Below are 72089 nucleotides of genomic sequence, written 5' to 3' on the forward strand. Positions count from 1 at the left end.
TGTTGCGTTGATCCACTGATAACAAAAACAAGGCGGCATTTGAAATGAAATCTATCTGACTCTACACATCCACACATGTGCAACGCATAGGCGGTCACCTGTCACACACTTTTCTAGTCACTTTTTTATTTATGGGTTGCTATTTGGAATAAGGATGCAAGTTCAGGAATGAAAACCGGAATGAAGCCAAGGAGACTCAATGACAGCAAAGCCTGTGATTTTGTGTGTTCGTGTGTGTGTGTGTGTGTGAGAGAGAGAAATACGGAGACAGACGGCGAGAGAGGGATAGTGAGAAAGAAATGTGTGTATATATAAATATATATATATTATATTATATAGAGAGAGATACCAATTTAAAGGTCATTGTCACAATGAGGGTTACTAAAGAGTGTGTACCGCACACAGCCTGATCCAGCTTCAAACCAGGGCAATTAAAGCCTAGTCCAAAGTCGACGAGGCACAGCAGTGGTGGTATCCAACATGGCCCCGGTCGCACAGTGAACAAAGACTGAGGGAGAGGCTGAGGCGACTTGCAGTGAGAGAGGGGAATAGGTTATGCAAATGACCCTGGCCTGCAAAAGAAAGGAGTCAATGGAGTTTGTCCACGCTGATGGGGGCAGAAAGTTAACTACGCAAACAAGTCAGCAGAGCTGTGAACCCATTCCCTCCTTTACTCTGCCAGTCTTTCTCCAGCCTGACTCCTTCAGCAGCGCTCAATCTCTGCATGTCTTTCTAGGTTGCTTTGGAGTTCTGACCTGGATACAAAAGACATCTGCCAACCTTTTAATTGCACCTTTGATTTTAACTCAACCGTACCACAAAACAAATTCATCTCAATGCATTTTCAAGAACACATTTACCCCAGGAAGCCTCATCCTGTGTTTCCAGTGACCTATCAAATCTCAGTTTATTCCGCTCAACCGTGTTATCTTTGCTTGTAGTCTGCGGCTGATGTAAGAAGGAGCGACAGGACTATATGTGGGTATATTTTCATGCCATTCTGGTGGGAGAGACTTGGCCTGGTTTTCAAAGCTTGGTTCCAGATGGTGGGTGCAACTTGCAAGGCAAAGGAGGAGGAAAAAAAAAGAAAAAAGCTTGACTCCATAATGCCAAGACCAGATGAGAAGCTGCAACCCAAAACCCTCACACATCTAGTTGACACACACACACACACACATCAAATAATGTATCTTTATCACAACTTCAAAGGCCACTCTGAGAGGGGTCCGCTTGCAGAAGCCTATACGTTGGGGCATATTGTAGGAATTTAAACATAAACCATCTGTTTCACTCCACTGAAGTTGTTCGTTTACAACAAAGATACATTAGTACGTATAACATGTTTACATTTTTTCTTTGCGTGAGCAGTAGCATATGTTCCTAAGTAGGAATAAATTAGCGGGTATTGGAGTTTTCACTCTCCCTACCATAGCTTTTTCATATTAATTTGCTGAAATGAAACACTGTCTTTGATATAGATATAGATACCTCTGACGACTCGAAGAAACTGCAACGAGTGTAACTGTTTAATTCTTTTAACCACAGACTTAACCCTCGACTGTCTTATCTGTCACTGACACACACTGCCTCTTGTTGGCAGTCCCATGGTCTTCTTAACCTACACTCAACCCATCTGTCTTATTGACACTTCTTGCCTTTGTTTAGTTGCACACCCTTTTCTCCCCCAGACCTGAATTCAGTTAACAATCACCCCACCTATCAGTCACTCAATCCATTACAGGTTATCCACTGTACAACCCACATTTTCTAGGTATCAAGGCAGCAGGGTTTACAGTTTATTGTTGCCAGGCCTTTTGCTTTCTCCTTCTCCAGCGTGTCAAGGCCGCTTGTGTCTATGCTGCTTTTGATTGTCTTTTTGTGGACTAGAGTTTTTTGCCAGTAGTGATTCTGAACCTGGAAAGACGTATTTTTGTTGTTGTTTCATTCCTCTGAGTGTCCGTTCTGACCGCTTAATACCTTTGCCTTACCTATGTTAAGAGCTGATGCCATGTACTGAATTTCTAAGTAATAACTATTGGGAGGGAAGTTTGGATCCTGAGACAGGGGCTTGCGTGTCCGCGATGGCAGAGGTGTTATTAGTCAGCATATGGTGAGGCCAGACAGCTTAGACCTTATTGGGACCAATAAATGAGTACACATCAGGTCAAGCAGCCCGAGCACAAAGATTGTGCTGACATGACCTCAGGAACAGCTGATTCTGACTTGTGTGCACCCTTCAAACCCACCCCCTTATCCATTCACACAAGCACACGCACACACACCTACACACACACACACACACACACACACACACACACACACACACACACAAGGAGCTCTTCTATTCCACACTGTGTACTTTAAACCGCCCCCCCAAAAGTACGTGTTATGTGGGATTCTATGGCCTGACATGAACTCTTTTTTCCTCAACAAATCACTGGGATCAGACAAATCGGATGAGGCCGGCATTTTAGAGGTTTACACTTGTCTTAATTGTGGTTTAGGACAAAACAAGATTGACAGGTGTGTGATCTTTTAAATACGTATTGAGCAATTGCATTAGTTAATTGCACTCCATTTCACAGGTAGGTAAATAATACACCCATTTCCATGATTTCTTTGACGTGCCATTCTATATTACAAATGAAGCAGAGTTGTGCCCCAACCTCAAACTCACTATTCATATTATGACCATTATTTAATAAGCAGTATTACATCATGTATCTTGCTGCAGAATTGCCATCAAGTCAATTGTTTATCATTTGCTCTCTAATTGAATAACAACAAACCAAGATGATTACCAAAGCCGTTCAATGGTCCGTATGCCACCGTTAACAATGCAATGTACTATATTTATCACACAGACGTTTCAACACCGGAGCTGAACTGACCTAATGGATGGCGGTAGACTATAGAGTTGTCATTCACCTCGAGCCTGCGTAAGGTGATGTTGCTTTTTGTTGTTAAGTGATCTGGAAAAGTGCATGACAGCATAATGGCAGATTATATGAAGAAACAATAGGTGCTGCTTGTGGCTGGCCAGTCTACCTGACCTACATTATGCTGTTGAAGCCTTTTCCAAAATATTTTTGTGGGTCTTAATAGAGCTTCACAAATTCTCAACGTCAAAGAAACATTTATAAAAAGAACAATTCAAACTTGAATGTTCAATTTGACAGACTAATTTTTTTGACAATATTATGTTCCTTATTGTACTACCATACATATAATACATGAATGTAAAGAAGGATGCATCAAAATATATTGATTGCAGCAAATATGCCAAATACATTTAATTTACGTGCTTCTTTTGAGCCAATGTTTGCTAATGGGGATTTGAAGACACAGACGCAATCTTTTTTCTTAAGATGACATTCACAATACAACTAATAATGTGACTAGAGAAAGAGAAATGTGCTAACATTTTGCTTGTTTATGTCAGTACAGTAGGTAATTATTTTGGTCCCCGGGGAAAACGTAACATTCACTGTTGGTATAATGAGGGTTAATAGTTGAGGAAGTAATCCATGCCAACACTCTTGGCATTCACTTTAAAAGTCGAAATGTTCATATGTGTATATATGTCTGCTTAACCTTTTTAGAAAAAAAGAATACAAAGGTTTGGAGCTAAGGCGTTGAAACTTATTCTTGGAGATGAATGTAACAAATCTCAGACTAAGCTGTGCTTGATTCGAGAGGGCAAAGTCTTGACTGCCTCCAACTGTTATGTCTGTTGTCAAAGCATTCACGTAATTTGTTATCAATGCATAGCTCTGCTGTGAGAGGGCTTTGTCTTAATTTCTATTCAAAGTGGGTTTCTGTGTTCAGCAAGGCAAATAGAGCCGGGCTGAGAGCGACTCAAGCCTATCCTCATTTGGCTCAATACGACAAAGGGAGATGAGTTGCATTTTTCAATGCATTCATTACAGCCGCCCCCCCCCCCCCCTTACCCTCCCCCATTTCTCTCTCTCTCTCTCTCTCTCTCTCTTTCACACACACTTTCTCTGCCTTTGCTATTAAAATCTGTGGGTATTTTTGTTCCCATTAAATGAATTATACCCATTACTCTCTGTGACAACTATGCATTGAGTGTGCGCGCCCCTATTTAACATTGTTCTAATTCCTCTCACTATTATTGCAATAAAACATTCATCATAATAATTAACCATTTTGACGTCTAATTTAAGCCAATTAATTTCAGAGAAAGAATGCTTGCGTTATATTGAGCACCATGAATTGCCATGAAACTTCTGCTAATCGTGAGACCAGCAATGACGCTTTATGAGTTTTAACATGCTCTAGGACTGGGCAGAAACACACACACACACACACACACACAGACATGTGCTCACATGTTACATGGGTCACCTAGCCATTAAAAGACAATGACAGTGATCCATCTTTATAATGGCTTTAATGGGCGATGCCGTTGAGGATAGCTGAGGGTGGCCCTCCTTCTGTGTACCAGCGTAATGACAGACACACTTAACTGAAAGGCTCTTTTCTTAGAAAATTAGCGGTTAGGATTTCAGAGTCAGGCTGTTGGTTTTCTCTGTATTGCTCCTCTGTTGGATCCCTCCAGGCAGTACATTGATATACTATCATTTGTGTGTCTTTGTTCCACGCATTTAGCCGAAAGTTTGTTTTATTTGAAGAAACAATAAGCACAAAGAACACAAGATGTATGTTGTTATTGGCACATGATTTTCTTCACGACGAGGCAAGCTCATGAAGTACATTTTGAATTTAGGTTTCAATTGAAACTCTTTCAAACTCCAGCCCAGAAAATAGTTACTTTGCCACTTTGTTTTGTTTTTCTGCTTTTTGGCTGCCTGACATTGAAGCAGTTCCCTGATGCAACAACAAAACATACTAAATGCAAGCTTAAAAAAAAATTCTCAAATTCCTTCAATCCATCTCTCCATCCACTACATACAACTCTTGTATATACTACTACTACTACTAATACTACTACTACTACTATATAATACTACTAAAATATCTGTGTTCATTTTCGTTAACTAAGCTATGTTGCGTCATATTTTGGAACTTGTCAGGCCAGTGAGTCACCATTATTTGGTACAATCCACTCTGGATGGATATCTTCGACCACAGTGATACCAATATATTTGGATATTTAAAGTGAAATGTCTTCAGCAGTTTTCTGACAGGTCTATCTATAATACGTGTTAATACAGAGTGGAAACACTCATTTTGTCTCGCCAGTACAAGTCATTAATTAAACTTGCTCCCTGAGTGATTTGTTAGTATGCTCTGTGGATGTGCACAAGTGACAAATACTAATATCCCAAGAAGGATTCTCAGACAGAAAATTTGAATCCCCATTAAAGGTGTATGAAAGTGAGAGCGTACATATCTTGTTTGTGACACTACACTTTATCTTGTCTTGGTTTATTTTGGAGAAAAGATGGGAAACTGACAAAACTAAAGAGGGTCAAGTGTCATTGTCTTAGAGTAAGCATTTACTGTATTATAATCAGAAGAGGGGCTATGCAAGCAAGGACAAATGTATTCATTTAAAGGATTTGCAGTTATCCTTTAAATGGATTTCTTAATGCTCCTTGTCCCAAATGCCAGAACGGAAATGGGAAAAAGGGCTTTTATGTACTCGGCACCCTCATCGTGGAATGTAATGCAGAAAGATTTAAGACTCAAAACACGGATATTACTTACTGCTTTTAAATCTATAATGAAGGAAATAGAGGCCCCAAAAATGTCAACGCTTTTTATAATTAACCGAGATATGTCACTCTCTTAAACATTTCTTTTAACTTGCCTTATTCTGTGTTTTCTATAACTATGTGTTTCTATCTTAGTCTCCCTTGAAAAAAGGGATGTTTAATCTCAATTTCCTGGTTAAATGAAGCTTTTAAATAAAAATGTTAAAAAAGTTATAAAGAACCTGTTTCGACTCCCACTGTATCAAATACCACAGCTTGGTCAACAGATGATCATTAAGAGTGCCATTAATGAGTTGATTAGATTTTCATTTGCCTTTGTGGTTTTGTTTCCTTTAATTTTTTCAGTGTAGATTTGTTGAGGGTTGTCTCGACATTATTCTCCTTCCCAATTATATTATTGGTTTCATCTTCTCTAAAAAACAATGTAAATTTTTTTTTTTCGAAAATACTTTTTGCAGTGTCCTGTTGCCATATCCAGACAGGCTCCACCATTACTGCCAGGGAAATTGATATATGCACGCAGAGGGGGGCACGCACACAGGTACAGAACAGAACAACATTCATAGCTCAGTCTGCCAGACTTCCGTGGCTAACCGCATTAGTTCTGCGTCAGTGACAGTTTGAAACCCCACAGAGGAACAGACTTAATGAAATGAGCCACCCATAAGAGAGCAAGTGATCAACTCTACCATGTTTACCTCTGCACAAGTTTTTGTGCATTGGAAGAGGAATCTGTCTCACCAAATGTGCTTTCAATCTGTGGATACACACCTTTGCTGGAACAATACTATTAGCGTCTCTGTGTGGGTCTGCACAGGTGTTTCTGGGGGGTGGTTTAGATGTGGGGACGGTTTGGAATGAGTATTTCTGGAACTGATATGTGTAAACGGTTTGGCAAGCCTACGCGTTGATTTGAGTGTCTTGCTGTGAATGTTTTTCAGGGAGATGATTAAGGTTTATTAGTATGGGACTGCAAAGCCTTTCTACCTGATAGTCAGATGTCGCAGCGGCTGTTGCATGAAATTCATTGACTTTATAAGGAGGGCATGCTGGGTTTTGGCTGGCAGGGGGGCCCTGACAGCTTTGTAAATGTTTGGGAGATAAAAGGCTGTGTGTCTGTGGGCTTGTGTGTCTGTCTGTGTATAGAAATCTGGGTATCAGGCTGTGGTGTAAACAATAGCTAAAAGAGTCTCGATAAAATGTCACCAGGGCGTTTGACCTTGTTTGACAAATTAAGGAGCCAATAAATAAATCTGCTTGGATTGCTTCGCTGCAGGGGACCAATGTACAAGAACACACATACACACACACACACACACACACACACACACACACACACACACACAGGCACATGCAAATACAAAATGGAGGGTTCTAGAATTTGAGGATATTGTGCCATGGATTAGTTTCAGACAACTTGGTGGATGGAAGGCCTGGATTTTTAAGGCTAAAACGTATGCAGCCTGTATTTTATATTAGCTAAGAGCAATGTAGAACATTGATGTCGTTCATTTCAAACTTTTGCTTTAGCTGGTTGAAATAAAAGGAAGAAAAGGCTCTATTAGCTGTGGGGGATTAGCATTAACTTAAAAAGCAATTTAACAAAAGGCCAAAATGAAACCCTTGGCTGTTGTCCAGATTATGTGCTCTCTATAAGATGCTTTGCACTTTGTTTGTTGGAAAAAACACCAATCCACAGTCACAAGTGGACTGGTTATGTGCAGTTCAAAAAGAGCTTCAAATAAAAAGATCATCTGATCGCATCACATCGGCTTCAATATTTAAAATCTCTCAGTGTTGCACTTCTGCTGCAAAAATAGTAATAGGTTACAGAATGGAAGGTCAATATCAACATAGCAGCCTGTGAAACATTTTGACTTCTGTGCCCATGTAATCCTCAATCCTACTCTTTCCAGAATGCAACTTAATAGCATCTTTTTCTTGGCTCCCCACGGAGCCACAGAAGGTGTTATAACTAAATACCATTATGAGCACTTGATATGTGAAATCAATGGTGTGCCCTCTAAAGTTATTTTCTTATAAATATATATACTCATCAGTTTGTGGATGAAATTAACAAACAGTTTTGTATTTGTGTTGTTTTCAGACCTTTTCTACAGAGGATCGGTAAGGAACATCTCACAGGGATTTGCATGATCCAAAGCGAAGGTGATGGGAAGCCGGAGGACATGGCGATTGTGATCCACGGAATTAAAGTCCTGAACAACGAGGCGGCTTCTCCATGAGGTTCATCTTGCTTTGGGCTCATTTTTGCCCTTGATCTTGAGCTTTCTAGACAATCTCAAGTACATCTTTGAGCTTTTCCAGAAGGTCATAATAAATCTGGATGGGCACAAGCTGAATTTAAACATAAAGCAGCTGAAAATCCAGTTACAAAGCCAAAGAACCTTATCTGTTCTTTTGAATGTTCTATATTTTCATCTATCGCGCAGTCAACGACAATCAATTAAAATGTTCTGGCTCTGACATTTTTTAAAGATTGACCAAACTGTACAAAGGCCTGCCAGAGGGTGTGAATTAAATAACTTTTACAAGTGTGGTTACAAGTGTGGTTTAGAGCTGTATTGCTTTTTACAAACCAACTTATTTGGAATTTGGCATTTGCAAAATCGGTTGAAAATCGATTGGACTGATGGGTAATGGCAGATGACTATACTTTGAAGTGCAATGATATGCCCTGTTTGCAAAGCTGTGCAAAACCTCCCCTGTCATGGAAACTTTTTTGTGAAAAACCATGAAACCTGCGCTGCACTGTACGGAAATCCATCCCACAATTTCATTATTTTTCATTATTTTGATAAAAAACTCTCCTCAATTTAATGTATTAAACGGGACTGCATGAAATTCTATATATATTATATCGCAGCAGCACATGTGTGTCCTCTATCTACTAACGTGCAAGATTTAGGCTATGAAGTACACATTTGCAAGACTATTATCAACTTTTAAAAATGAATATTTAATACAGAAGATTACGTCAATTAGTAGAACATTAACCAACGATAGTTTGAGTATTATGCTATTCATTGTTTTAAAAAATTATCAAGCAAACATTTGAAACATTTCCTTGACCCACCTTTTCAATTTTCAGCCAACTTTTCTGAAAACAAGCAAATGTGGTCATTTCATTAGAAAAATGATAAATCAAAAATCTAGAGCGTTGAGTAAGTCATAAAAGTCAACATTAGTTTGATGCTTGGAACGATGGCGAGTAAAGCCTGCATTGCTTTAGTTGTTCGTTTTTCTCGTGATGCTGAAGCATCACACCTCCATGTACACTTTCTTCACTTTTCTCAGCACAATAGTTTGGACAACACATTGCCCATCTACAAGCAATGGTCACTGTGTTCCAGCCCAGCCAACATCTTCATAGAGTAAAAAACTTCTTAAGTGCATGGTAATCAAATGTAACAGAGTCAGTGTTTGAGTCCTTTGGGAGATATAATTCAACACTTACTGCTTCTACATGGTTGTGAATTACTAGACTTGCTAGCAAAATTAGTTTAAAATTGACGGGATGTTATAATTACTTCAGGTTCAGTACTTAAGAGAGACTTTAGATGCTTGAGTAGAACCGAGTGGAGAAGCGACTGTTATTTGTACCATCTGCGGAATGGTGGCCGCTTTGAAAACTACGGTGTAAATTATGCACCTCTACTCATCTCTCAAATTCACAGAGAAAATATGCTTGAATACACAGACACACATACCTACACACTATCCTCTTCCTCTTTTCCAGGGCTTCTGTTCCTTTATCTAATCGTTCTCTTATTGAAAATGGTAATTATAATGAAAGGCCTATCTTGCACTTGGTTTAATTTGTTTCTTGGCTTTTTTCTTCTCTCTTGAACCTCTGGTGTGTGTCCTTGTGAGAGAGACCCGCAATGTCCTAATGAGTGTGTGTCTGTTATTGTATGTCCCTGCACTGACACACTACGTTACAGTGAGACCTTTGTAATGGGAAAATAAGACATGGCTGCTGATGTCACTGAGGTTTAACTGTGGCTTAAGGGAGGAAGATGTACGCGCACACACACACACACACACAGCATGCAGACAAACCAACATCAACACAATCTTTCGAGCATCAGGCCTATGGGGGGTTCAGAGGATTAAATACAACATGTAACCTTGGAGACCCGCCTTTGGTTGACTGAAATATTTTGCTCTCGGTGCGCCTTTGGGGTTGTTTGTGCTCTGGTGTTTTGTCGATAAAACCCAGAATGCTTGATTATGTTTAAAAGGCTGAAACATGTTCCAATTTGACCACCCAGGTATGGACAAATTTAATGAACTGTTTCCTTTATCCTCTCTCCACATTATTCACTCATCAAGAACTCAAAGGCAGAGCGAAATCAAATAGAGTGTGAACAGGCTGTTCAATTTGCTTGCAAAACAGATTATGTGCTACAAAACATAAACAAAGCCAAAAATAAACATTTTCTCCATCTTCCACGAGAATACAAAGAGCCTCCATTTCTCCCTTGTGTTCATTATTTTTGTGCCATGATTCTAATGAAAACAAACTCCCTTCAGAGAGTTTCTATGAGATCCACACTTTACCAAGAAGGGGTCTTTCTTACCACCTGTTAATATACATTTTAAGTGTCCTTAAAGGGAGAAGACACAGCGGGAGACATATACTGACGGCAATGGGGAGCATTTTGATATAATGACTCCATTTGACTGCGATCTGGGTGCCTCTTTTGAAAGCCTCACTACCTTGAATGTGAGCTCCATCACCTCTGATGCTATTCACTGTTAATAAGTAGTTCAGTGCAAGTCACACTGAATGAATTTGAAAAACAGTACATCTTGCGTGTGTGTGAAAGAGAGGGAGCAAGGCGTAAGCCGGGGTGCGAGAAATATAATATTGCAGTAGATGGTCACAGCCCTCAGTATGAAATTACTGGAACTCCGTTGTGACTGACAGTGTTACATTTCGATTTCTCCCTCCACTGCCACTGTGTCACTCTTCATCCATGTAGGCATTTTTCAGTAGATGTGTTCTTCCCCTCTATACAAACGCAGACTTTTCTTTTAAGACATTGAAGAAAGGAACAATATGCTAATACCAAAGTAAAGTACATTTTACTGTAGGTTGATCCTACTCCGATGTAGCTACACCCTGGGGCCAATTGGCTTAGCTTGCTATGAAGACTGTAAGGAGGAGTAAACAGCTAGCTAGGACTTTATCTTTACAAAGTTAGATAATACAGCTGCCAGAACCTTTAATTAACAGGTTAAATCTTGTTTGGATGAGCTGTACTCCAAGAACAAAGGTGAATGTAACAAGCAGTAGTTTAGGACTCACAAGTTCACAGTCACAAACTATTACTTTAAGAAAAGCAATTTCATTTATGTAGAGTACTCTTTGTGTTTGTTGTATTTATAATACAGTAAATGTTAAATCATTTAAGACTTTTCCTTCATCCAGTATACACACATAGCTTTAATGGGTGTCCGAATGCCAAAGAAATTGTCAAAAACAGAATCAGTCAAAATGAACCTTTTACAGCCAGTGAAAGTGAGGATAAAATAACAGCCTTACAGTTATTTTGCTGTAATGGTCCCACTCATGCAGATGTAGTCACACAGTATGTTGCGTTAACTGTGTCTTTGACTTTGATCAGCTGTGAGGCATATATTTAGGTGTGTGGTTACATCAGTTTTTGACAGGGCCATATCATCAATAGTCCGGGTCTGTTTTTGATGAGGCAGTAAGCCAGTAAGGCGCCTGTGAACGCAGACGGACCAAATTTTCCACACTGAGAATGAAGAAAATTGAAGAACAGAGTTCATAGTGAGTGTCTACGTTTTCTTTGATCTTTTAGCATATCACGGTAATAATGAAAAGCTGCGTTCCAACTTGGTAGATATACCCAATTGATCTGATTCCCTGCCTATCATTTATTGTAAAAAATAGGTGTCACTGGTAGTTCATGAGAGACTTTGAAACAATGTTTTGACATGATTTAAATTTAATTTCATGTGCATTTTTGGAAGATAATTGAAGGAATAGTTTGACCTAGGGGAGCATTTGCTTTCTCACTTCCTTGCCTATAGTTATATGACAAAATGTATACCACTCTAATGTCTCTTGAATAAAGCTACTTCCACACTGCTATGTTTTTGTTTGCACTTAGTGTCCACACTACGCCGGCGTTTTGAGCACCCAAAACGGATGAGACGCCCCAAAAACGGATCAGTCTTTGATTGGACGGTCAGAAAACGGATAACGAATCCCGCCCACACCAGCGTTTGCTACTTGATTGATTCTTAGCAGTGGTGACATGTTCTCCCTTGACTTGTCACACTCCAATCACGTGTTTACAACGTCATACCCAGTGTCGGTTACTGGTCTTGTGATGCATTTCCAAAAGTTGCCATGTGGATGCAGATCCATTGTTTCTGTTTTATCACTCAGTTTTAAAACTAGTAGGGTGGATGTACCCTAAGTGTAAGTCAGTAGATAATTAGCTTAGCATCAGAGTGAATAGAGGGGGGAAACAGCTAACCTGCCTCTGTCAGAACTAAAAACACAAATACAAGGACAATTGGGCTGGAAACGCTAATGCTGTTGCTTTAAACCACACAGTGATGATGCAGGAAGTCACTGCACCCAATAAAATAGTACCAATAATTATAATAATATGAGCACGTAACTCCTTAATTTCTGTCGAATTAGCTGAAAGTCTGATTTTTGATGTTCGTTCAGAGCCCAATCATCACTTGCAAAGCAAAGACAATTTCAACCTGGTTTCATCTTCATTCTTAACAGAAAGGGATGAGAATGGTGTAATCTCGGTAACTCTCAGCTTGAATGCAAAGATTTCAAGGCAATTCAAACTATAATATAACTAAAATATAAACTTTTACCTGAATGGGGAAAACATATCAAACTCCATAGAATATAACGTATTTTAAATAAAAGGCGATCGTACTCTTTTTGTTTTGACAGAAGGAGCTTGTGACTGAAGCTCATCTGAAAAACTGTCGCAAACTCTCTTCTGGTACAACCTCATCATCAAAATGTTGATTGCAATCAACATAAAATATTTCCTTAGGAAATTTATTTTTCTAATGTTTTCATATACATGCAAATTTGGGGCCATTCTCAGAATCAAGCTTTGACAAAATCAACAGTGCTGATTGGCTGTAAAATCCACAAATGTCACTCAATTCTGAGTTTAATTTAAGTGCATTTTTTTCTGCTTTTAGGCGGAAAACTCATGCATTCATGTGTAATGTCAAAAGATGGAAATATTTTGCAATATGCCCACAGGTTGGCAGGTGTGTTGTAGTAGACACGCAATATTTGTGTGTGTGTGTCATCCCATGTGTGCCAGGAGTCCTCTGTCCTCTCTTGCCCATCTCCCCAGGGAGTAGACCCCTGTCTCGCCTGCCATTTCTCAGTCTGACAGCAGAGAGCTAGACAGCGGAACGAGAGAGGAATGAGGGAGGGAGGATGAGGAGAGGCAGGGCCTGAATTTGAGGAGGGCTAGATTGCCCCCTCTACTCCCCATCTTTCCATCTTTGGGGACCAGGTGTTCTCCTTTTGAGAGGGCACGACTGGACAGAGGGGAAAAACAGCCTATACTCATCTTTCACTTGGCGTCTCTGCACCTGCATCGGTAGGGTGGATAGTTGAGAAAGGGGCAGAGACAAGGCATCTGATAAAGTTGGTCTCTAGAGGCTACTAGCCTTGTTGTTACATACCCTATAGCAGACCTCCATGCACCCTTTCCCTCTGCCTGACACATTGCCTTGAGATGAATGCCAGGCTTTGAGTCAGCAACTCAAGCGCTTCTATTTTTTCCTCAGACAAAACTCTTTCTCTCTCGTTTAGAGCTGGTCAGGTATTTTCTGTTTTTAGATTTGTTTTTATGGCATCTGCCAAATAGTCCGACAATTTTTGTTATTTTCTGTGACTAGCTGTGACTATTGTTTTATTGCTATGAAGCAGCACTGTGTTCGGTTATCAAACCGCAAGCCTCCCTGGTTCATGTTTGTTGATTTGTAATTCAGTTTTAACCATCTTTAAAAGTCCATTTGTTTACCCCTTGCCTCCATGAAAGCTTGTTTCTAGTTTCAGCAGAGTTGCCCATGCCCTCGTCTTCTTTTGTTCTGCAGTCAGGCAGGTATTGCGCTCATGTTTGTTCTTTTGTAGCAGTCATCCTGGCTCGGCAGTTAGCTTTGTTTGTCTCTGTCGGCCATGTAGTGTTAGCCCACCGCTGGAGGCTGAGGTCTGTCCTCCACTGGGTTGTTCCCCCCTTGAGGTCAGGGCGTGAGTCAGAGGCCTGATTCCGTCACCCCAGGTTACCAACTCACTACTTCCTGTCCAGAATATACAATGAGAGGGAATGGTGGCTGAGGGCAATACGTTTCAGGCCCCATGAGTGTGTGTGGATGTCTATGTGTTGTGTTATTGGAAAAGCAGAGTAATTGTAATCTAGGCTGAAATTGCATTTTTTTGCCTTTCGGTTTGACCGAGCCCAGAGGAGTGACATGTCCTGTCTTCATATCCAGACTTGTCGTTTCCAGTACGATTGTACTGGCCACTGGCATTTGTATTAAAATAAAAACAAAACTTACATCCAACCATATTATCACTTCATCATTTGTAGGAAATCCTTGGTAATAGCTAAAGTTTTGGGAGGTCACAGTGACCTTTGACCGTGTTTGCCTAATGTGAACAAATTATCTCCAGTAGTTCCCGAGATTTTGAAACCACAAGGATCTTGTCATTTGACTTGATTAATACCTCCATTCACGTCTGTGGCTGAATTAGACGCATACGTTCAGGCCTTTGATAGCAAAGTAAAGAAATAAAGACAAATATTTGATGAATTTAATTCACATATTCCCTCTCCTATTCGCTCTGGTTTGGTCTGCACCATCTCTTTAGGGCGTAGAGTAGTAGGTTGCAGACATAGTCGAACACTATTCAGCTATCTAGTTGCAGCTACCTCTCATATCACTTTACTTTCCAGCCTCCTTCTCCTCACATTGCAGTGTCTCCATGTGGGTTTTTCATCCCACACCTCGCTATCCAAAACCCTGCTGCTCTCATTTGAGTCTCAGATCTACCGTCTCTCCCAGGATCGCCTGTCACCAACCTGTCACCGAGCTCCCTTCCGACGCTACTCCAGCCCACAGTCAACCTAAATCTATACCATTTCAACCTCTGGTTTTGACTAAATAAAAAACGACAATGGCTCCTTGTCTTCGCAGTATTCTGGTCTTGAGTCCAGCCAAACACCAACAAGTTACCCTGAACATTAAGCAAGAAACTAAGGCAAAAACATGCAATGGAACTGGAACTCACTATGAGCATCACTATGAGGTAATTTCATCTACTAGTTATTGCAGTTTTAAACTCAACATAAAATGCCCATGTACACCTAATTATTTAAGTTAGATTTAAGGTAGTACATGCTTAACAAAGACACAATATTACAAACCTTTTCCAGACAGCGTTTCAAGAAATATGTGAAGACAGTAAGTAAGAAACTTTCGCCACGGTAGTTTGGAGAGGTTCATCTTAGGAAACTAAGGTATTAAGTACCTGACTCTTGTTTATTCCTGGAAGCAGATAAGTTTAGATGACGATTTCTTATCTTTTACATTATGCTTTTATTGCTGTTTTTAGGGAAGTAAACCAATTTGCTGTTGTAAGTTGTTGGCTTTTTCACATTGGAGTGTGTTGGTCGAAATCATGTCACAAACAAAATGTCAATCATGCCTGATTTGAGGTGAAAATAATATAATGAACAGTGGCTGGGTGGAGGTGGGCCAATGTAAAAATAGCAGGCGTTCCGTAAAATACCCTGAGAGCACGTCTAGGTCCACGGGCCAGTGAGGCCATGTCTCAATAGGTTGTTGCAGACCTGCCCGGCCGGCCGGCAGGTAAGGAGAGACATAGTAGGAGAAATGGGCATCGGAGCGCAGACTATAATAGCTGTCTGCTCTGGCCTGATGAGGTGGCTGGAGAATAGAGCCCAAGGATGCCTGAGTGTGTGAGTGTGTGTGTGTGTGTATGTGTGTGTATGTGTGTCTATATGACAGTAAAAGAAGGAAAGAGCCGTACGTGCGTCTACTTTGTACACACGTGTGTCTGCATGGGCGTGCCATGTAGCGCATGAGTGAATTGCAGGGTGCATGTGTGTCTGATGAGGTGGCCGTGGTGAAAGGTGATAGGGCCAGGCTGTGTAAATGACGGCTGATGGGGTCTCTTGAAAGTCTATTTAGCCAGAGTAATGAAGTGCGTCTGCCAGGGGAAAAATATGAGGGACAGGCGCGCAGGCTCAGACGGACAGCTGGGTCACCTCACTCAACCTTGTATGGAGAGAATAGGAGTGATAGACGAGATGACTCGGTTGTAATGACTCTTACTCTCTCCGTCTGCCAAGGAGGCACCTTGGAGGACAAACAGATCAGGTCAACTCCCAACCGTTGATAGGATGTCGGTCTCCACCTCCAGGTCGTCTGGCTTGCCATGCAAAGTCAACACGCGCGCCTATTGCTTTACTTCTTTACTGGCACCCTTTACTAGAAGCTCTGTATCAAACCTCAAAATCTTTAATATTTCAAGTGTCACGATTCATCCTGGATCGTTCAATCTTGTCCTACGGTCCATGGCTGCATCTCACTCCAAATAAGAGTGGAATAGTGGAAGAAGTAGGAGAACATTTTATGAACACAGATTGTCAAGCAATTTCTAAAATGTTCCGCATCAGAACTTAAGTTGATATTGAATCATTTAGGCAATATATTTTTGCATTAAAGATCAAGATGGAGAAAGCTAATAAGAGTTTAACTTCTTGCCACTGTTAATTTGACAGTGTCATCGGGTGCCGGAACATGGCCGCTTCTGCACGAAAACAGACACATTCAGTACAACTCGTTTGGGCATTTTTAAATTTGACAAACTGCCCCTCTGTCTATCCAAGCATACGTTCACTTCATTAATAATATTGTAGAAATTATACAATTCTTAATGATAACAATGATAACATTTTAAAAATGAGTTAGTAATTCAGTGATATTAGTTAGAGTTATAACTAAGACATGGGAAATATTTTGATAAAAAGTGAATAATCCAAGGATTCCAGATCATTACCATGTTGTTAATAATACATTACCTCCTTGTTACCAAAGTTTTATCAAGTTGACCTCTTTGTTTTTCCTTACTTTTTTTCATCCCATCTCCGACTCCTATTGATTGAATAAATTGTTAATGAGCGAGATTTGAATAAAAAAAAACATGCCTGTTCATTCAGGAAAGCAACCGCCAGATAAGTCACATGCGCTAGTTACATGCATCTCCACTTGTAAAAGAAGGTCATCTTGCAAACACAACTTCTCTGTTTCTAGGCTGTCAAGTGAGGGACTGTCTCCCTCATGACCCCGGAGATTAGAGCCGTCTGCATCCAGAGTCCAGCATTCTTCTTCTTCTTCTTGTGTCTATGAACTCATGCCAGGCCATGTAAAGATCATACTGGAGTGGAGGGGTGGGGATTGAGGTTGTAAGGGGGGGGGTGAAAGTGATTGAATGAAAGAAGCGGACAGAAGGCTAGAGTGACAGGCGTCAGAAGTTTCATGGTGAGCTATTGAGGTCAGGGAATGAGGAAATTAGAGCAAACCTATGTTGATTACATCTTGGAAATCCAAAAGATCCTTTTGGGATAACTGAATTTTGTTACATGAAAAGTTGGTTCTAAAAACAACCCTTAAATCATTGGATCTGCGCTGTGAAAATCTTGGGCACCGAGCAGGCTCTAGCTTTTATCGGAGACATGATTAGGAGGTTTTGGCTGGGGATTTTTCCACTGCACGTCTCCTCTGACTCTTACAGAGGCGCCCCTCTAATCCAAGTTTACAACATTCCTCTTTGCAGTGCTAGCGGCGTGGCTCTAGAGATGACAATGTCGGGTCTTCCGTCAATTAGTCGTTTCATCGCTTTGATCCCCCTGTCCTTGTCCTATATTGTCCTATATTCCGGCAGGCGGTTGGCATTTCATGGCCCTACGTGAAATGCCTCAACCGCTAGTGGATGGACGGCAATGTGGCTAAAACGATGAACCAGTAAACAGTTGTTGTGATGCTTACTATAAGAGCAGCTTTCTGATCATTACATTTATACTCAGGTGAATGCAAAAAAAAACCACTTTAGAAAACTTCAATGACACTGTTTATTAATCACCACTTGACCTGTGTGTGTTGTCTGTGTGTGTGTGTGTGTGTGTGTGTGTGTGTGTGTGTGTGTGTAGAGTATAAAGTGCAATACTTTGCGCCTCACTATTTGACTGTTTATGTCCATATTTATCTGTGTACGCCTCTTTTTTGTATGATTGTAAAACCTTTGATATCTAGCTCGATTGTGATAGTCCTCCTGTACATGGACACATATTCTGCTAGTAAAAATACACATCAGGCCAAAACAACTCAACAGGTGTCTTCGCTACACACAATAAGGCCCAGTGTCTGTTGACCATGAAAAGCAACAATAAAAAAAGACATCAACTTATTCCTTGGTTGGAGTGAAAGTGTTTTTTTGTTCAGGATGAAAAACTCCTTCTCGTTTCAATTGATACATGTCTTGATTTTGTAGCACTTGGTATTATTCGATTCAATGACATTATGAGGTGTAGAAACTAACCAATGGTTACAGAGTTTTTTGAAAAAAAGTATATTGTGTATATATATAGTTATATATATAGTTATATATAGATTTATGTTCATTATAAGCTTTTTAAAATAGCACAGTAAACACTTTGCACACATGATAAAAACCACCCAGTGTGTCTGATTGTTTATGTATAGGCCAATGTTATCACGGGAACCGTATCTTGTAAAGGGTCATTTCACTTTCTCCACAGTCAGCTCAGGAAGGAACTTGGGAACTTTCTGTCACTACTTTCAAAATGAAAAAAAATCATTTGTGATACCGTATTGATCATCTAAACAGTAAGTTTGTTTTTTCTCCCCTTTTCCACACAGTGCAATCGTTAATATCTCCTTCCTGAAGTGGCTAAAAATTGAAAGCGGACTAAAACCCGGCTCTGGATAGTTTTTTACTGTCCGAAACGGTAGTATTGAATACTTTAGAGTCTGCACACTTTAACCACACAGAAAGAACAACAGAAACATAAAAGAGAAGTTATATAAAGACAGTCAAGTCAAAAAACCGTAGATACAGGATTTATAATACTGCACATCATCTCTTCTCATTCCATTTCTTTCCTTTTTTTGTCATTTCATACCTGTACAACACCTGCTCTCTTCTCTGTGTGTCTAATCGACAGTCGTTCACTTCCTCGTTGGCTCTCAGTCACCATTTCGATCCCCAGACAGTCTCTGTACAGTTGGCTTAGTGGTGACCATAGAAATAGCTAAAGGGTTCCATGTGACATTGGTTGAAGTTTTTTACAGAAACATTAGTATTTTTTTCTTCTTCATGTAAACAGGCACACACAGATCGCTAGAGGCTAACTCCTCAGTCCCCCCAAAAAACACAGCCAACCATGAGAGTTAATCGGTCCCTCTTTGTCTTGTTTTGTATTCCGCCGTTTGTTTCAGTTTCTTTCGCATGTCTGCTGATGACTTTATGATTTTCACATGTCGAGTGTGTCGGCCCCGTTCTCAGTCCTGCTGAGAGAAATAAGGCCTTGGATTGCTCCTCAGATATCTAGAGGCGTACAGCGACTCAGTACATAGTTCTCTTCACCTCCCCCGCCGACCGCTGCCAAGGCTTCGTTACGATTCGCCTCCCAAGATAATGATGCTTAACCAAGGTTGCTGTCGTCCAGGTTTGTGTTTTTGTGGTTTTAAGTATCTGTCTCCAGCATCGGTGTAGGCGGTCTAGGCCCAAAAAAATTCACGCCGTCTCCGAAAGGTCCACGTGGAACGAGCTAACAAATCCTTTTGCGGGCTGAAAAGACAAGAGAACACGCTCAATGAGACAAATGGCACCCTGTCCCTCGAGACTCTTTAGTGAGACAATCGGCTCGAAATACCATCTCTTGAAGGATAGATGCCACAAAGGACTAAAGTTATAGATAGAGATATTTAAAGATCTTAAAGGCTGGTCCTTGCGGTATAATGGTAAAACTAATCTGGGAATTGTGTAAAAAAAAAACGTGTCCATCAGTGAATATAAAGGTTAAAATGTTGGTGGCTACATAATGTATGCATAGAAAATAAATAGAGCAATAATTCCTTCATTAATTATCTATAAATGCATCATTAAATATTCATAACGCCTTTATCGAGGCAACCCTGCTGATCATTGCCGTAGCCAGTAGTAGCATACAGTGCTATTTTTATAAGTAGAACATGATGCCACTTGGTGAATAACATCTAGGACCATTCTCATCTTTTCACTGAGTGATGAACAACAAAACCTTTTCTATGGCAAAGATTTTTTCGTAGGAAAAATGGGTGAAATTGTATATCAAAAAAGTAATAAAATCTAATATGGTGGTGAGTTTTGGACAGAGGAATATGGAGTGCATTTATTCTAACCCTTTGAGGCAGATGGGATGAGCAGACGCGCAGGCTGCTATATTTGGAACGCGGTCTATGCACCTAAAGGCTAAATACAAATTATTTTTCAAACAGACCTGATGCGCGAAAGGAAAAATTGCTTGGCTCTGTTTGCTAAATTGGTTAAAAAAAAAGAAAAAAGAAGAGGTTATAGTCATCGTCATCGTTTACCTGAAGACGGCCCACAGTCAGCATGAAGTATTGTGGAGGATGGTGGTTAACAGGGTGGTGAATGGAAATGATTTCTCTCCTCAATGCTTATATCGAATCCATTCTCTCCTCTTAGAGCTAATAGAATATTCATGTAATGTGGGAGCTTGGAAGGCGTCCCGCAATCATTTCTTTAGAACATCATACAGCTCCTTTAGAAATGTTGGAAACAACATTTGATTCCAATGGATATCGGTGTAATTCATGTACCGAAATGGTGGTGATAGTTTCCCTCTTTTACAGAACACAAACTGTGACTTTAGCAACTGCAGAATCTTGACCCCAGCGTTGACAGCCCACCTCACCCACCCTTCTTTATGTCAAGTATTGATTCACAAGCAAGCAAGTATAGACACCCGGCACTTCCCTTTTAGAACAAAATGGACTTCAATCGTCGTGAAAAAAACAGAAGCGTGGGTTGTGCGTTTCACCTTTCGAAGCTGTTGAGCAAATGGAAAAAAAATATGTCCTATAGAACTTGAGATGATTTATCTTTCATATCTTTCCAGTCGGATCATGTTTTAAACCACAAACGGCATTTAATTGTGTGTGTGAAGATGTCAGGAATAGGAACATGAAGTGTGTGTTGGTGACCTTTACTTATATGAGCATCAGATAAAAAGGCTTATTGGAGAGGATTTTAAAGGGGAAATTTAAAAAAGGAAAAGGGGCAACAACAGTTTAACATGAGTCTGATTCAAATGTTGTTTATTTTACAATTAGTCACATGTTTACAGACAGTGTTTAGTATAAAAATGGGTATTATTGATTTATTTATAGGGGGTTTTGGAGTCGGGATTAGCAATAATAGATTTTACAATAATTACATTTTACATTCGGTGAGGGAAATTGAAATTTACAAAGGAAAAACAATATAACAAAACAAAAAGCCAATATAAGAAACAAAAGTTGATGAACAACACAAAAAGCCCAGATCAAATGAAAGGGCAGATGAATGGTCCCTCCTCTAGTATCTGTACTGGACCAGACTGAAGTCATAGGGTCCCAGTGAACTCTCATACTGATACTCACAGAGAAAGGTGGGTTTGTACGGTAGCGTCCCCCTATCATGCTCTTTCCTCTCTAGCGTGCTGGAGCTGTACTGCTGCTGTTGCTGATGGAAGTGATGGTGAAGGCTGTTGTGTGACTGTGACCTTTGACCATCCTTGCCAAAGGTGGAGAATGATCTATCGCTGGACGGGGCGGCGGTTGAGGTCATGGTCGGTTGGTCGGAGAGGTTGACGGAGGAAGGTACCTCAGTGTCGGGCAGGGTGGCGTCCATGCCGGGGACGTGCAGGTTGCTGCGGTAGTCCGGTCCCTGGCGCCCGTCGGATGGCACAAAGGACGGCATCCAGCAGCGATCGGAGTGGCCCAAGGCCTTGCATTCCTCTGTGCAGTTGGAGAAAAGGTCGGCGCCTATACAGCGGACACATACGGATGGAGAGGTTGAGATGTTAATGAAGGATTACGTGAATTAAAAGGGATTTTAAGTAGGAGGAAAAAAACAAGGAGGAGGCGCAAGAGAAGAGGTACATAAATTTGAGAGTGGATAGGCAAGATAAAGGAGGAGATGATGAAAAGAGACCAGAAGAGGGAACACAAGTTAGTAATCATTTGCCAATGTCGAAAGCAGAGAATGTGCAGCAAAAGCTATTTGTCAAAGAGACAAGGCCAACATTGATGAAGCGAATTGTTTGTTTGCATCCTCACCTCATTCATTCCGAATGAAATGTGCAATCAAAGTGATGTGGTGTCGCAAAGAAATTTCACCCCCTCTCCACATTGCCATCCTCACACTCACAATTGATTCTCAAACACCAAGAGGCAAACGTGAATCCATATTCCATCATCCTCACACACAAATAAAACAATTACCTTAAAAACGCGCCAGAAAAAAATAACCACTTGCTCCTTAATTACTCTCTCTTGTCAATCATTCCTATACAGACTGTATGTAATTGACACAAAGCTAATGCCAAAAAAACTCCATCACCATAAAAAAGATTAAATTAACATGTTATAATCGAGGAACACACACAGTCCCGCAAACACATGATTAGCATGAAAAAGGTACCGGTTATGTTAATTACTTTCTCTTAGAGAGAATAAAGAGATGAGAGCAGAAAGAAGAGTACAGGAGAGATTATGAAGAGGAAGAAAAAGAAACAAGAGATGAACGCAGTCATCTTTATAATGAGTCTGCAGACACTCTCTACTCATGTGGAGATTGGATTTGTAGTTTTCACATTTTTTACAGTTAAGAGCCATGTTGGAAGGCGTTGTTCACAGGATCAAATGAAGGAGACAAGCAGTTTATGCAGAAAAAAGGGAGAGAAACACAAAAAGCCCACGGTCTGTAATTCCCTGAGGCTGAGAAGGCTTCAGATCACAGATTCCACTTACACAAATGTATTCTACTGATCTATTCTACCTATGTACCCACTGTTCGTCTATTATTAAAAGCAGACGTAATGTAAGCATATTCATATCAATCAATACCAGGCCAAAGAGTCAGTTGTAGAGAAAGTCACGATTCAAATAAATCAATTTGTCCAATGAAGTAATATTATGACTTAAGTATGTTTTCTTTCTGTCTGCAACTGAGGCAATGATATATTGTCACGTTGTAATGTTACAAAGGATGGAGAACGAACTTTAATTCGGGTCCTGAGGAGCTGAAGCCTTTAATCATGGACAAACAAAAATCTACAGTGTGCATTAACTACCACTTTGCAGTATTGACTTTTGAGTGTGTAGTTCTATCCACTCATACACTAACTGCACAAAACGTGCCTTACTGTTGTACGTTTTCATTACCCTGCATTATACTGGATGCTGATTCCCGACCCTGTTTGACATAGTATAAATTTGCTCATGGGCACAAAAACAGGAATATTACGCAATTAAAGTTTTCAAACTGCTAATAAAGCCAGAAAATTAATTACTTCACGTCGAGGACCCCGGGCACCTGTAAATATCATGTATTATGAAGCGCAGCACTGCCAACACATTGTCTAAAAGCTACCACTGTGGTTCTGTTTTGTGTTTGTGTCCATTGTGTGGATCTAATTGTGTTGCTCATTAGGCCTCGCGATGGGCGAGACAGGCAACAAAGACTGTGCGGTGGACAGAGAGCAAGAGGACACACGAGGCCCGCTGATAAGGAACAGCGAGGGCCAAGCAGACGGGGGAGTCACAGATTTCATAGACAGAGACAGCCGGCAGGAGAAGAAGAAAGACTGCAGGAAGCGTGAGGGAGAAGAGGGGGGACCTGTGCAATTGGCAGATGGAAAGAGCAATGGCCAGAGAGACAGCGGGGGACACGGGCCTCACAGACGGAGACTGTTTTGGGTTAGATAGAGCTCGGTAGAGGAGGTACTATAATTACAAAAAAAACTCCAACAGTGTTCGACCCGTTCATATGGCAATTGTATAAAGTTATAGCACCATGAAGTCTACCTGTTCAGAGTAATTTGGGGCAGCAGACTATTCGGATTTAATAATGACAAAGAAACGATGTAGAAAAGCAGTGTCTAATTTTATCGTGGATTCAATGGAGCCACAACGCACTTTTCATGTCCAAATTTATATACTTAAGTAAAAGGGCAGACACGCAATGTTTCAGGGAAAATAAGGGCCAACAGATACTTGTATTTCATTCAGCGTAATGTTTTCGATTCAGCAAGTTTTAAAGATGTTGGCTCTATTTAGCGCTCTCTCTCTCTCTGTCTACCTGGCCAACAGATGCAGCAGCAGGTAGTGCTTTTGCTCATGGCTTCTACATTCTCTTGAGTAGAGACTCTGATCACATTGACAAAAAACTAACAAAATCAATAGAAGAAATACCTCCAGCTTTCTGTAAATGCTAATTGAGATTTTGAGTGGTATTAGCCCTGGAAACACATTTATATATGTGTCTGGATTTTACAGGTTGGGGGCGTCCAAATCGAAGTTAGCCTTTAGCCTTTTAATATACTTTTGGCAAATTAATTTCCTCCTCGGACACAGAAGGGTTGCAGACCTCAGCCCCTCCAATCATCTCTGTGCTGTTCTGCCCGTAAAGCGAGTAAAGTGCTTCTAAATGTACAAACAGATGATCGGACAGACTGAAGCGCACACGAAACTATGCGGAAAGCACATGTGCATGCTGACTAAATGTCAAAGGGTTAAGAGAAAGGCCCGTTTGTTCCATACTATCTCAGAATATTACTAAGCAGGGACAAGAGGCGTATTATACTTTGGAGATGCATAAATATAGTCTGCAGCATTCCCCCAAAAATCAGGCTCGGAGAACTCGTGTCACTGGCTTCAAAACTACTCAGTGATTTTCGCCTGCTGGCTCACTCTTAAAAAACAGCGACATCAACACATATGTTTGCAAACACATACAAAAATACACTCTTAACACCGGGAAATGTAAATGTACGCAAATAGACAGACAGACCGACACGACACCCAGTGGCTGTTGATTCCTGCAAAGCACCTTTTTCTTCCTCGGGCAGAAAGCAAAAACAACAACCAAAACAGTGACTGGCAATGACAGGCCATGGCAGCAGCCCTATTTCTCATCGTGACCTCATCAGACAGGGAGAACACACACATGCACACACGGGGTGATGTAAACGGAGCTACACAATGCTAACACAATCTACTTGCTAATAAGCAATCAGCACTTCTGTTCTTTTTTTCATTACATCTCCGATGTGTTTCCGAAATCCCACTTTGGTGTGATTTGACTAATTGCGCCGCCTGACATACATCCTGCAGCTGGGAGTGGGGGAAATTAAGGAAAACAAATTTGAATTCACTTGGTGGGTATATATATATCTGTTGTCGTTCTGCTTCCGTCTCTATTAGTCCCTCCGTGTCTATTTCCCTGTCTCTTCCACCACATTTAACCGTATCTGCCCATTTCTCTGTCTCTCTCTCTCTAAAAAAAATAATAAAGCACTTCCGAACCCTTGGGTAGAGGGTGCTTCAATCCGTACCTCTGTTTTTCATCTTGTCCTCCACTGTTCAGGAGAGGATACAGACACAAAATGTCAATATTTGGACAGCAGCTTAGGACGGCAGAGGAGTAGCACAGCTTCCTCAGGTTGGCCAAGGAGGCAGTGATGAGTAAACCAGAGATCTCACAGTGGAAAAAAGGGACAAAACTGGTTCCCAACACATCTAGTAATAGCAGACGGAGAATTTGTTCAGTCTCTGAAAGGCAGCTTCCATTTTCCACGTTTGTTGAACCTTGACTGAACTGGAATTGAAAGCCAAGATGGCTGTTTGCCCTAATAGTATCTCTTTGATTAATAAGGGCCCGAGTTCAACACTTTTCATTACTTAGCCATGACCGAACGTCGTCTTAGACATTCACTGGAATTGTCGGTCTTTACCTTTAAAGGATAATAGTGATTCACGACAACTGTGGTATCATTCAGTGCAAGAAATGAGAATCGCACAGGTTAACCGAGGGATTCTAATTAAAATGTTTGCACTAGTTTGACTACTTCTCTTGCCCAGTCAATGTTAAAAGTGAAAGAAATGTTTTAATTAAGTGTAAATATGTGTTACCTACTCAAATCTGATGCAAAAGGGTTTTATTATTGGTTGTGTATTCCTTTAGAAGGCAGTGTAATTGAAGCTACAGATCACCGTTCGGATCACCCAAAACCCGAGTTTAATTTGGGCATCATCAACAGAAATTGTGTTCTCCGTTGCAGCGCGGATGGAGCAGATGTTCACTGACTTCTAAGTCTTTGGGCAGAAGGAATATGTGTATAACTCATGGCCAAAGAGCAGATTTATGACTCCCGTGACTGAGATTTGTGCTCACAGCCTAAACTAACATCAATATCCAAGGTCTCAGACCAAAATGGTTCATCATTTTTTTACTTTTGAAAGAAAGAAAAGAAGGCTTGCACACTTTTTTTCAGCAATATCAGTGGTGAGAACATTCTGTGCTACTCAAGAGCACCCTCATCAAAAAACTCAAAGATCTTTCAGCTTACCAGAAATCACCACAATACAAACTCTGATCGTGGTTTCCACACAAATTTGAACAATTCTGGAATCCACTCCTCCACCCACCGTTATGGTGTTATGAAAAGGCCAGATAGGAAAGACATGTTGCAGGAAGTAGACAAGTCAATTAGTTTATTAGTATTTTCTCTGCAATGACTTATATTTATATATTAGACCCTACTTAGAAGAAGCAGTGACATCCACACCTGTTACTGACCAAATTCAAATATATTTCCTTATTTATGAAGGACTGTTTTTATCCTATTTATTGTAATGGAATTTCACTTTCATATATTGCATGGAAATACTTCCCTATATCTTTCTACCGGTGAGGTCAAAGTCAAAGGGTGAATTCAGACAACCCAGACGGTATTTTGTGGAATGACTAAATCTGAAAACATTTGATTCAACAAGCCATTCAAAAACAACAACTGGTCTTATTATCTTTGACAAAGAGAGTTTTTGCAAAGGTGCACTATATGTGTTCTCGCGAGGCAATGAGAGCTGATTGTGTGTTTCCGACTGAGGTTCAACGCGTCTATATTCAGACAGAAAAATGATGATGTGTAAAAAAGGCACAGTATATTTTGCTTAATGGATGCTTTTTAATCAAATCAATCCGATGAATTCATGAAGACAATTGCTAAACCTAACATTGATATAATACGACTCTTTACAATAGAACTGAACATTTTCTCCTGTTTTTCTGCGAGGTGACCTTTTTGAGCTTTTCTTTTCCAATAAATCACTATTTTAGGAACATGGTTGTCTTTTGTAAACATTTGCCCTTTTTCAACATATTGCAGTTCACAGTGAGCACGGACTCTTTGTTTTATTTTTTATCATGTGTGCTTTTGAAATGAACCTGAACATCTTCTCTTTTTGGTTTCATGGATCACGGCCTCCAGTTTTGTCAGTATCTAAGGCCTGAGAGAAGGGTGTTTCAAAACCCTGCATGCTGAATTCTTCTGACAGCTCCCTGACAGGGCAAACTGTAACACGGTGCCCGCCACTAATTCATAATCAGCCATCTAATACACCGTTGCCACAATGATTTAATTGTCCCATTTGTCATGGCTGTTGTTCTCGCCCAAAATAAACGTCATGATAATGATCATTTCCAGTCATCCACCCGTCACGCAGCCTTCCACAGCTGATTGAAGGTTTCTGAGATGCATTTTTCTTTTTTTTCTCCGATGAATATGTCATTCTCTCTTATCCGTCACCTTTTTTTGTTATTTTGTTTTTCTTGCTCACACTCGCCCCTAACTTCTATTAGCGTGATGAAGGAAATAATGACAGAAAACAGTGTCTAATTTCAATCACGCAACCTTAACAAAGGGAGTGTGTGTGTGAGGGCGAGGGGGGTTGTCAATCAATAGTGCTTTGACTCCTGACACAGCATCGCCTTACTCCAGCTGCGGTGCTTTCAGAAAAGCCATTTGCCCACTTGTTTATAGGTATCCGGCGATATCCCAGCCTCACCGGCAGTGTCCCTTTGATTTAAAACCACGTCAGGAGACTTATTTGCTAAAGTGTCAGACAAGCGGCCGAGCGGGAAACTACGCCAGGTGTAGTTGATGATATGCCAACTGGAAATGGTTTTCCCTTGATTTGAAATATTCTGGGGTGCACCAAAAGGGAGGGTGTCGCTGCGTTGTCCCGTAAGGAAACCTTGCCTTTAACCCTGCTTTGATAATTGCTATGCAAAGGTTCTAGAAATGAATTACTGATCAGTCGAGTGTTGCGGAGCGCCAGCGTGTTTGGGAGACAGAATGAAGGATGAGACCCTGCCACCAAACCCTGGAAGAGAATGTGTGCGTGCCTAACACACACAGAGTGGGAGTGTGGAAACTGTCCTGAGCATGCAAAGCGTTTGTGTGCGTGTATGTGCACGCGTGGATTTTCTTAAGTACACATTGCTACAAAAATGCATAACAAATGCACGTGGTCTGTACGTAGTAGTCTTGGCTAAGGCTTTTTCCTTTGTGCTCCCTACTGGCTTTTTGATAAATTGAACAACATGCACTCAGCATTAAAATCCTATAGGCGCAATATAACATATGCACCAAAGAGACAGCCAATAATAGTATCATCCACATATACTGGAAGTGTCACATACACAGAGAGAAATAAGCAATGGGTATGCCTGTATGGCAGCAATATACACGTGGCATAGTGCCATTAGCTACCACTCTCTCCTCTCAGTATGGATCTCATTTAAGCCTTCCAGAGGAGCACCTTAGAGGAAAATTTAGATATCAACTTCTCGCCTCGTTTTTTAATAGACAAAACAACCAGGCGGATAACATGTAAGTATCATGTTCAGCCTTCAGACAATGGTATATTTTCACACTCACACATACACAAAAACACGCTCCATCTGGTTTTGTTATTTACCCAAGTGTCCCTTTTTCCAAATACCCAGTAGTGTGATATTACCACCCATGGAGTGGTAAGCTGTTCCATTCTAAATTCAACATGAGGAATAAATGTTGGTTTCCTCGTTGAGAGTACAGAGCACAGAACCACCATGGCACACTCCCTGCCAAATGAGCATGCATGGGCATCGGAGCCAGATAAAGCGGAGGAAACATGTTACATCGTTCATAAATGTGGTCCTTTAATCGACTTTGCAAGCAAACCAGCAGGAGCAAATTCAAGGTACTGCATTTAAATAATACAATCACACGCCACATCATCATGTCAGGGGTGACTACTTATCGAGAGAGGTTACCTGCTATATCAAAAGCTTAAGATCCACACTACATACCTTTCAAACCTAAACAGGTTCCTTGTTATGTCTCAACTTCCAATCTCTCAAGTAGCATTGAAAAAAGCATTTCCTAAAACCTTGCATTCCTGAAAAACAAAGGGGGAGCCTATTGGATATCACCCGAATATGCGTTTCAGTCTTGCATTGATACCCTTTCCAAGCCTGTTTCTTCTGTGGGGCCGGCAGTGGCACTGCACCTGCTGCATATTGGCTCTATATTTTGGCTTGGTTCATAAATAATACCAAACACAGGGGAGCCTGATGAGGACCATTAACTATCCTACAACACCCATCGAATCTTCTCTATTTGTATTCCCAGCACTGATATGATATTTGACAAGCTGCGGTCTAGACAGGGGTCTTACATGAGCCGTGTAGAACAATCCCTCAGAAGGAAAGGGCAATTCAATATGAAATGAGATTTTGTGTTGCTCCACATTTTGTACGACTCCACTTTGATCAATAAACAGGTACTAGCCTAATGGAATTTTAGAGGGAACACAGCGAGGCGTATGATAAAAGCTAAAGCCATGTCTAAAAAAAATATACTGCGCCGTAAAATGTAGAAGAGAGATAAGAGCCGGTAAATTAACCTGACGTGAAAATGTTTTTCCCAATTCCAATGTTTCCTGTTCGCCTTAAATCTGGCCAAAGATTTAAAAAAGAGATATGTCCAACAAAAGCAAAGGACGCAGAAGCATCTAACAACAGCTCAACTATATACCGCAAAGGCAGTGCCACAGACAAACTGCAGAGCTGATTGAAATGCATCTCATTATATCAATTTAGCTCCAATGCCTTTCCCTCGCACTTGAGTGAAACTATTGATTGGAGCCACTAAAGCACTATAGGCCTCATACTGCCTCTGCGGAGAGCCGCTGTCCTTTCAGCACCGCTTGGCCGTAGAAAGAGAAAGGGAGAGCAATGAGAGGAAGGTGAATAAATGAGGGTTCCCCAAATATTCTTCCCTTTCAACCGGGTGTGAAATACAATTAGCACCTCAGGGGCCAGTGCATGCCAGCCAGCCAGCGACACCGGGGCCCAGGCCTTTGCAGATTCTCAAATTAAGGAAATTAAAAGTCACCGATCCGCACCAACAATTCAGCATTATCCCATTCACAATCACGAACGCAGACACACACACACACACTATGGAATAAAAGAATAGGGGAGGGTATGCCAGTATTCCAGTGTAATTATGTGATGTGTGTGCGTGAGTTGCAGGTGGGGGGGGCGGGGGAGGGGCTTACCGGCCAGATGACCCCGGTTGGTGGCATCGTGGTCACTGTCGCCTTGTTCGCTGTCACCGTGACCACTGTCTTTGGAGCTGACGATGTCCGCCTCTTGGAACGCCGAACTGTATGAGGCAAGGGAGGTGAGAGTGCAGACAGTCGAGTCAGAAAAAAGACATGAAGAGGTTTAAGAATGGAGGGGTCAGAGAGAGGGGTTGGGTACAATATTGAGGAGGGAGGACGGAGAGGAGACGGGGGATTATATGAGGGGCAGAGGAAAGTAGAGAGAGGGGCAGAATAAGACATCAACACCGCTTTAATACGGTCATGGTGGCCGGCAAGTCTAAATGTAATGAAATCCAGCATTAGAGCTGTAATAGCCGATGCCATGTCAGTAATGGGACTGATGCCGAATTAAAAATGAATGCTGGATACATTAGAGAACTATGCAGCCTCTCAGAGCAGCATTTATTGGTGGAGAAAATGCAAGACTTGCACGGATGCAAAATTCAATGTAACCGTGTGATCCATGAGGGCGATTGCATGTAGTGTCCTCTGAGGCTGGGCTTTGCACATTGATAATAACGTACTGCGTGTATGTGTGTGTGTGCGTGTGTGTGTGTTTGGGCACTTTTGACTACCTGTTGACACGTCTGGGTCTGTCCACAAGGTAGCTGAGTTCTGCTCGCTGGTGTTTTGTCTAGAAGCAGAAGCACACATTTGATTACTTTCAAAGCCAAGTAGACACATTCATACATACAAAGGGAGGAGATTCACACTATATGAGAGGAACATAACAGACCACATATTCATAAACTGGTTGCCAAAATTAAACTGTAATTGAGAAGGCTAAGGGTTTAAAGGGGGCGGCGGGGGGGCTAGAGGAGACGTGAGTAGTGTGTTAGGGAGGCGACTGAATGCGTAAATGATTGAGCTGCGCGATGCTGAAACTGAACAACCTTTGTTCGCGGTGCTGCTGTGGTACGTCGTGCACAGAATACTTAACGCACAGGAAAGACAGGGCTGTGACTGGCTGTCTGGCTCCCCTCCAGCCCGAGCGCAATCAACAAAGAGCCCTGAACTCACCAGCTCTCTGCGTGGAAAGCACAGGCTGAACACTAAACAGGAGCGTTAAGTTACTTGCCTCCGCCCTTCTCCTGCTAATGATTTCCACCGAAAAACTTTATCACCTATAAAAAGGATACATCAGGTAATGCTGGTGTGCTGAAGAAGGCAACCGATGGAACAAAAAAGAGAATATTTGACCCGTTTTCTGAACCACTAAAGCATTTACTTACTCCCTTTTCACTATATTTATATTGTTTTACAATAAGATCCACACCATTCCTTCAGGGTAACTGAACTATTTAAAAGCTGCATATTTTTTATTTTTTAAGAATAACTGTATGTAATAAAGAAAAACTAAACAATTAAAGTGTCTTCCAACTTCTTGGCTTGCCTGGAAATTGCCTTTATGCCCAAAATCAATATTCCTCACACTGCCTATTTGTACACAATCTAAAGGTTGTTCTGATAGCAGTCTGTAGTAAATAAAACTAAAAGGCCACATGAGATTACAAAATTGACATGTCCAATCACCATTACGCTCGACAATGATTAAAGGCCACTGAGCAGAGCAGTCGAGTCAATAGTAGATACCACTTCCATCCTCTCGGGGACTTCAGTCGCCTGCGACCTGAGTGAATATAACATCCTTCCACGTGAAGCGGACACAGCTGTAAATTTCTAGAGAATCTTTCACAATATGTAAATCCTTTTAAGTCACAATCGTGCACGCTTTGAACACGTCTGTGGCCGAATTGTCGATAGCAGCCGATCCGGGCTCATCTTACCTCGTTAGAGAGAATGCTGCCATTGGATATGATGTCGGGCTGTTGGTCACTGTACCCCGTGACTATGGCGCCGCAGGGGTTGGTGTGATCCGTGTCAGTGCTGCGGGAGGGGCTGCACGGTTTGAGGAACATCAGATCTGTTTTGGCGGACTCCGGCGTCAGGCAAACCTGGTAGCAGTAGGAGTTCTGGTTCTGGTGGTGGTGGGAGCCAAAGCCCCCTCCCACTAGACCGACACCAGACTCCTCCACGGGCACCTGCCCCACGGGCCCGACACCTGATGTCAGGTTGGTACTCTGAACTAACATGATGTCAGATTTACTCAGCTTCTTCTGTTTCCGGCCTCGGGCCTGCCTGCTGCAGCACGAGCTGCAGCACAGGCAACAGTCACCGGCCATCAGGCACGTGTACAGGTTGAGCTTCTTGTCCTTTTGGCAGCGCACCGCCAACACGATCATAGCCAGGAGGAAGACGAAAGACACGGAACCCAAGGCGATGATGAGAATTAGGGTGAGGTCCAGGGAGGTCTCCTTTGCCTTTGAGGCCGTGCCGCGATCCCCACTGCGGCCTTCGACCACGCTGTCTACCAGCATTACACTCACGCTCGCGGAGGAGGACAGAGGGGGCTGGCCGTGGTCCCTCACTTCGATTAGCAGGTCGTAGAAGCCCTGTGGGTCCCGCTTGGGTGAGATCCTACGGGCTGTCCTCAGCTCTCCTGTCCTCCAGTCCATGCGGAACATCCCCATCTCGTTACCCCGCAGGATGCTGTAGGACAGCCGTGCGTTCTCGCCGTCGTCCGCGTCCATGGCCACAATGCGCGTCACCAAGTAGCCGGGCTCAGCAGAGCGCGGCAGGTGTTCTTTGGCTGTGCCGTTTTTACCGATGGGTGCTATGACAGTGGGGGCGTTATCGTTTTGGTCGACTATGATCACATTTACAGTGGTATTGGAGAGGAGCTCAATGGCACCGGAGTCCTTTGCCTGGACCATGAAGCTAAACTCCTTCAGCAGCTCGTAATCAAAAGAGCGCAGCGCGTAAAGGTAGCCGGTGTCCTGGTTAATGGATACATATGTGTCCACAGACATGCCCTGTATGTCACACTCCAATATGGAGTAAGTAATAAGAGCGTTTTGCCCTACGTCGGGGTCGAGGGCACTCACGGCGTGAATGAAAGCACCCGGCACGTTATTCTCAGTCACATACACATCATAAACAACCTGCGTAAAACGGGGCGCGTTGTCGTTCTCGTCGGAGACGTGCACTTTAATGGACTTGCTGGTGGCGAGCGAGGGCTGACCCTTATCTTTTGCCACCACGGTGATTGTGTAGGAGTCGGTGTTCTCCCTGTCCAGCGGTCCGTCTGTCACGATGGTGTAGTAGTTTTTAAAAGACGATTTCAGCTTGAAGGGGACATCTCCCAGAATCTCGCAGCTCATGTGTCCATTCTCACCAGAGTCCCGGTCCGAAACGCTAAAGAGTGCAATCACGGTGCCCGGGGCGTCCTGCTCGCTCACAGACTCCGTCACGGTGCTGAAACCGATCTCGGGCGTGTTGTCGTTCACGTCCACGAGTTTGACCAGCACTTTGCAGTGAGCGGGGACCGCGTTGGCCCCCAAATCCTTAGCCTGGATATAAATCTGATGCGTGTTGCTCTCCTCAAAGTCCACTTCACCGGCCACCTCTATCCGGCCGGATCTGGCGTCAATGTTGAACAAGTCCTTTATCCGCGGGGCGTTATGACTGCTGAAAGAATAAACGATTTCCCCGTTTTGTCCCTCGTCGACATCCGTGGCGTTGAGTTGAATGATCAGAGTGCTCAACGGAGAGTTTTCCCGCAGGTTGACAGAGTACACGGACTGGTCAAAGGTGGGCGCGTTGTCGTTAGAGTCTAGAACCTTAACGACCAGGAGAGCCGTCCCAGTCCGCTGCGGGATGCCGCCATCCACAGCCGTCAGCACGTAGCGGTGCACCGCCTGCTGTTCCCTGTCCAGCGGCTTCTCTAGCACCAGCTCCGCGAACTTGTTCCCGTCACTCTGCGTCTGCACGTCAAGGTAAAAATAGTTGTTATTCGTTATGGCATAGGTGCTGAGCGCGTTGGTGCCCACGTCGGGGTCAAAGGCATTCTCCACCGGGAAACGGGTCCCGGGAATGGCGCTCTCCGATATCTCCACGGAAATGTCCGTCTCGGGAAAGCTGGGTGGGTTGTCGTTGATATCCATCACCTCGATCTCCACGCGAAAGAGCTCCAGTGGGTTCTCCAAAAACACCTCCAGGTGCAGTAGGCACGGGGTGGTCTGCTTGCAGATTTCTTCTCGGTCGATTTTCTCCTTCACCAAAAGCGCACCGTTCTCTAAGTTCACCTCCAGATACGGTGTCCGTGAACTCGGCACCGTCTGGAAGCGGCGAGCAGAAAGTTTGGTAATGTCCAGCCCCAAATCTTCCGCAATATTCCCAACCACAGAGCCAGGTTCCTGCTCCTCCGGCAGGGAGTAGTGTAGCTGAGACACCGCTCCATCCAGGATGAAGAGCAGGAATATTAACCAAAACATCTCCGATCCCTCTCACAAAGTGCACTTCAAGACGATTTAAAAAAAAGATGTTATTCCTTTTTCTTACGAGAAATTAGCATTTCCCATTTTCTCTGTCCGTAAAAGAGAAATAAAATAAACAGCAGTAAAGCTCTGCGTTTGTGAAATTCCTCTCCTCTGCCTCGGGTCAGTTGAACATTGTGTCGTTTCAGCTGTAAGAAGCACAGCCATTTGATCCGAGCTTCTCTGTTTTAATCAATTCTGCACCGGTCTGTGAGTTTTGGCGTCAGCGCAAAACATTGCAGGCTGGAGCCAGGAAGCAAAGCCAACACTCCCCGTGCGCAAAACAGACAGCGCGTTCTTTACACAAAGTACGGAACAACATATGACATTCCACGCGAACAGGGAAAGAAAAACTATAAAACAGCAAAAAGTCCTATTTACGCACCGACGGGATCTATAACAATAATAACTTCTCAACGAACACTGGCGAATAACAGGACTTTCTCTCTCTTTCTCTCGCTCTCTCTCTCTCGCGCGCGCGCTCTGAGAGGATGTAATCACTGCGCCTAAGCGCTCAAAGCGGATGATGTTCGCAGCTCGGCTTCTGCACGGCGAGTGTGAGCAGCGGAGTTGGTTTTGCGCACAGCTCCTTTCCCCGCCAGCCAATGGTATTCTCAAACACCGGGTGTAATGGCACCTGATTGGGGCTCTGCGACGCCAGCCAGAGAACACCACCGGGCCCTCATGATAAAACCAGTGAGGTGCCGCTGCGCTCCTCTCGCTTCTCTCTCCCCTTTTCGCCCCCCTCTCCCCCCAACCTCCACCCCGTGCCCAGCCTCAGTTGTGGCAGGAACATTACATGTTTTACACATCTAGTGGATTGGTGACCATTGAGGATCCGTGCGCATAATGTTGCAGCAGCCAAGGGAGGGCTGGTTTATCTGAAATATTGTATTGAAAAAATAGTCATAACAATATTTCTGCATTTCTCGTTATCTATTAGTGTGACAAATTGTTCGTTATATGCAATGAAAAGACTCGTGAGGTTTCTCTTAACGCAACCGTTGAAGCAGTTTGGTGTTTGCTCTGGTACTAATGCATGGGTCAGAAAGGAGCCAGGATGCCCAAGGACCACCATGTAAAGAGCCTGCGCAAGTATAGCTAGTGACGCAATACCCCCCGTGCCATGGACACCCCCACTCCCCCTCTCTCTCTTTCTCTGATGAACGCACAACAGTAAAAAAAAAAGAAATCCTTTCAAATAAAGTAGCCTATGTCTCCAGTGTGTTTGGTAGTGAGCATCAGTATGATCCAAGGTTCCGTCAAAGTGGGATCACACATGAGTTACTTTAATTCAGTGTAATGAAGCATCGTGCTTGAGTCCTACCGTGTTTCTAATAGCCTGGAGTCTATTCGTTTGCCTATCTTAACATTCCTATCATTAACCCTCTCCCATGCTGGCCGCAACTGTGGAGCAGTTGCATCACGCGCTAATTTAATTCATAAAGCATGAATTAAATATGCAAATGGCACAGTTGTGAGGGAGACACAAATTGTGGGGGTCTAACTTCTTTGCATTCGCAGGATGATGACAAAAAGATGAAAAACAGCGTAATTGCAGCTATTTAGCATACGTCTGCAATTCCTTAATGCAATTGACGCGGCGCAACATTATCGAGCGTAATGCAAAGCGACGTGCCCATTGTGCAGTGAGAGACTCGCGAGAGATTTGCGATTCTGCATCTCGCCATACAAGTCAGAAGAAAACAAAACGTAGACGTTGGATGGATTTCCAGCCCATATCTGAGCCGTAGATGTGTGACTGAATCAAGTCGACACTGAAGTCGGATCTCCGAGTAGAGCGCACAGCAGCTCCTATCCGTCTCCATGTCTCCGTCAGGGTGTTACAGAGACCAACGTCGCCCCCTCGCGTCTGCCCACTTTTACTTTTTTATACCTTGAGATGAAGAGAGAGCTTGAATTTCTTTCCACTCAATAATTGTGGAACTTATTTAATTGGTAGAACTAGCTCAAAAGCACAAACCATCTAAACATAAGGCAAATGAAAATAATTAAAAAACAATTAGGAACATGAATTGAAACATTAAAGCCATTACAAAATGAACACGCTAAAAATAGAATAAAATGGAGTAAATTGCAGAAATGTAGGTGTATTTAAGCAGTAAATATAAACAAAAATTGAAAGAAATTCAAACCAACATTGTGTAAAAATTTCTCACAAAAAATACACAATATTTGATTTAGTGCACACTTGTGCCTTGATGGCAGTTACAACGATGACAGTGTTTAATTTTTCTGTTTATGTACACAACCTTGAAACTGACCAGATAATTAGTGACAGCGGCTGGACTGTGCAACGATCAAACCTGCATGTTTGTAGCTAAACATCTATCTATAGTTGTAGTTGTCTATAGGGAAGTTTTGGCGCAGCACATGTGTGCACATGTACATGTACACAAAAGTGTATATAAAGGCCACACGTGTTCTCAAACTCTGGCTGATTAAACCTCTGCTCATGTTGATCTTAGGTGGAGTTATGCTTCAAAATGATGTCACAAAACTCTTTGGACAATCTGCATTTTATCACAGCAAACATTTTGAGTAAGAAAATCACAGGTGTTGCTTTAATACTACAACAACTCAATGAAATATAGTCACATTTCATGTTATACTTCCAACTTTACTGTGACATTTCAACATAATATATTTACATATACATAAATATACATAAACAACAGTTTGTACACAGTCCTGGAAGAACATCTAATCAATCGAAACATGTGAAGACATTTGTGTGGGTTTAGCGTGGATGTGTGGGTATTTAAGACTTTCGGCTGTTCCTTGTTATGTAAAAAACATGTGTATACAGATAGTGACTGAAACCGACACTAATCTTGGCAAAATAACCAACCACACTCCGATCACATTATCATGTTCATAACTATTTTTTCATTGGTTTATCATCACTTGAAACTAAGCTTTCTTTGCATTTTTGGTTGCATTAGCACCTCCTTATTTTCACTGGAAGCTGAGCCTCTTCACAGAGTCTGCCCCAATATAAAACTACACAGCACCCCACCGGATAAGTGTATTTACCAAAATGTTGAACTATTCCTTTGAAAGGCCTTTCATGCAGTACTGCTTCCCATGTTGTATATATTATAAATAATTAATGTTGGCATAAGAAATATAGTATATATTCCTTCTATTGTACTTTAACTGTTTCCACATTTATAATTAAGAAGCCTCCAAATGACAAATAGAACTCACATTTTGACAAATTATGTCATAACCTGCCTTGATATGATGGGCTAACAGACTAAGGCATGGTCTGTAGGTAAAAGCTCAGTAGGCCATTAAAATTTCATAACGTGAACAAAAAGGCAATTAAGATATCATTAAAAGGGTTGGCACCCAAAGGATATACCTCAAACCTATTACAGCGCCCTTCGAGAGTCTTGTACATAGCCGCCACTTAAAACTGTACTTCAGAGACTGTGATGTATGTGAGTTGTGGTCAATTGAAAAACTAGTAAATTGGAGGTATAGGTCGTCTCAATATGAAAACGTGAGTCTTTGTTGTTTGGATTGTAACACACAATCAATGCACAGGATAATTAGTCCTTGTCTGGTTTAAATACACTCTTGGCGATCCGTACAAAGGAAAACAACTTTGTTAATTCTTGTGATGTTAGCTCATTTGCTCACTGAAGTCCCACGGTCGTAAATGCTGTGTGGAAACTGTAAAAGAGAACAGAATAGGTCGATAAATAAACCATGTAAATGTGTACACCAGAGTGAGTCTATCTTATTGTCGCAATAATCCAGGTTGAAGAGAAAACTCATCAATACACAGCATGTACAATTTGCTGGCGATAACTTCCCCACATCCAGTTGATCCAGCTATCTCAAACGACGGCTAAGTGAAATGTGCAAAAACTCTGGATTCTGTTGTGCAATAAAAAGCACAATATATTCAGCCTTTAACCTCAAATGTCTGTGATCTGCCTCATCCGTTCCATTTAGGCTCCTGTAATTGCTTTATCCTAGGTAGCACAGTGGCCTGTGAGCTAGACGAGACCATGTAAAAAATGAATGGCTTTGCCCTCAGCCCAAAGTGACTGTGCGTGTGATCAGTGTCTGTCCCAGACAGCTGCAGGGTGACTTCCTGCCCTGATGGCCATTACTCAGTCTGATGGATAGCTGAGGGAGTGGTGGGGATAAAACGGCTGGTTGGAAAGAAGGAGGGCAAAGTGAACAGTACACTGCGCAGGATGAGCTGAGGGAAGGCCGGTGTGGATTGGGAAACAGGGGCCTCGGGAGGTTGAGGTGTTAAAGTGAGATGAGGGAGGTGCACAGAACAGAGTGTGGAAGGATGGCGATCTGGGATGTGGGCTTGACAGCAATAAATGACACTGATAAGGAATGGAAGGCGGAGAAGAGAAGGAGATGAAGCTGGTGCTACTTTATTTAATTGGTTTATTTTAACAGAGAGAATCCATCAACATTTCTGTAAATACATCAGTAAATGCCAGAAAGATTATTTTCAACTCGTGCACCTTGACATGATGCCAAAATAGCATTATGATAAAACAGTCAATAATGAAAGCTGCTCTCATCTAATGCAATTTCAAGCATAGACCTAATGCTCTAAAACCGATCCTAACACAAAAAATAACAAAAAAGCAACAGGTAGCCATGTGAAGCATGGTTTTTATGACAATTGACTCGTATCTCATAAAAAAATATATATATAAGCAGGGCTACACATTGAATACACAATTTAGCAGTAAAACCGCATTTACTCAACTTCTCCTGTCTTTTGTCAGTGATAAGTTCATAACAAGTAAAAGCTACCATTACACAATTGTCACATTGCAGCCAGACCACTTTTGCAAAGCCCATGAAAACCCTACTCTTTGAACTGAGCAAGCAATATATGAATGACTTAAATGGGGAAGCATCTCGATGACTATTTAAACTGTATCTCAATATCCACCTATCTTTTCGTGGTGCTAAACCTTTTGTAATAAATGGGCGGAAGATATAAAGCAGCAATGATTTATTCTTACCCCTTGAGGGAAGTGCATCAAGCTGTAAAGTAAACATTGACATATTATGACCTTATAAAACCAAAACAGTGAGCTACAAGTTGTTACTTGTAGCTCACTTGTAACGCTACCAAGAGCTGAGGAGAACTGTAAATGTGGGCAATGATTTTCTGTCACTGAAAGCAACTTATTTCACATTACATACACAATGTTAACAAAAAACTGATAGGTGCATATTTTGCTTTGGAACCATTTCATCATTAATTTGTGATGCATTCAATGTAAAATAGGATTTATTGTTAACAGAAAGTAACACTGACACGTATGCCTATATTGCATTGTTAACATTCTTTAATTATACTCTGCTTATAACACTGTATAAATAATCACTCAAATATCTATAATGTTCTTTAATAGTAATCATAACAAATTATTAAGCAATTACTGGTGACCTATAAGCTCAAGAATCATACTAATTTATAACCGCTGGTTACTGTGACATTACATACTGTAAGTATTGTAATTCCCATAAGTGACATTATAATATTTCTAAAACGCATTGGAATGTCAAGTTCCACTGTAATTTTATTAAATATTACTATTTAGTGATCACTGTTTTCTTAAAGTAAAGGGTTACACAACACACAGAACGGAAAGTTGATAATTGGTGTATATTGGCGATGTTGGTATGCATTTTGTACACGGGCGTCTTTGGCTACCTCCTTGCTTCTACATCTCCATTTTAACAGCACTAAAAATAAATACGTTCATGAACGCTCCAGCGGACAAATATGTTTGAAAACTCCAGTGTTAGACTGAAGAATTTGAAAACAATGATGGAGACACTCGCATGAACCACTTGATAGGGCACAACTCCTTGTGTCGTTCATTACTCCGCTATCAATTGAGCTTTTCCCAGAAGATCAGAACAACCACAGACTTAATTATTGATCAATAACTTGGTTAATTCAACATGGACTGATTAACATTGTTGTTGACGTTAATGTCCTAACTAGCAGCTGTTATGCACATAGATTCTGCATTGTATAAGTCTGCTATTGTTTACAAGCGGAGGAAGCATCTTTTATTGGAGTAATTACAAAGCGGCGTATTCAACTGTGTTATCAGCCCAACGGAGCGCACTGCTGAAGACACGGTTTGAGGCTTTGAGGAGGCCGACAGAATCAAAAGGGAGGACTTTCCACTTCTTATTAATGCTTATTTTGTTCAGTACTATTGTGAGATCCACACACATGAACTGTGAAGGAACACACTTGAATTGTTCTCCAGTATGACAGAACAGCAGATTCAAATAATTTAAATCAAAAGTAATCTGTTGACCTTTTATTCCTGCAAACACTTCAAACAAATGTGTTTTTCAACAGCAGCATCCCCCTAACACACCATCAGTTTAAATATATATATGAATCACAACTTAAAGATTAATCTAATCAAAGCAATTTTCCACTGCCAGGATATAAATGTTTAATAGGAAAAAACATTTGCAGTATAACAGGCATCTCCATAGAAACAGCAAGTTAACATTTTTTTTTCCTAAACGGTACCAGCAGAAACATTTTTATCTTATTTGGGGACAGCAGAAACAGTCTCTGAGCTAGTAGTTGTGGTCTTCATTATAAATGTATGTTGGTAAATAAATGTTAATAATAAGGAGACCAACGTGGGAGAACGGCATGGCTGGGTTACCCAAGAGTTACAATTAAGAGCAGTTTGTTCTCATGTCTTGTGTGCATTTAAAAATGACAGTAGTGGTTACAAATACTTTTTGTTTTATTAACTCGCCGTCTGGAAGAGTTTTTTTTAATGAAAATGACCTCGTAAGAGTTTGCAAAACACAGCAGCTAATCGGTAACAAAAAAAAGCAAACAATGAATAAATAAAAAGTGATTTGTCCCGATGATGATTAAGTGAAACATAGATAAACAGATATAACAACCCATGTGGCTACTTGTACTAACGATAATCACAACAGAGAAGATTGCAGTTGGAAAGTTAAGATCAGTGCTAATGCAATCAACAAGAACTATGCAATTAGAATACCATTGGCATTACACAACTCCATGCAAATTGTAGTGTACAATGGCCAATGCCCCCCGACATACCCTCCACATGTTCTATAGGCTGTCAGAGCCACAGAATAAGAGATCCTCTAAACCTTATGCTGTTAATACCGTCACTCTAAAAACTGCTAAATAAGCAATCTGTATCTGTCTCAACTTGGCCCTTTGGCTCTGATGTGCTGTGCTCGGGGTCTGTTTGGTTATGCAGTGATTGCCTCCTTCCCTGCCCTCCCCACTTGCTGCCTCCATGCCTCACAGCTTCGGCGCACACAAAACTGCTTTTCTCAATCTCCCCAGACAGTAGACCAATCTATGTGCTCATATTCATCTTAGCTGGAGCTGATCTTTTCTCTGTCTAATGCACTGGCCTTTCCCCAGAGGTTAGGTGAGCATAAACAGTCTCTGTCCTCCCACACTCTCCCTCTCTCTCTGCCTCTCTCCTTTTCACGCTCTGAGAAAATGAAAAATTTAATCCAAGGAAGCCAGCAGAAACACTTAAACAAATATAGTGGTCGAATGTATCATGAAGGCATACAGTACGATGCGTGTGCAAAACCTAGGGGCCCCAAAAGTGACTCATGCCTGCTGCTTGCGATTGATTGACAGTAAGACAGTGAGGTCCCTCTCTTTCTCAGAATAAGGGGAGAGGCTTGAAATATTCCGACAGAAGGATTGGTCTCTATCAAATCCCTTTTAAAAATGGATGATTTGTCTAAATGACCCAAGAGGCCATCTATCCCACCCAAACCCCCATCAGAAAATAGATGGTTGTGCTCAATATTCTTCCGCCCCCCCCCATCTCCAACCCTACTCATCCCCCACCCACCCCAGCCTCATTCAATTCCGAAATTGTTTTGTTATGTGGCTGGCATAATAAGTTATGATCGATCTCTAGTGAGTGCGTTTCTGTGTGTTTATCTGTGTGTGGCTAAAAGGCCTTCATCTGAGCCTGTCTATATTATATCTGCTAAGCACAATCTTAGCTGCAAGACAAGAAGATAGAACAATAAATATAACCTGATACTCTCGCCGTTTTGAAAATTGAAGGATTCATGGTCTAATGGATCTGCAAACCACACCGGGATTCAGGCATTACAAGTAAGCAGCAGGTTTCTTTGCGGTTGTGTTTTTTCATATTCAAAGCAGCCACTGAAATACAAATGCCTTCAGCTTCAAACTGCTCCGCTGAATGTTTCACCTTCCTCTGGGCTTTTTTTGTAATGTTTGAGCACGTATTTGTTTATTCAAGCAGTGTTGCATTTCGAAGTTCGTGACATTGGATTGGTTCTGCAAGAATGTAATGCTGTATATCCCCAAACCTCATAATCACCAAGGTACAGCTTGCTTCTTTGCTGTATTAAAGCCTCAAAACTCCTGGCAGTCAATTAGGGGCCGCTGTGCGTGTCAACGAAGCGAGGAGAGTTTGCTTGCTGATATTATGGCTAATTAGCTCAACTCAGCTCCCCCAAGACTGAGAGGGAGACACTGAGGTATTGTTGTGGTTCCACCGTCGTTCCAGGCGGGATCTCTTCTCGTCAGTGCATAATCTCCCTCCTAAACATATCGTCAACTAAAAAGCGGAGGTTGTTTGTACTGCTAAGACTTTTTTTTTTTTTTCCGAGTCAGAGACAGGCTGAGATGGTTGAATTCAATAGATTCAATACTTTAATTACTGTCGGATATCTGGAGAAAAACAAAGGATTGCTTGGACCAAAAGTTGTTTCCTCAAAGCAAACCCAGGTAAAAAAACTAAATTCCTAATGAAGAAACATATTTCATTTTCGCGTTTCTCTTTATCAATTTTCAAGGTTGCCATGTTGTTTTATTTTAAAAGTCACTTTGTGTGAATGCGTGTAATGTTCGGTCTTTCTTTTTTTGTTGTAGTTTCTTTATTGTCTTTCCTGCTCTGCTAGGATCAGGTTCACCTTATTAGTCCTGCACTCACCTCACTTCCAGCCACCTTGTTCTCACCTCACTTGTTAAAAGTCGCTATTTAAACCACCTTTGCTCTTTGTCGGTTCGCCTCCTATTGTCGCATGGATTTTCTTTCCCCTGTGTAACTTGCAACAGCATGAAAGTTACACGGGGGGAACAGCATGTAACTTGCAGGCTTTGTGGACTCTTGGCTTGGAACCTTTTTGCTTTAAGTATTTCCTCAGTCTTTCCGCCTGTGCTGCTGTCCGCGCTGTGACGTCGCAAAAGTAATTTTGAAAGGGCTTAAGCCCTAAATGTCTTCAGTGTTTATATGTAAGCCAGGGAAGAGCAACAAAAAATGTCATATTTGTGATTGCAAAATAGTTTTTGAAGGTGTGTGAGGGAAGGGTCCAACGGTGAGCGCAGCGCGCGGACAGGAGGAATCCTAGATGGATGAAAAACTACCCTTTTTCATAGAGAAGGAGGTTTTTACAACCCTCATGTTGAATACCACTAATTCAGATTCAGGCATGGCTGTAAAACTAAATGGTGATTGATCCTTTAATTTTTTCATCAAACTAATGTTACCATTCAAAGTTGGAAGAAGTACTCTTCTAAGTGAAAGTAGTAATATTGCAGTCTAAAATTAAGAGTCCCGTATTCTTCTGCTAAATATGACTCGCTGTACAAAACTATTTAAGAAAAATATATAAGTAACTAGGTCAATATATATATAGATCTTTAGGGTTTAAAACTGATAAAAATTACATTTTATTAAAAATAAGAAAGCCTCTATCATCTCTGAGCTGTACTACAAAAGTACATTTTATAAGATTTCAACGTAATCTGTGATCTGTACTATGGTCTGTGGAGGTCATATAGCCGACACTGCATCACAACATTAGTCTATTCCCTGGTGCCGATTGCCTAATAGTCAGTTCCACCAGCCCCGCTGCAGTCAGTTTTCACCTTTTAAGTGAGAAACATGATGCTCACTGGTCGCCCCTCTCTGATGCTACGATGTGAACAGAAATTCATGTTGAAATTGGCAGCCTGAGAGATGGTAATGTTGGCAGCAGTATTTTAATAAAATATCCATTTTGTTTATGGAACATTGTTACATCCAGTAAAAATCTCTTTTCTTCTTTCTTCTTCTTTCCAAGTTAATAATATTAATGATAATGATATTAAATGTTGTTTTCAATAAAAAACATTAATGCCAAAATTTCTTTAACTAGCAAAATACAAAAATTATGTTCATTTGCATAGTTATATGAGAATAAGCACTATAGATGACTTTATTAAATTAAGTTATACCATTAAAAGATGAATAATATTAGTTTATTGGCTATTAGTCTGATCAATAATTGTGATATGTTTGATTGTTTCGGGCGGGTGACTTTGGAGGTATGTCAGTGTTGCTGACTCGGCCACTTTCTCCCTAGATTTATGGACTTTAAGAGTTGGTCCGACTGGCTACTTTCATGCGGAAAGCTTCTTGTTTATATATCCGGCGTACCCTTGCTGTTCAACATTAACAACCTAAGCTTTAACACGTATCTTGGATGAAGAAGATGTGAATGTGATTCTTTTTGGACCAAAATAAAATGTTCTCCTGAAAATTGAGTCAGGGCATCATCAAAGTTATTAGTGCGCCCCGAGGGCTTCTATAAATAGTTAAGGAGACATTTCACTAGTTTCTCAAAGTCTCGACCTAATGTTGGTACCAGTAAAAAACACTATTTGGAAAGTAATAATGTTACATCCGCCATAAATGCTGACATGGTTTTAAAAGAGTTACTAATATACAGTGTAGCCCAAAGGATGATCTGACTAGATCACAAATCTCTAGATTGCCCAAGTGAGACTCAAATATGGCTTACATCAATAGTTCACGCATTTCAGAATCAACACACTTGTGAAGCCTGTCAGTTTTTCATATAATCCCCCTGTCTGCGTCTGTATTAGGCAGTCAATTAGCGTAGATTGTGACAGTGAATGAACTTTGATTACAAATAAATGGCTGTTGGATTACAAGTCATTCTGTTTACTGCCAGCCGCTTCTCTTTTGGAACTTGATCGCCTCTCTCCTTATCAAAAGCACACTGCAGGAGAAAGTCTGACTGCAGAGAGCTCTGGGTTTCTGTTTTTTTCAGCAAAAGAGGAAAAAAAATGTTGGAAATTCTTCAATTATTATTGAAAATCATAGTTTTCACACATGTAGCTAAAGTCACGCGAGATTGTTGGCATCTGTGCAAAATGTGTCAATCTGCAATATTGATCAAAAGCTTACAGTTTTCTGTATTCTGATACCGGACCCTTCAGTGTGGTTCAGAGAGGGGAGCGAGAGAGGGATGAAAAAAAAAATTGTATTTCACTTTCAAAGGTTTAACAGAAAGTGATGAAACGGGGCTGACACACCGTTGTTTTGGTTGGCTGAGGGTGCTGAGGAGAGGATGAGGACAGAGTACAAAGACACAGGTAGATGGAGGGCTCTTATGTGAGGGAAAGATAAGAAAGTAAACACACACTCACACACACACACACACACACGCTGTGACCATAATACCAACTCTATACAAGAAATGGCATTGAGGAAGCAACTTGGCATTTTTTCCAAGTAAAACACACATTTACCACACGCACTCTTGCCCAGAATGCACACCCTTCTGCACCGCTGGTTTCACCGCTAACGGACCACAGCAATCACTATTGTTTTATTGTTTCCCTTCAGTGCTGCCTACTCCTTCTCAACATAGTGTGAGGGGACAAACCCCCCCACTCCCTCCCGCCTGATTACGGCAATAGTAACAATCAACAAGAGGGCGATCCATCACCTGTCAGCCCTGCTGTGAAGTTTTAATTAATTACATGGAGGGAGACAAGGTCAACACTGCACACCAAAGTGGACCGCTAGCCTCGCCTCTCTACAGGGGATCAATAGGGCTTTACACACGCCTGTAGACTTCTACGCAGAGTTATTAAGGAAGTGCGACCAAGCCTATTGTCTCCAGCAGCCTTGTCAGGGTGAACAGGCGTAAAGGATGTTTGCCTGCTTTAAGTTCACAGTAGGGGGGATAGTGAACGAGATTTAATGGAGCTAATGGTTCTGGGAAGGTGGGAGTGTTGAAGACGAGTCAGACAGGAAAAGGCGAGGCACTGGAGGGTGGGCTAATGTAGTGGAGCGCACGCAGAGAAGCATTTTGTTTGGGGCGAGTTGTTAACACAGAACACGGTATTCAAAAGTGCAAACTTTGCACGCACTTGCTTCTTTTGTATTTTGCTTACTACGCGATATCGAGTGTGCAGAACTCGTTGTTTAGAACTGGTTCCACGGGATGTTCATTGTTCCTGATGTCACCGCATGACAAAAGGTCTGGTCGACATCTCTGTTGCGCGCTCATGAGTCAACCAGTGAGTGTTGTTAAAAAGCAATAAAGCACTCGTGGAGAGGGATTAAAGCGTTCACTTTATTATAAAGTGCAAAGTTGTGAAAACACTTGAGACAATGGACAAGGGCGAGCATGGCAAACACAGAGCAAGAGCGGAGAGTGTGATAGGACGGCCATAAGGGAAGAGGGATTGAAGAGGGGATGCATTATTCATTGCAGTGAAGCACACAGCTCATTGATTTAATGGAAATACGATTCTTATCTTTAGATCTCTAAAGACAAAGGCCTTATTTCTCACCAATGTGTCACTGTGTGATTGGATAATTTTCTGACAGACAGAGACAGTAAATGTCATCCATGTGAATATGGTGCTCGGCCTGTAATGGGATAGCACCTTACTTTTCTTTTTTGTAATTTCTATTTGAGCACATTTTTTTATGGTTTTTAGTGCCCCATTCCACCCCACGCACGAAAAGTCCAAACATTTTTCAGTACATTCTTGCAATATACTACTGTATTTGAACGGTTTGGGGCTAGAACAGGAAGTCTTATTGATCCATGGGGGTCAAGGTAAAAAGTACGGGCAGCTATCACTGGGTTACTTTAATCTGGAACTTAAAAATATGATGTTCTGGATTTAAATGCAGTGTTTACATTCCAACAGTTTAAATGATCTACATGTGTTAATGATGAAAATAGATTGCGTTTTGTTCCTGTCTTAGGTTTGGTTTCTGCACCTCATCAGGCACGCATCCCCAGCTGATGACCGATGTTACCGACTGACACGCCTCACGAAAGACGGCTATCATACGGAAAATAAGAAAGTGTCTGTTTTAAATGATTTATTCCAGCGTGACGTTTTTTTTCTAAACCTTGAGGATTATAACCTGTAACAACAGTTAAGGGGAAAGTGTGTTTCATCTGTTTCAATATTGGCAGATCCAGTGTTTGGCTCCCGGGGGCATTTGCAAGTTTGAGATGCACTAAAGCGAGAAGAGCCATGGGGCGACACTGAAGTGTTCGTCTATTTATTGCAGACAGAAAACGCACACACGCACACACACACACACACACACACACACACACACACAGACATACAAAATCACACAAATAAATGGGCCGTAGACACTCACACAAGCTCACTAAGGTGAATCAAACCCATACATCTCGGTGGGGGGATTTTTTTGTTGTTGTTGTTTTTACCCCTTTAAGGTCTGTATTTGACAAATACCTCAATCCTTTTCCTCTTCCCTTTACATAGCCCAAGGCTTTCACAAACAAGGCCAACCCTTCTACAACAAAACCCACTTAACTCGGTTTCCAATATCACTCTTTTTCCTCTGGTTACTCAACATGGCCCAAGGCAGTCGATGCAAAGGCAATGTGCTTCTTTTGATTCTTCTGTGAGTTCATCCTCAGGTGGGTGTAATTCTCTGGGTGGCAATGGCTTCTGAAAGTGGCGTGAAAGGTGAAGATGTAGGTGGAGAGAGTGGGGGAATGAATGATCAGGATATATCAGGTTGGTGGGTAGATTCGGAGGCATAGCAGCTGGTGATTTGAATTCCGAAAACATAGAAGCTAGAAATTGAAATATTTGAAAAATCAAGTGGTACAGACTTTAGTGAGTACAAAGCTTCAGTATAGTTGAGACACAGCTTGCAATACAGGTATGACGACTTTCAAACCTCTTTGTTACTCGGACAGAGTCTCTCCGCCAGATAAGCAGTCACCTTTAAGAACATGATTAGAAACACAGCTTCACACTTCCTCCTCGCTCTTTTGAAATGAACTAGTCTCTGCAGAATACACAGCTGGCCGCAATCTCTGTGAAAAGACTGAGATTTGCCAAATGAGGGGCCTGCTGCACTACGGGGCTATCTTCTGCTCCAAATGCTGGATGATTATGTATGTGGGCTGGCGGAACATTACAGAACCTGCTGTTATCAGGTATTATACAAAGGTGATTTCAGCCTCATTTCGCTGGTTAAAGACACACTTCTCATCCCTTTTTTTCTCACCAACTGTGAAATTGTGAGCCGGATTTACCTTTTATTTTGTTCGCAGTAATATCCCAGTAACATGTTGCTCAACACAAGAACAGTCTGTGCCAGAGATGAGGTTGTCTTGACATCAATCCACATTATTTAGAAAGGACAAATATGATCTATATTTATAGCTGCCCTGCCAGGATCTTTTTCTGTACCTTCTTTGTTGCTGTTTAGAAAATAAAAAAAAGTTGAGGCACACAAATTTTTTTATTTGTATAGCAAATGAATGTTGTTACGTTTCAGATAAGTAAGTACTTAGTTGAGGTTAGGGAACATTTGCCATATTGATTACTATAACAAACACCTGGCATCAGATTTAACAGAAACCAGCGTGGACTAGTAAGAACCGGGGAAATAAACAGCTCCCTCATGTTTTATGTCCCCATCGAGCCGTGTCCAATCAATCCAGCCAGAAATATTCCCATTGCCTACTTTGTTGCTGTTTAATAACATTGTCCGACTTCCTTCTCGCAAGATAACAAGATTTACAGTACAGATGGATTTTTTACCGCTTGTAAACATCGTTTTGGAGCATGGAGGAAAAAGGATGATGTTCTCTTTTCTGTAGGGCGCAAAAATGGAAGCGGTCTTATGTTATACGTGCTTGCAGGGTGCAGGTCATGGTGGATGAATGGAATTAAAAAGCATCAGACTTTTAAACAGGGGACTGCTGCCCCCGTTGAGGTTGTGCCTCAACTCACCAAACCACAGCATAGAAGTCAGATGATGTATTTTTTTTAATGAAGAGGACTTGTTGGAAGAGCAAATGTGTGTGTGCATGATGGATAAACCAGCACTAAAATCACAGGTAAAAAGGTTTTCCGTATATTTTCCCTCAAGTCTACTAAAATGTCTTCTTTATATCACAGGCATATTACCAGAACATTTAATCAAACCGAATACACAATTGTGTTATTCCATCATAGTCATTTATAGTGAGTTATAGCTACAGCCAGGCAACTGGGGAGAAACTGTTAACTGACAGAGGTGTTGAGAACCTGATTATCTCTTTTATGCTGTACTCTTTGTTCTTTTGAAGCTCAATTCATCTGCATTGCTTTGTATCTTCTGAACTCAGCGCTGTTCAGCTCCCAGACAAATATAGAAAGAGGAATGCTTTCCAAATAAATTAAAAGTGCTAGAGATAAAATACATCATGCACAGGTCTTTGACTTAGTAAATCAGACCACTCTGTCTGATTGTATTTGATTGGTTTGTTGGTTTGTTGGCTGAGAAGCTTCTCTTGCTGAGAAAAGAGGCACATCAGTCCAAAGCAGTCAACAACATCGGCGTTGTAAATCAACAACCGTGACATGTTGGCTAAGAGGCAGCGCTGAGGTCCAGGAAAACCAGGATAATAGAATTGCACATACACCATTAGAAATAAAAAGAAAACTGTCTATCTCTGAGAAACTAAAGAGACCTTGTTAATGAGATGTATGTAATGCACCCACTTGTGTCTCCTCCTATCAACACGTTCCTCCATATTTAATGCATTTGATTCTCAAACACATATTAATTGAAATCAAAAAGGTTGAAACAATTCTTTGAGGTCACTGGTGTGAAATAAATCACTTTCTATTTGAATTGCTTTATCTAAAAACCTCACAAACAACACCCACGCTACAGTGTCTCCCTTTTGAATTTACCAGCACATCGGAGGTGAATCACTGTTGTTACCACTTCGCACCCTTTTCCTTTTCCCTCCCATCTCAACTCATCTCTCCTTTCATCAGGAGCAGATGTTGAGGTCCACTTGACAGATAAACAGCATCTCTCATTGAGGCTGTGAAGAGAACAAAACAGCCCCCTTCACCGACACTTTGCATGTTCATAATCATCCTGCACCCAGACTTTCACGAGCAGAACGCAGTTGTGTCCTCAGCAGAGCCCATTAAAGATGACAGGGTTGGCTGGTTTTTAGACGCTAGCCAGAATCTAAAGAGCCCAACTCGGATCAGGCAGCAGACTATGTCTGTGCGCTGATATGTGTTACATTTTTGTAATTATACCGTGTTAAACACAGCTTTGAGAAAGGAAAAAAAAAATACGTGATTAAATGTGAATGCAGTAATTCCCCTAACATTTATGTTGTCATTAGATTTTGACAGAAGATAAAAGAATCCTGCCTGATGGTGCTGCCTGATTAGAAAGCTTGAAATCTCAAATTCCGTGGAAGTAAGAGTGTATTTAGTAAGATTGATCAGTGAGCCCGTCGCTCATAAATTATGGTAACGTGTTTAATTCATGCAAACTGATCTGGGGATAGAGACTAGATAAGGACCGAGCTCTTTTGACGTGGATGATGCAAGCTCATTGATCTCATTAAACATATACTGTACATCCGACGCTGATGGATGTCAGTTATATCCTTTAACTTAAAAGTATTTAATATCAGTCAGTTGCTGTAGTTTCTGACTAACAAATGTTGTGTTGCAAATGAAGCAAGTTTTCATTTATTCCCAGAGCAGACTGTCTTTGTCCTAAGGCGCATAACAAGTCTTTTTTGTTCTTTTTGTTATGGTAGCAATTTCTTTTTATGAAATTGCGCCATTTGAGTTTTTGGCACTATTTAAAAAATGATGAATGATGAATTTTTTTCACACGTGCCTATTATGGATATACCAGTGGATTCATGCTGGAGCAATTAGTTTTCCAGCTGGATATTAATGGTGTACAATGTGGCAAAGACAAAGTTTGTCCCTTCGATCACATATATAGTTATTTGCTTGCCGGATTTGATTTCCGATATCACAGCATAACACAGGCACATACACATAACCAGCTACCTGCTGAGACACACTTTTGGGGGATAATTGCTCTTATACATTTGAAAAACTGCCTTGTGAATGTCAAATAAAGTGAGAATAAAGATATTGCACTTGCTGATATGTGAGAATTTCCTGAAGGGGACTGTCAGCCATTAAGGGGATTTGTCAGTTTCCATCAAGCTGCAGTTGCAGTTTCATGACATGACATGTGATGCATTTTTAGTGTCATTCAAAGCATAGGCGCTGCCTTGCTCCCTTTGTTTACATGTAGATCACGCATATTGTCTTCAAAGAAATGAGGTAATTTATGTTTAATGGAACTTCATCGTATAAACAGATGTGGAAGAAAGAGCAATCAGGATTAGTACCGAGTCAGCCATTAACATGATTGCAATTCAATTCATTGACATACTCGTTTTGTTTTTGTTTTTAGCTCCCTTAAGGACAACTCTTCTCAATCATCCAGCTCAATTATACACTGATTGTTAGTTGGTCTTATATCCTCATCCTGTGTTGCTCTTTTTGGGAATTCACATGACCCATGGCTAATTGTATCGCCCTGGCATGCTAGCATTGGTTGTGAGTGCTTCTCCGAGAGAATGAGTTTTATTTAGATAAACAAACGACAATGGCACCATCGCACCAGCAGGTTTGCTTGTTTTAAATTGTCCAATCACAGCTGTGTTTATGGAAGTGTTGCTAATTCATAATGGAATAGGAGCCCCCATTCACATGTTGGGAATACTTTTCACCAAACAAACAAACAGATATTGACTTTAACAACCAAACAGAGCATTAAACAATTCAATTTCAGATGTTTTATGGAAGTGATGCGTTTTATGCAATAACTATTACCTAATCAAACACATCCTTAGATGTTGTGCCTACGGTACCATAAAGATGATCCACACTGTATGATAACTCACTAGTGTGGATATTAATGTTAAATAAAAAAGGAAATGAACGCATGCAGTAAAACAGGAAAATGTTTGGAAAACTGTGGTCTTGGAAGATGAAACTACTCGAGTCCTTGGTAATCACATTCATCCACTGCTCCTCTAAGATAAAATTGCTCTTAACATGTTGTCATCCTGTGATAGAAAACAACAGGTTTTACAGTTTTTCTTTTATGTAAAAATGTTAATTCCATGTGAATTTGGTTTGTTTATCATGAAAACAGCCTCACAGATGCAGGGCGTGCACTCATTGTTCAGACAGGGGGCAATGGGGGCTTCTTCAATGTTGCACAGCGGTCTGTTTACATTTGTTGCTCAAATTAAGCAATTAAACCATGAACAAAATATGTTAATCATGAAAGTTCCCGAGATGTGCAGGGTAGTAAAAAACTATTTAGTTAGTTTGTCCCTTCTCACCTTATTAATTTCACCTTTTTATGCCGCCGTTTTGGCCCGAGCTTTGAAATAAGTGTTGACAATTTCCCCTCTTAACTGTCTGTTGAGTCAAAGTCAGATAGAAAGAAAAATCAACTTATTAGAAGCTGCATCAAAACTGTCACCTAATCTCTCCTTGATCCAATCAGCTTCACCTTGCAATTCTGTCTTCCTGTGTTCTCAAAACAGCACTAATTCCCGCTGGTCTTCAGTATCTGCATATATTCATTCACTTTCTCCCATACTCTATATTCTCTGAATTTCATTTCATTTTCATTCATTCTTCTCTACCTCCCCCTACATTACCTGCTAATAACCTGAAAATTGTTTGTCACTGTGGTGCTACAGGGGGACGCTGCCCGTCCTATTACCCATCCAACCTTACTTGGTTCATAACACCTCTTATTGACTCTGATCAAAAGCCAATTGAACCCCAGTCAAATATTTGTATTTCCCCCTCGTCTGTGTGATTAAACTGCAGATTCTGTCAAGCCCGCCTTTGCTGCTCCTTTCCTGCCACAGCTCACTGCCCCGCAATCTAGTTTCCAGATTTACTGTGTAACAGCATCTAATGACAAAGAGAGTCCCTGGATCCCCAAGTAGTGCATTCAATGCCAAGGCAGTCAAGGTTATTCAAGAATATGAAGCAAGCATTTGTTGGAACAAGTTGAATGAGTCTGAAACAATGTGCACAGCATGTAGAAGTACGAGTGTGAAAGCGTGTCAAATATAGGAATCATTTCATGTAATTTACTTTGTAAAAGTGTTTGCAATTAGTCATTTATTTAACACACCTATGGAATATATGACAAGATAATTGGAGCTGCAGAAATTCACTGTTGTGCAAATGAGACAACATCCTTGCACAGAGCAACATAGAGTATGTGCTGTACCTTTTCAAACTGCGGCTTAATCCAACCAGTATTGCAGGCCATACTTAGTATGCATTGAGTTTGAATGGTCCTCATGTGTTTGCTTTACGAGTGTTGAAACAGTGGTTCTACGGCCCGGCCAGCTGTTAAAGCGTGTTTGTACCTGGTGCTACCTGATTCTCTGGCCAGTTAAGAGTTTTGGCTGTGGCCATGAGCAAAGACACCCTAGGGAATACCGCCCATAGACTCACAACAGCCGATGAACTGTATTTTTTACCCACGAGCACATTGAGAGTGTTCCCACGACCCAACATCAAAGTTTGCAGAGAAACTTCTTCACCCCCGTTCCTACATTTGACAGATGGTGTACTGGCCGACCATTTAGACGCAGCTGTGAATAAACGCTGGTGCGCTGCGTGCCGTTATCCCGTCCCAATCACCCTGCTGATGCATGAAGTTAACACTCCCATGTATTAGCTGCGTTGCACTTTGTGCCAAATGGCTGCAGCGGTTGGGATAATAAGACATGTCACACTTAGTGGCTTTGGCGATTTGTTTCACATAAGTGTGAAGAAGTGACCTGTTCCACGTGAGATGTAACTGCCGACAGTGGCACAACCTAACTGAATGGGGCGACTGCAAGCTTTCTTTAGTTTTTAGATAGCGGTGGTCTGTCTTCAGAACTTAAAAGGTTTCCTTATCTGACCGTTCTATTTTTCCAAATGTCACACATTTGTTGTTTTGCCTTCAGTGGGTTGGTCTTTAAACCCGTTTGGCAACACTTGGCCCAGTTGTGTGGACATGACATTGGAACTATTTGAAACACCACAGGGACAATCTCATCCATAATGGCTTATGATGACAGTCCGTGACACGTGGAGTTATGACAGTATTGACGCTACTGAAAGAAGGGTCGGACTGGGGGGAAAAAGTGGCCCGGGAGTTACTGCCAGACCGGCCCAGTCGATACACGACGCGTTGCCCCCTCAATGCATCGCCCATGTGGAACCGCCAGTGGCCTACTTGGAAAAATACCCATAAATGTAAAATTACTTTGTATTATTACAAAGAAATGACATCATATTTGGATCCATCAATTTGCCTGGATGGATACATGGAATAAAAAGATCCTGGTTACACTCCAGGGTGGGTATTATTTGCTATGTGAACATCCTTCTCTCTGGGCTCGTTTCAGAGGGTCATACGTACAACTACAGAGCCTTAAGGAATGAATGTCAGCAGAGAAAGAACACACAATTAAGACAAAAAGGGTAAAGAATGAGAGGGTAAAATTAGTTTGAACTATTTTATAGAACGTAACGTACGATGTGGTACCAGCACCGTTGCATTCGGGGTGTGTCATTATGTGTGTGTGTGTGTGTGTGTGTGTATGTGTGAAGGATGTAGTAGTCTAGTGCAGTGGGGTCAAACTCAATCACAGAGAGGGACAAAATTAAAAACTGGCATAAATATCAAGACACTTGATACCATAATTCAATACAACACCCACTTCATGTCTCTTCCCTGCGATCCCTCGCTGCGAGCCGGCCCGTCTATTTCTCCACCAGAGAAGTCGCTGGATTTTTTGCTCGTAGCTCTTGCAGTGCCTTCTGGGACTTTTAATATCAGCCGTGTGTGTCCTATTGACCCGGCGGGCCAGTTATGATAGATATATGATACTCGAGGGCATATAATTGTACCGCGAGCCGGAAACACTTCAAACAAATAAGTCTTTGGCTTACCTGGAGTTTGGCTAGATATTCCACATATCTGGTCACCTTTATGTGTTGTAGTTCATATTGACTTATCCATTTGGCTCACAGGCAGTGCCATCCATTGTCACATACACTGCAGAGGACTCAGTCTCAGGTGTTATTCGTAATTTCATAAGGCCACCTACTCCACTAGTCTGAACTGTAGTGGGTACAGGGTTTAGTTACACCAGAGGGCTCAAATTTAGGGGCTTATCGTGGGTTTCCTGGCTTAAATTTAGCTTCTCGCTTACATTTTGAACGTGTGAATCGGCAAGCTGCAGATTTAAAGACCCATAAAGGCTTGTTAGAGCGTGACGCCTGTGATTAGCACAAATATAATACCTAATCATTGAACAGTGTCAGGAATTAGGATCCAACAATTAAAGATGATCTTACTGGACAAAGAAGTAAACCTTACTTTTACAAAATGCATTGATATAATCAACAGCACAAGAAGGGATTCAGTTGATGGAGAAGGCACATTAGCTGTTTGCTAGGTCAGCTTCACACAATTTATGAGCCGGTCATCAAACTGAAGAGTATTAGCATACTAAGTGAAGTGAGAAAAGCATCAGCATAGTGTCCCAGTAGGCACAGCTCTCAGTTGACAAGATACTCATCCTTGACATTTTCAGCCCCATCCTTGTCGCTCAACTAGGGTTTCTTATTCAGCTTGGATGTATTCGTTACCATTAAACTGGAGGTTGTGCTCCCCCCGGAGCCTCTCCATGTGGTTCCAGGAAGCCTTCCTATTTTATTTTGTTTTTCAGAATCCATATTTGTTTTAATTCCTCACGTTCTAAAATAGTTATCAAACACCGAGGTACAGAGTCAGCACAATTACACCATTAACATGTCACCCGGGCCGCCTTCATGGAGTTAGTCCCTGCCAATAGTGAGTTGGCACCAGAGCTGTAATGAGTAGCTACGTAATTAGAGGTTGGCTTGATCCTACCTAACTCACACACGCACACATGTACACACACACAGACACACACACTTCTACAAATGTAACACATGTGTGTAGGTCTGTTTCCCTCCCTCACTCTTTCTCTCAGGCTGAATAGGAGGGCAGCCCATTTTCCAGAGCAGTTGTGCAGTGCTAGTGCAAATTTATGGAACATAGAAAATACATTTGTAATCACTGTTTTTTTTAAATTTCAATGTTTCAGGAGGATCGACGGCGATGCAAGACTTGTGAGCACATTAGCTGTAGGTTAACTGAGGACACTGGATGTGTGAAAAGTGTGAAACCTTTTGATTTTAAATTATGCTTCACAATTGGAGCATCGTGCTGAGGAATCAAGATCTCTTTCTCAGGACCTGGAAACTGGCTCTGAGACTTGCTTTTGCAAGTACAGAGCGTCTGAATACACGCCTGCTTCTAGACCTTATCTTTTCACAGGAAAATTGCCACCCTCCAGATATCCTAACAGCTTGACTGTGATATCAAACGCACTTCGTGGCCCTGGTGTATCATTAGAGGTGGAACAGAGGGAGCTCTGCTGCTTAATGTTATGTGTCACATTCTTTACAGTGTCTTATACTTGTCACTTCACTTTTTATCACGCTCAGTCCCCATTCCTGACTGTAAAATATGTAATGATACAGTGTGAAATTCATTTGTAGCGCCTGCCACTGGGATCCCACAGGCAGCGAGAATCAAATGTATGCGAGGACACAGCAGTGTAAAACATGCAAATAGCATCAAAACATATTGTCCTCGGTGTTTCCCACAGGTTGTACGACAAAAAAGACTGGCAGTGCCTTCATTTCAGTGTGTTACCATCAAACTACTTCACAGGAGATCGCTCAATATTAAACCTAGTAACCATGAAATAATTGGTATGAAATAATGAAATACAGGAACGTCTGGCTCTGAAAGTATTCCCAGTAGAAAGAGGAGCCGAACTCGGTTGAGCACACTGTGAAAAAAATTCAGAGATGCAAGTCAAATACAGTAAAAATGAAAGCACTTATAAAATCCAAACGACTCATTTACAATATAAATCCCACGAGAGCAATTTAAAGCAATTGTCTTGCTTCGGAAGCTAATGTGAACAATAATGGTGGTGAATCATTTATTCAAGGCTGCACTGGTCAACATGTGTATATTGACAATGGATTGAATAACTACATGTAATGTCGATGGGGTTCAGCTCATAATGACGAACTCGCTGATTATTATTACCTAAATCTGCCTTTCCCTCAGCAACAGAACATTTGATTGTCTTTCTTGATTTTTCTGAAAAAAATATACTATGTACCATCAATGTAGTAAAGCTCTAAACCATATTTAGTAACTGCCTGGCCTGCACCAAATAGCAGAAATCCAAGGACAGGGACTAACTGGTTGAGCATTTATGAGCAAAAGAGCCAGCTATTTCGTGAGAAGTCAAAATAGCGGTGATCATTAGACATGCATTCATCAGGTGGATACAAAAAGGACTACAGACGAGTGGTAATATTACTCAATGTCGGCTTGATATGTGATTGAGTTACTGTTCGCTAACACATTCACCATTTCAATATATTTATAATACAACAATGTCACTGCTCTGTTTACAAATTGTTGCACAACCCCAAGTGCCCGAAGCAGTTCAGTGAATACAGGTTGGAGTGAAAAGGAGTAAAACCACACTGTAAAAACTGTTACAAACACAACATGAGGACTGGATTCACGTTAAGTGAAAGTAGTCATGAAGCAGAATTGCCCATTCAAAAGTTGAATATAATTATGTGTTTGAGGTGGGACTTAAAAATGCCCCCACATCTGCCAAATCATTTTAGTGCAGTAAATATTACTCATAAGCAGTATAAGCATCTATTTATATCAGGGAATGATATGCATTGATCACTGATTACATTACAGATCATTTAGCTGACGCTTTTATCCAAAGCGACTTACTGTTACGGCTGTCACCGTGGTCTGTATTTCTTTCCTGTCTGTACCAAGTAGGCTGTGCGGCCCTGTGGACTGAGGCCCCACCTACTTCCTGGTTGCGGTGGAGCACCACAGGTTCACTCCAGCTCCACCCATTGGTCCCAGCGCGCCCAATGGCAGGACACCATCGCAGCCTTACCTCCAGCACTTAAGGAGAGCCCACCAGTGGCTCGAGGCAGCTTGTCTTGGCCAGTGGACTTGTGTGCCTGTTGTGTTTGTGATTGAGTGCACCTACGTTGAGTACTGTGTTTTTGGTCTGTGTTTTTGCCAGCACGGAGCTGACAAGAGGGGGTGAGGTAGGGCCAGAGTTTACACTGATTTCACCACACGTAGTTCTTTGTTTGTTAGTGTCATAGGTGTAGTGGGTGCTGTGCTCTTTGTGTTTTTCCTGGAAAGCGCCTACTGTTTGTTTCAACGTATGTTCAGGCATAGTCCTCCTTTTGGGGATCTCTTTTATTTTACTTAGTTTGTCTTTCACAGCACCCTCATCCACCCTCCTTTTGTTTGTTGTCACGTGCCTGTTTTCCTCTGGTTGCAAATAAATCCTACCCTTTTACAACTGACCAGGCTCTGCCTATATGTTTATGGTCCCCGCACCCCTAGACCATCCAGGGGGTCGTAACATATATGGGGGCTCGTCCGGGATCCCTTTCTAGAGGAATCCCAATTGGCAGAGATTGGTCACGTAGTCGATTTGTGTGACTAGGCGGAGCGGAGTATTGTAACGAGGTGCAGCTTGCCTGAGTGAGGGACTCATGGCCGCTGCCCGGTTTGACCTTGCAGCTTTCCTAAGCCAGCCCTCAGTGGAGCAGTTGGATGTGTGTCGGAAAGATGATTTGCTTCAGTTAGCAACCCACTTTGGCATCTCGGTGCCCAAAACTATCCTTAAAAGGGTGTTGAAACCTATGCTATCGTTAGCATTAGTCGAGAGGGGGATAATTGTAGTGCCAGAGCTGCCAGAGAAAGAGCTCATGTTCCCGGTTGCTGGTTCAGCTGCCAAAGGGGAGGTCACGCCTACCCCTGACCTTGCTACCGATGTATCTGATACCGACAGAGCAGGTGAGAGGCCTGCGACTCCTTTCACCCTGCCCAGGTTTGATCCTTCCTCTGTCAGCAGTGCTCACTCGCTAGGAGGAGCGCGGCTAAAGGTTCGCCTTGCCCGCCTCCAGTATGACGCACAAGACAGGGAACGCCAGATGCGTTTCCAACTCGAAGTACGCCGAATGGAGATTGAGGCTGACCAGGCAGTGCGACTGCGGACGCTAGAGCTCGAGAGCGCCAACGCAGCCATGGCTGGTGGGGCCGTGGGTTCTGCTGGTACAGTTTCTCTCCCCCACTCATCCAAATTGGACTCTGTAAGTCCAGGATTTGATGTTAGCAAAAATATTGCTTTAGTACCTTTCTTCCGAGAAGCTGAAGTGGACTCGTACTTTCAAGTTTTTGAGCGAATAGCCTTGGCATTAAAATGGCCGCCTGAGGTCTGGTCTTTATTGTTGCAGTGCAAGCTACAAGGCAAAGCACAGGAGGCTATCGCTTCCCTTTCTGTAGAGGATAGTACAGACTATGAGACAGTTAAATCCGCAATCTTGCGAATTTATGAGCTTGTGCCCGAAGCTTACCGACAAAAGTTCCGGTCACATAAACCAGCAGCGCAAAGTTACACAGAGTTTGCCCGAGAGAAAACTATACTCTTTGACCGGTGGCTTGCGTCATCTAGTGTAGCTGGGTTCAGTGCACTTAGGGAACTCTGCTTAGTAGAGGAGCTTAAACGCTGTCTACCAGAACGCATAGTGATGTACTTAAATGAACAAAAAGTGTTAACGTTATCTGCTGCAGCTACGTTAGCGGATGAGTACATGCTAATTCACAAACCAGCCTTTTCCCAAGTTGTAAACAGTACCCGCCGCGGAAATCTAAACCAGTCTACTCCTCTAGGCACCCCAGTGTGAAGGAAGAAGAGCGCCGTTGTTTTTATTGTCATAAGAGTGGACATGTTATTGCTGATTGTATGACTTTGAAACGCAAAGACCAGCTGTCATCGCGTGTGCATCAGCCCAAAGGTGTCGGGTTAATTAACGATTTGCGAAGCCCTAAACTAAACTGTGACAACCAAAGTGAGGTTGATGCCTGTTTTCGCCCATTTGTACTCGAAGCCCTTATTTCACTGACAGGATTGCCAGCAGACCAGCAGTCTGGTAAAGTGCTACGAGACACTGCCTGTTCTCAATCCGTGGTGTTGGCTTCTGCGTTACCCTTTTCAGCTGAATCCGCTTGTGGATTCGCGTCCGTCTTAAGGGGCATTGAAATGGGATATGTGCCTCGGCCTGTGCATAAGGTACACATCCAGTCTGATCTCGTCAGTGGGTTTTTTCCAGTAGCAGTGTGTGATGAACTTCCCATACAAGGTATTGTGCTGCTCCTAGGAAATGACATAGCCGGGGGTAAAGTTACTCCAACTTTGGAAGTGTGCGATGTACCAAGGGTTCCTGGCTGCAGCACAGAGTTACCCAAAGTATTTCCGGCCTGTGTCGTCACTCGTGCGCAGGCACGCCAGTTGGCGTTCGAGTCGGATATTTCGCTAGCTGATACAGTGTTTTGTGAGCCTTTTCAGACTGCTGATCCAACTCCAGTGAAGGAGCCAGCGTTGGTGGAGTGCGAAACCGAAACGTCCCCTTCCTCCCCACCACTGCCAGCTACAAGAGAACGCTTGGCTGTGGCTCAGAGAGAGGATCCAACCTTACGGGCCTGCTTCAGGAATGTGGTGAGTGACAGCAACACAGCAAGTGGTGAAAAAGTAGCGTTTTACCTAGAAAATGGTGTGTTAATGCGGAGATGGTCTTCAGGGGTACCTCCTGATGCAGATTGGCAAAGAGTGCATCAGATTGTAGTGCCTTCAGTTTACAGACAGCATGTCTTATCGGTCGCCCATGAAAGTAAATGGTCGGCCCACTTAGGAGTCACTAAGACTTACCAGTCAGTGTTGCGCCATTTCTTCTGGCCTGGGTTGAAGACCGATACAGCTACGTTTTGCCGTAGTTGTCATGTATGTCAGATGACCGGGAAGCCTAACCAAAAAGTTTCCCCCGTCCCTCTACATCCCATACCTGTGATTGAAGCACCTTTTGGCAGAGTGATTATCGACTGCGTAGGTCCTTTGCCACGCACTAAGAACGGCAACCAATACCTGTTCACGATGATGTGTGCCGCTACTCGCTTCCCTGAGGCTGTCCCACTCCGTAACATCACTGCAAAGAGCATAGTTAGGGCGCTAACTAAATTCTTTTCCACTTTCGGTTTACCCCGTATAGTACAGTCGGACCAAGGCTCTAATTTCCAGTCCAGGCTGTTTAAACAGATACTAGGGACGCTCAATGTACGCCATGTTGTTTCGTCTGCATACCATCCTGAGTCACAGGGTGCGCTAGAACGGTGGCACCAGACGTTAAAGTCTATGCTTAAGAAACATTGCCATGACAATGGCACTGACTGGGACGAGAGCACTCCGTTCGTTTTGTTCGCTGCTCGCGACGCTGTACAGGAATCGCTAGGATTCAGCCCTGCCCAGCTGGTGTTTGGACATACTCTCCGTGGTCCTCTGCACACACTGCATGACCAGTTTCTGTCTTTGCAAGCCGTTCCTGCACAAAATGTGCTAGATTATGTTAGTCAGTTCCGTGAGCGACTGCACAGAGCTAATGCCCTCGCAAAGCACATGTTGACTGCCGCACAAACCGCTATGAAACGGAATTACGACCGTTCCGCTGTGGAACGTACCTTCAGTGTTGGAGACAAGGTCTTGGCACTACTGCCAGTACCAGGTACCACGTTGTCCGCCAAGTTCTCGGGGCCATATGAGGTTCACAAAAGGCTCAGTGACACTGACTATGTGCTAAGCACCCCTGATCGGCGTAGGAAAACACGTGTGTGTGCCACATCAACATGCTAAAACTTTATCATGCCAGGAATAAGGGCCCAGACTCCGAGGTTACTGCTAGGGGGTGCAGACCGCACTCCGTAATTGGGAAACCTCAGCTTGGAGTGGTAGCTTTAACTGTATCTGACCCTATGCCTTTACCAGACGTCGACGATGTACGGCCGCGTTGTCCCGTCTATCCAGGTTCCCGTCTCACTAACTCGGAGGCGGTTGAGGCATTACCTACCTGCTTACCACATCTGTCCCATGCCCAAAGGCAGGACGTGATCGAGTTAATTACGCAGTTTCCAAGCTTGTTCAGTGACGTGCCAGGCAGAACTAACGTAGTAAAACATGATGTTGAACTAACAAACCCGCGTCCCATTAAGCAGCATCCGTACCGTGCAAATGTAATGAGGCGTGAAGTAATGAAAGGTGAGGTAGAGTACCTCCTTCAGCATGGCCTTGCCAAGCCTAGTTCCAGTCCATGGAGTTCTCCATGTCTTGTGGAAAAGAAGTCTGATGGTTCACCGAGATTTATCACAGACTTTAGAAAAGTTAATGCAGTCACTGTGCGTGATTCGTATCCCTTGCCGCGGATGGAAGATTGCGTTGATGCCCTCGGTACAGCCATGTTTGTGAGCAAACTAGATCTCTTAAAAGGATACTGGCAAGTCGATCTTACTGAGCGTGCATCTGAGATCTCAGCCTTTGTGACTCCAGATGACTTTTTACAGTACACTGTGATGGCCTTTGGGATGTGCAACGCTCCCGCTACCTTCCAGAGATTAATGAACACCGTGCTAGCCGGTGTTAGAAACTGTAATGCCTATATGGATGATCTCATTATCTACTCCAATACCTGGGAGAGTCACATGCTCACCCTCTCGGAAGTGTTTTCTCGCCTTGCCCACGCCAACCTTACCATTAACCTCGCGAAATGTGAGTTCGGGAAGGCCACTTTGACCTATCTAGGCCGTCAAGTTGGCCAAGGTCAAGTTCGTCCAGTGGAGGCAAAAGTAGAAGCTATTTCTTCAAGTCCAGTTCCAGCCACTCGTAAAGCGTTGCGCTCGTTTCTCGGTCTGGCTGGTTACGACAGAGCTTTTTGTAGAAACTTCTCGTCTGTGGTCGAACCGTTGACCCGGTTGCTTAGCCCTAAAGTCGACTTTGTGTGGACCCCAGAGTGTCAAGTTGCGTTCGATAGTGCTAAGTCCCTCCTCTGCCACGCTCCCGTCCTGGCGGCCCCCGAGTTTTCAAAGCCTTTTAAGCTAGAGGTGGACGCCAGCGCCGTGGGAGCTGGTGCCGTGCTTCTGCAGGAAGATGTAGAGGGTATAGACCATCCTGTATGTTACTTCTCAAAGAAGTATAACCGCCATCAGCTTAACTATTCGACCATCGAAAAAGAGACCCTTGCTTTGTTGTTGGCCTTACAGCATTTTGAAGTCTATGTGGGTTCCAGCTCTCTGCCGGTGGTGGTTTACACGGACCACAACCCACTCGTGTTCTTGGCCCGGATGTACAACCATAACCAGAGACTCATGAGGTGGGCCTTAATGGCACAAGAATACAACCTGGAGATACGGCACAAGAAAGGTTCAGAGAACATTATTGCAGATGCCTTATCTAGACTGCCCACCTAATACAGCAGCAATGTGTTTGAGTTTAAACTGTCAAACTGGGGAGTTTGTGTTTATGGGGGGGGGTGTTACGGCTGTCACCGTGGTCTGTATTTCTTTCCTGTCTGTACCAAGTAGGCTGTGCGGCCCTGTGGACTGAGGCCCCACCTACTTCCTGGTTGCGGTGGAGCACCACAGGTTCACTCCAGCTCCACCCATTGGTCCCAGCGCGCCCAATGGCAGGACACCATCGCAGCCTTACCTCCAGCACTTAAGGAGAGCCCACCAGTGGCTCGAGGCAGCTTGTCTTGGCCAGTGGACTTGTGTGCCTGTTGTGTTTGTGATTGAGTGCACCTACGTTGAGTACTGTGTTTTTGGTCTGTGTTTTTGCCAGCACGGAGCTGACAAGAGGGGGTGAGGTAGGGCCAGAGTTTACACTGATTTCACCACACGTAGTTCTTTGTTTGTTAGTGTCATAGGTGTAGTGGGTGCTGTGCTCTTTGTGTTTTTCCTGGAAAGCGCCTACTGTTTGTTTCAACGTATGTTCAGGCATAGTCCTCCTTTTGGGGATCTCTTTTATTTTACTTAGTTTGTCTTTCACAGCACCCTCATCCACCCTCCTTTTGTTTGTTGTCACGTGCCTGTTTTCCTCTGGTTGCAAATAAATCCTACCCTTTTACAACTGACCAGGCTCTGCCTATATGTTTATGGTCCCCGCACCCCTAGACCATCCAGGGGGTCGTAACACTTACATTGCATTTTTAACCCATGGCTTTTTACTTTTTAGCCAGGGAGCAATCAGGGGTTAGGTGTCTTGCTCAGGGCCACTTCGACATGGGATATGGGACACGGAGCAGCCGGGGCTCAAACCCACAACCTTACGGTTCTCAGAGCACCCTCTCTACTCCATGCGCCACCATCAACCCGTGCAGCCATGATTTCTTCTCTTGCTCTTTTCTTTTTAAAACATTCAGGGAAAGGTGAGTGTACTATTTATCATGAAACAAACACAAAATAATCTCACACAGATCCACATTTACTCTCAAATAGTGATTGACAGATCACACACATGTCACATTCTCCATCCCCTCCTTTTTGGACGAGGGTGCAGTGGCTCACTGTTTATATGCAGGCTATGTGTATGCGCGTGCATTTAAACTATTCCTTTTCTGAGATTATGCATAAGTGTGTTTTCATAAATATGCATATGCCCCATGTCTATCACCGTCTTTGTCTCCATGCCTGTCTCTAGCTCCTCGCCCTCCGAATTCAACAGCCGTAATAACATTAGCCCCTCCATATGCCGTGGGGATGGGACATATCTTAGCTAGAGACGAAATGAGAGATGGGGGGAAAGTGAGGGGGAAGGAGGTCAGCGTTGACAGAGGAGGATGAGGGCGTGAATATTGTCATGCAGAGCATACGTGGGAGTGGAACTTTGTAGCGGGAGATAAGGATAAAAAGAGGAGTAGATGGGAAGCCAAGCGAGCGACTGTCAAGTGGGGAGTGAGGAAGGCAGTGGCAGGTCTTAGCAGGAGCATGGCTAAGTGGAGGGGGCATGTCTTGGTGTCACTCCGTTTGAGTTCAGTTAACTAGTCAAACTCAGTGTAGCGCGTAAGTTTCGGGCTTAGGTCACACCGCCAGAAGAAATATTTTTCCGTTTGAAGCTGTTTTCTATCAGAATCCTACATGATTATGAATCACATCTTTTAAATTTTTTTGGAGGCATTAAGTTGTTTCAACCTGTTTATCTGCAGTGCCTTACTTTATGTGGATATGGTGCGATTTGTATCAACAATCCAACATTAACAGACTAATGATGGCTCATGTAAACATGCAGCAGACACAATGCAAAATTTGAAAATTTGTACATGTATGTATATTTTTTGGGGAAAAAAACATGCGTCATACCAGCTTGCCATATTTAGAGTCATTGAAAGGAAAAACACAAATATCTTACCCCTTAATTATAGAATTTAGTTTAAAGCAGCTGCTGAAATGTATAATTAAGGCGTTGACCGGTTTGTAATAACAGCACCCTAAATGTGAAAGGGGATGAAAATATATTAGAAAAAATCTGGACTTTGTGTCGTACGCTTGACTGAACAGGAACAGGACACAAGGGTCTGAGCAACTGAGAATACCCCATATGTAGGCAAATAAAAGTAGCAGATTATGTTACTCTACAATCGACCATGAGAGAGAGAGAGAGAGAGAGAGAAAAAACTCTCCTGAAATCAGTTTCTCACGCTGACAGATTGACCGTCTGACCGAACCGAGCGAGAGGTGGCTGACACTCGCAAAGAGAAGACACATTCATACTGGTAAAATAGACTCTGCCTCTCTCTATGTATATGTGTGCAGGTGTGTGGGTCTGGGTGTAAGCATGCATACGCACAAATTAGGCAGGTGAGAGATCAATATTCGCCTACAGTAGCTGTTGTTGACACGATTTATGTATTGCATCTGTAAGCATGGACTTATAATGATTAAATGACCTGTATGTGTTGCTACAACAGTCATAAAATCAAACTGCAGTCATGAATGTGTGTTGATGAATTATTTAAGTTTAAGGGAGGGCCTTGGGAAGTCCAAAGTATCTTTTCTGTGTGGACATCTGAGGACAGTTCCTGCTGGGGACAAAGTCTGGCTACCTTTCTTGGGGAAATGATGCGTTTTATCCAATTTTTAAAAAGAATTTGCTCTCGTTAAACAGCATTGTTTAGTACAAGAGAGTTTAACCAGCAACTTAAATAGCTTACTGTTGCATCGTAGATACTTCCTTCTCCTGGTGAAAAATATTGGACTGATCATCTTTTAATGCTTCATGATTATCCAGTTTTGTTCCCAACCTACTTGTTTTCAAGACCGATTCTCTTCTTTACTGTGAGAAGTTGAGGAAGAACTCCTCTGGTGGAGGTGGAATACTTTTTCAAAAACTGCCATTGTAGTGTTAAGGGTAAAAGAAAAGAAAATGAATTAGGGACAAAATAGTAAACTAAATAAATGGCCCCTTACAGTGAAGAGGGACAAATTAAAGGAATGTTGGACAAGATGACTGTGTGCAAAAGCTGTGGCTTCGCCAGACAACGAAAATGAGGGCGATGTCAGAGAGACGGGTGGTGTCAGAAGGATTTACATAAGAAACGCAGTGATCTAAGAGCAGCCAGAACCCGGCTTTAGTGAGAGGGCTCAGCCGGGGCAAGAAATACATGACACGATGCACAAAACCTGATTTCAATGCTCTTCTTTCCAATCGCGAGTGTTGCATGAGTAAACATGTGATTTTTGGGTATGTAATATAAATATGAATATATGTATATATATATATATATATATATATATATATATATATATATATATATATATATAATCACCATTTGGGAAAAATACAGTGATATGATGTATCAGGAAACATTTATTACCAAAATAAGCAATCTTACCAAAATCTAGCAATTCATTTGGCTTCTTTACGTCACATGGCGATGTCTGGCCCATGTGATGTTGTCCAGATCTTACTTGAGACATCCTGAGGTGATTCTGGGGAGGTACAATATTTAGTATCAATGATTAATTCAATCAGCAGTGAATTTACCCAGCAGAAAAAGTACACCCCTTCAAAAAAATTTGCTTGAATCACATTTAACTTAAATATGTATACGAAAATCTTGAACATACAAATTCGTAACAATACATACAAACTGGCGGTGGTTAATCACGCCCCTTGAGTGAACAACATGGTGGACCACGTCGGATTCTTGAGTGAACGTCTCTCCGCCATGTTGGGTTTTTTGAGGGGGTTAGGGTTAGTATTCTATTCTTACAAGTTAACATTGATTTCTCGTTAAAAATACAATCATAACACGTTTATGTGAAGTGTAATTTAGACTTCACAAAGTGTGTTTACGGGGTGCAGGTCCCCATTCACTTTGAATAGGGTGACGTCATCAGTAGCAGTCCGTATTTATTTCGTATGTATCACTACGAATTTGTATGTTCAAGATTTTCGTATACATTTTTACGAACAAGTTTTGGAGATCAGGCTGCAACAAAATATTATAGTATTATAGGATTAGTTGCAGGAGTCTGTCATGTATTTTGGTTAAACTGTGAACGTGTTGTCTCACAGGTGAGTATAACAAGAGTGTCTTTTCCACTCAACTTCATTGAATGAAATCATGATTAATACTGAACAGAAAAATCCAGTGAGGTGTAACAGGCCCAGTAATGAGAAAAAAGAGAGATACTTTAGAAGGCCATTATCACTGACTTGTGCTCGCATGCGTTGCTGAATGACCAGCTGACGAATAGCTCACAAGCTAATGTAGTTTACAAGCCCTGCAAGTAGTCTCCACTTCACCAATCTCCCGTTGCCACATCTGCATTATGGATACTTGTTTCTGTTCCACGTAGCAGAAGACATTCTGATCCGATTCCTACATCATTCATCCACCACACGATAGTCCACCGATGACGGCTGTTTATGGATTTGGGTCATGGTGACACCAAGCTCATAAAGTGATGTCTCCCTTTTTTCCGGCCACCTGCTCAATCTCCTAAGGCCATTGACCATCCTTGACTTGTTGCAGAAACTAGTTTTAGGGACATAGGTGACGGTTGGAACATAGATTAGCTGGTAAATTGAGACCTTTGCCTTAAGGCTGAACTCCCGCTTCAACGCAGGAGTTTCACTGCAGATACCATGTTAATCTGCGTGTTAGAATTGTGCTGTCAAACTTACGTTATCCTTAATCATGACGGATAAGATACTTTCATATTAACACATTTTCAATCCCAATTTGTCAAAAGCAGCTGCTGGTCCGGTTGACCTGCACTTCAGTCTATGAAGTTTTAGGTACCACTCTGCCTTCAAAGCAAAGCTATGTGTGTTACCTGATTGGCGTTAAGTAGGCTTACTCAACAAAACAATTGCAAATGATCAAAATACATTTGGTTTCACGCGGACGTGAACCGCGGCCTACTTTAAGGAAATCTGCAGACAGAAGCTAACTTTTTATTTGCCCCTTCACTTGCATAGAATTGAAAGGAATGGGAGGTGAATCTTAATTTCGCGCATGCAAGACTGTGCTCTAAAAATGACTAACATTTCTTCCTAAGGTCTCTTACACTTGTGAGAAATACGATGGAACATTGTTGAATTATATACACACAAACACACAACAACACACTGCGTCACGACCCTGCTAAAATCCATCCCGGGCTTTGTTTTTCACTTGAATGTGAGAAGCTTGTGCTCCTGATGTGTGTCTCTCATACACAAGGTTGCGCACACAAACACATGACATAGATTCATGTGTGCACACCAATATACACTCACACAAACTAATTCATTCTTTCACACACACACACACACACACACACACAAACACACACACACACACACACACTCACTCATGCCGCGCCCCACTTCTGTTTAGGGAAAAAAGTAATTACTTTCTCTCCCTGCCTCAATGCCTTCAAAAGCCTCAGTGGGGCGATTCCCCGGTGAGCCAGTGAAATTCACTTAAACAGCTTTTGAGAGAGTAAGCAGTCTTATTGTTGTGCACTGAAACTTTGATTGGAAAGGGAGAAAAAATGAGTGGTGGAAGAGGAGGAGGCAGAGGAAGATTGGTAAATAAAATTGTTGGCCAGTTTCATTTTTATATGTATTTTCTTCAACTTCTTTTACCTCTTGGAGAATTGTTTCTACCTGACATGGCAAACAACAATGTTAAGAGGAGCTAAATGACATTATGCTGGGTTTATTGTTAAAGTTAGTGGGGCACAGTGTGTGTGTGTGTGTGTTTGTATTTGGGTTTTTCTGTTAACGTTGCCGTCACAATTCCTCCTCCATTTAAAATCAAACTCTCTACAATGTTTCAGAATCAATTTTCAAGTCCTGATGAGCAAACAACTCCAATTTTCTAAATGCTAAACATTGACTCTGAGCCGCTTGGTCCATTTTCAAGGGACACAACTCCTGTTGAATATCTTTAAACAAACAAGATCCCACAGACTCCCAGTCCTGGTGGCTAACAGCAGGATCCCAGCAGTGTGCCTCAGGGGGGAAAATTAATAAATAAATTAACAAAGCTAAGTCGAAAGGGTCTGATGATGGTTGACTTGGGGGAGGGGAGGATTCTTTGATCAAGTTATTATGTACGAGCTTTGTGATGCACTGTGGATATTTGCAGCGCAGTGTTAGAAATTTCATCACACTGTGGTTGAGCTAATACTTTTGTGAAGTTTCGCGACCAATGTCTCTTCAAATGCAGCCCTCATGAATACATTAAGTGGACGTTGCGAGACACACGCGTACACCCTTCTGGTGCTCTCGATTGTGAACTGTATGTGCGTTGCATGGGGGGGGGGTGGGGGGAAGAAATCTCTGGGGGAAATAGAATGGATGGATGAATCGGCTCGGAGAACAAAGCAAATCTAGAGGGACTTTATTAACATATAAAGTATTTGAGTGTACGTAGGTGTGGGGTGTGTAGTTGCGTGTGCCTTTGGGTAAATATCTTTGTGAACGGTATATGCCTGTTTCCATTTGTTTAAGCGTGTGCTCGTGGTTTGTGTGAACATGTGCGCTCACTCCCCTGCTTTATGGTTAAAAGGAAGGAAATAAGACAGCGACGTTAATAAGGCTGTTGAATTATGAAGAGAACAGAGATGCGTGGCTCCCCTCGGCAGCTCCTGAGCGCCTCTCTCTCTCTCTGTGAGTGCCCCGCTTCTTTTTTTCTTCGCTGTTTCATCTTTGAATCTAGTGAAACTTTCAAAGATCGCCATTTTAGCTTTTGCATTTTCCTCATGTGTTGGAATGTGTTTGGAATGACTCCCCGGAACGACGGGACCTGTATCAGCATATGTTCGGATCAGAAGGGACCAAAAACAAGGAGGAAAGGGGGGTAAAAAGATGGTACAAGTGAGATGGCAGAGTGGAACGTGTAGGAGAAAGAGGATGAGAAGGTGATGAAAAGATGGATAGATGTTTAAAGGGGGAAAGACTTTGGCTGTGAAAGAAAAGAAAGTGGAGGCAAGTTATCTGCGTAAAGGGGTTAGCTTGGCCTCTTTCCATCTCCTCCTCGCTTTGATCTCTGAAACTCCGTGCCAGCAAATGAAGCGAGAGAAAGTGAGAAAAGGTACAGAGAAGGAACGAGAGCCGAGAGTCGGGAAAGAAGCAGATGAGAGGGAATGGAGCAAATTAGAATATATGTCTAAACAGGGGAGAGAGAGAGAATGAGAGCGAGAAGGAGAGCGAGAGGGAGAGACATTTCCATCAAGGGGAGGTGAGAAATAAGTGAGAAAATAGCACAAAGTTAGAGATATGGAGAGTGAGGAGGCAATAGGAGTCACGGGGAAAGATGGAGACAGATGACACAGCGGGGGAATAATGTTTAACATGAAAGGTTGTGGAGAGACGGTGAGAAAGTTTC

General features: G+C 42.3%; 1 protein-coding gene across 3 annotated transcripts; it reads right to left on the reverse strand.

Moving 5' to 3' along the window:
- Positions 1–17903: 17903 nt before the first annotated feature.
- LOC120825256 (protocadherin-10) lies at positions 17904–36132 on the reverse strand. Of its 3 annotated transcripts, none has more exons than XM_040186784.2 (5): positions 32357–36132; positions 31145–31203; positions 30522–30628; positions 21736–21896; positions 17904–19656 (listed from the first exon to the last, which is right to left on the reverse strand). In XM_040186784.2, exons 1-5 carry the CDS (start codon positions 34901–34903, stop codon positions 19603–19605), a joined length of 2928 nt encoding a protein of 975 aa, XP_040042718.1. In that variant the 5' UTR covers positions 34904–36132; the 3' UTR covers positions 17904–19602. The 3 variants fall into 3 exon arrangements, with proteins under 3 accessions (XP_040042718.1, XP_040042717.2, XP_040042715.2); XM_040186783.2 differs by having other exon boundaries at positions 21513–21896; XM_040186781.2 differs by lacking the exon at positions 17904–19656 and having other exon boundaries at positions 21172–21896.
- Between the last annotated feature and the right edge of the window lie 35957 nt (positions 36133–72089).

Source organism: Gasterosteus aculeatus, chromosome 9 (assembly GCF_964276395.1).
Source record: "Gasterosteus aculeatus chromosome 9, fGasAcu3.hap1.1, whole genome shotgun sequence".
In the NCBI taxonomy this organism is placed as follows: Eukaryota; Metazoa; Chordata; class Actinopteri; order Perciformes; family Gasterosteidae; genus Gasterosteus; species Gasterosteus aculeatus.

What these genes read in the sequence shown, in the direction of transcription:
- LOC120825256 (XM_040186781.2), bottom strand. Translation starts at nt 34,903, where the DNA reads ATGTTTTGGTTAATATTCCTGCTCTTCATCCTGGATGGAGCGGTGTCT. An exon ending in AGACCCAGACGTGTCAACAG is followed by an intron (nt 30,629 to 31,144) that starts GTAGTCAAAAGT and finishes TGCCTCATACAG; the next exon opens with TTCGGCGTTCCAAGAGGCGG. An exon ending in CAACCGGGGTCATCTGGCCG is followed by an intron (nt 21,897 to 30,521) that starts GTAAGCCCCTCC and finishes TCCGCTGTATAG; the next exon opens with GCGCCGACCTTTTCTCCAAC.